This window comes from Hyaena hyaena, unplaced genomic scaffold, assembly GCF_003009895.1.
Source record: "Hyaena hyaena isolate Hyena2069 unplaced genomic scaffold, ASM300989v1 scaffold_238, whole genome shotgun sequence".
NCBI classification, from domain to species: Eukaryota; Metazoa; Chordata; class Mammalia; order Carnivora; family Hyaenidae; genus Hyaena; species Hyaena hyaena.
The window spans coordinates 1,943,844-2,013,990 of record NW_024080870.1 but is presented as its reverse complement, the minus strand read 5'-3'; the positions used below and the strand labels follow the sequence as shown (position 1 = coordinate 2,013,990).

The 70,147-nt window shown below is 52.6% G+C and overlaps 1 protein-coding gene across 2 annotated transcripts; it reads left to right on the top strand.

The window, feature by feature from the left end:
- The first annotated feature begins 21,186 nt into the window (after nt 1-21,186).
- Nucleotides 21,187-53,986, top strand: EMP2 (epithelial membrane protein 2). Of its 2 annotated transcripts, none has more exons than XM_039244381.1 (5): nt 21,187-21,423; nt 44,331-44,465; nt 46,727-46,817; nt 49,500-49,646; nt 51,021-53,986. In XM_039244381.1, the coding sequence occupies exons 2-5, from the start codon at nt 44,388-44,390 to the stop codon at nt 51,206-51,208; spliced, it is 504 nt and encodes a 167-aa protein (XP_039100312.1). In that variant the 5' UTR covers nt 21,187-21,423; nt 44,331-44,387; the 3' UTR covers nt 51,209-53,986. The 2 variants fall into 2 exon arrangements, with proteins under 2 accessions (XP_039100312.1, XP_039100313.1); XM_039244382.1 differs by lacking the exon at nt 21,187-21,423 and adding an exon at nt 36,853-36,947.
- Nucleotides 53,987-70,147: the final 16,161 nt, after the last annotated feature.

The following is a 70,147-nucleotide window of genomic DNA, read 5'->3' as shown; positions in this document are numbered from 1 at the left end:
GCACTTTACAAGTGAGAAAACGGTGGCACAGAGAGGTCGAGTAACCTGCCCAAGGCAACACAGCGAGAAATGGTGGAGGTTGGCTTCCCATCCAGGCGGGCTGGCCGGAAGAGCTGAGATCTCACATGGATGGGAGGGTTTGGACAGGTGGAGGGACCTGTGTGACCCAAGACACGACAGGAGGAAGCAGCCCTTTGGAGAAGGAGCTGTCGTTCTTTATATCCTGCTGGAGAAAAGGGCCAGGAAAGTGCACCCACGGAACTCCCGCTGCCAGCTCCCCCCCACACACTCCCGAGGAGGTCCCTGTGCTGAGCTGTCCCCCCTCGGACCCCAGCAGGCCTTGCAGAGCTGAATGTTCTAGAGTCAGGCTGACATTGATGGTAAACAGAGACATTCCAAACCTGGAGGAATTGGAACAATGCAGCCACCCGGGCTCAGGCTCCAAGGTGACGCCGGGCGGGGCCGGGTTCCATCCAGGCTGGGCCTGGGCAAATACCCTCAAGTGCCTACTGTGTGCAAGATGTGCAGGGGGGAGGCATTCCTGAGCTCCCTGCCCAGAAACCCGCCCGCGGGGTGCAGGGCCAGCCCCTCTGCAAGGAGTGGGCAGAGTTTCGATGTCACCTCTCCTCCCCCCTGTGTCCTGGGCTCCTTGAGAGCCCGGGGAGGGGCCGGGCGGGGTAGCTTGAGCCACCGCCTCCCTGCGCACCAGGCAGGGAAGGTATCGGGCCACCCCACCCTGTCAGCGGGGCCCGACGCCTGCAGACTGAAGCCAGCTGTCCCCAGGCTGGGCCCAGAGACTCGGGCCTCGACCCTGCTTTCCTGTCACTAGTACGTATTCCTCTAGGCCTGGAATCTGAGCCAGAAGGTACAAGACAAACAACTTAAGGGCTGGGGGACAAAGTGGCTGCGCTGGTGACAAGCTCCGGGAGGGCAAATCTGCTCCCTCCCCTGCAGAAGCTTCCCCTGAACTGTGGAAGCGGCTCAGAGATGGAGTCTGGGTTGGGGTCAGGGTGGCCCTCCCATCCCCCCTCATCCCCCGCTCCGTCTCCCGGGCTTTCTCCTAGTTTCCTGCCCCGGTTCCTTCCTGTCCGGGTCACAGACTGTGTGTACATCAGGGTCTCCCCTCACCGGTCCCCCCCCTCCCTGTGTCATGCTGTCCCCAGCCTCCGGGCAGGCGGGTGTCTGGGGCCTTCAGCAGCCAGCACCCCCCGCCCCCCGCCATGGTTCAGAGAGTGGTCCGTCTGCAAGCCATCGAACCCGCTCCCAGCCCACAAAGAGCCAAGCACCGCACAGGGAGTGCCGCTTTAGGAATCCGGTAGCTGCTAGCCACTGCCGCTCCTTGCATGGCGGCTCTGTTGTTTCTATCGTAGGTTCTGGAACTGGCTCGTGACGAATGGGCCAGGGAAACGAGCACGCTGGCCCTTCCTGCAGAGAATCTGGGAATCGCAGAGCTTCCCCTGGGAGCCGTCAGGACCGCATGCCTCACCCTCCTCCCTTTTGTCTCTCTCTGCTTGGGTCCCTGGGAGCATCAGGAACCTGGCAGAGCTTCCCTGGGGGGCAGGGCCTAGGCCTGGCCTGGCGGAAGTCTGGGGGACCAGGCACCTGTCCTCTGTATCCCAGGGGCCTGGAGGCAGGTTGCAGAGGGGACGTCAGGAGGGATGGCTAGTAGAGGATGTCTCATCTGTACCAGAACCCCCTTCCCCTCCCTCCGGAGCCCCTCAGGGGTCTCCTGACTCCCACGGATTTTCCCAGTGTGCTGCATGAGGTACCGGACTGACGAGACGCCGGCCCGCATCGAGCGGGTGATCTCATGGCTGGCTGGCGGGGGTGCTGGGCCACAGGTGACGAACCAGATGACTTCAGGTGGTGGGAGGGCTGTGGGGAAACAAGGCAGGAAGAAGGGATGGGAGTGGATGGGGTGGGCTTGGGGTGCAGCATATTAAATGGAGGAGAGGGTGTAGGATTTCAGACAGCTTCACGAGGCACAGGAAGTCATCCTAGAAAGCGTCAAGGAAAGATAGAAGAACAAGAGAGGAGGAAGAAGAAACTGCTTGCAGGGGGCTCTCCCTGCCCAAGTTCAAGGTTGGCCTCCCTTATCTGCTTGCTCTCTCCCTGGAGGGGCCCCCTCTCCACCTCGAAATACAAGAAGAGGCGAGGTCCTGCCCTGAGGGGACTTACGTTCCCAGGGGCCCGGACCTTGCACTCGGCATGGGGTAGGGTCTGTGGAATGATACTGGTCCTTCGCCAGCGTCCTAACCCCCCCGCCCACGCCTCCCCCTCCCGCCTGCAGACCACGGCATGGGATCACTTTTGCTCCAGGCCACATGCCCACGCAAGTTCTGAGATGCCCGGGGGAGGGCAGCAGGAGTGGGGGCGCCGTGGCATGACTTGGCGTGGGGCCCCGGCCGGGCTCCCTGCCCACCTGTTGGTACCCATTCCCTTGCCTGACCCGCCAGCCTGGCCTCTCTGGCAATGGGCTTCCAACTTCATCTCATTCTCTCTTCCTGGAATCTCCCTCCTTTCTAGGTGCTTTGGGGGAAGCCTAGTTTGGGGGGCTGGGGGTGAGGCCTCCACAACTCCTTCTTCAGGTGTAGTCAGTCTATTGGCCTCTGTGGCTGCATAATCAGTTCCCACAGGGGCGCCTCGTGGCTCAGTTGGTTAAGCATCTGACTCCTGATTTCGGCTCAGGTCCTGATCTCACAGTTCACGGGATCGAGCCCTGCTTCAGGCTCTGCGCTGACAGCATGGAGCCTGCTTGGGATTCTCTCTCCCTCCCTCTCTCTCTGCCCTTCCCCTGCTAGTGTGCATGTTCCCTCTCTTTCTCTCTCTTAAAATAAATAAATAAATAAAATATTTTAAACCCACAAATTCCCACAAACCTCGTAGCAACAAGCACCATGCATTCATCAGCTTGCCAGTTCTATAGGTCAGAAGTCCAGGTGTGACAGGGCTGGGTCCCCTGCTCGGGGCCTTGGGCCTCTGAAATCAGGGTGTTGGCTTTGATCTGGAGGCTCTGGAGGAGAACGTGCTTGCAGGCCCGCTCTGGGGCTGCCGACGGAATGCTGTTCCTTGCGGGTTTGGTCAGGTCCTGTCTCCCTGCTGGCTGCCTGCAAGGACTCCTTCTCCAAGCCAGCACCAGCAAGCGGAGCGCTCAGCGCCCGCCTGAGTCTCCCATATCCCCTTCTGCCTCCGGCCAGAGAGACCTTCTTGCTTTTCAAGGGCTCCCATGGGGGTACCTGGGTGTCTCAGTCGGTTGAGCGTCCAACTTCTGCTCAGGTCATGATCTCATGTTCATGGGTTCGAGCCCTGCGTTGGGCTCTGTGCTGACAGCTCAGAGCCTGGAGCCTGTTTCAGATTCTGTGTCTCCCTCTCTCTCTGACCCTCCCCTGCTCACATTCTGTCTCTGTCTCTCTCTCAAAAATAAATAAAACTTTAAAAAAAAAGGGCTCCCATGATGAGGTTAGGCTCACCCGTATAATGGCCCTTTTAATGAATTCAAATCGCCGTGTGATGTAAGAGACCCACAGGAGGCTTGCTCACCACCATCACACAGTCTCCCACACCCCAAGGAGGGGCTCACCCCAGGGCGAGGGTCCCTGGGGGCCCATTCTTTCGGTGCTGCCTCCCTGTGCAGGCGGCAGATCCCAGATGGCCCCCACAGACCTCCCCCAAGACATCTCCTGTGAGGACGCCCCGCACTAACTAACCTGGGGAGCCTGGTTTTGAGCTCTGCCTTTGCCGCTAGCTGGCTGTGTGGCCCTGGGCCAGACGCCTTTGTCTGGGCCTCAGTCTCCCCGTCTGTTCACCTGGGACATTGTACTATATCAGAGGTTCTCCACTCTGGCCTCTGGAACCGCCCGGGGTAGCTTTTAAAGAAATACAGTGTCTTGGTGCACCTGGGTGGTTCAGTCTGTTGAGCGTCTGACTCTGGCTGAGGCCATGATCTCAGTTTGTGGGTTCGAGCCCCGTGTCGGGCTCTGTGCTGACAGTTAGGAGCCTGCAGCCTGCTTTGGATTCTGTGTCTCCCTCTCTGCCCCTCCCCCACTCACTTGCGCGCGCGCTCTCTCTCTCTCTCTCTCTGTCTCTCTCAAAAATAAACAAACATTAAAAATTTTAAGCAAAAATGCAGACCTAATTGGTCTGGGGTGGGGCCCAGACATGCGTTTATTTAAAAGACCTGCAGAGGAGATTGGGCAGATTGTCAGGGTTGAGAAGAAGCACAGAATTGAAACTTTCCAAAGCAGAGAGGTTCTCAACCTTGGCTTCGCCTTAGGATTCCCTGGGGAGTTGTTTTGTTGTTTCAAAAGACTAGTCAGTGCCGGGGCCCCACCCCAGAGCCTAACTGAATTGGGTGGAGGTCAGGTCCCTTTTAAAATCTCTCGGGGAAGGGGGCGGGGGGGCGGGAGCTGGCGATGTGCAGACCAAGAGTGTATGTCTCCCCATCACACTGGGTGGGGTGGGGACATGAGAATGCCAGACTGAAGAAGGAAGCAGGCACAGGGAAGGTGAGCCTGCGTTCTGGGTCAGCCCCAAGGCCCCTCCTTGCGATCGTGATCGATCCGAGCCCACAGCCCAGGACTGAGGATTAAGAGCCGTCTCACTGCTTAGCACAGCACGCCTCGGAGGGTGGTAGACATTCTCTGGGAAGCAGGTGCCTAGGTGAATCCGACCTCCGCAGCCCCTCAAAGCCCCCCGCCCCCCGCCCCAGTTTCTCACCGCTGGGATCCCCGCCCTCAAGTTCCCAGCGCAGCCCTGCAAACAGGCCCCAGCCCTGTGTTCTGCGAGGCCCCTGCCTCATTCTGCACCATTTCCTTCCAAACAACTGGCTTCCCCTCCGGGAAGGTTATCAGAGCACAGTGCGGGGTGGGCAGGGCCGGATTTCTGCCCTGGGCACTCCCCGGAGGTGGGAAGGAGGGGTGGATGGGGCCCCCGCTGGACTGGCTGCCCTGACCAGAGGCCTATCCCGCAGGAGAGTTCCAGGCAGGAAGGCTCAGGTCTAGCAGTCTGCCCGGGGCACCCAGAATATTCTGGGAGTTCTCAGTCCCTCTTGGAATAATGCTGCCTTGTAGCCAAGGCCCAGGCTTCTGGCTGGTGGGTGGGCCATGCTCCCAGGTGGCTGTGTAAATACTCTGCAGGGACTGGGGTGCGTCTCTATTCTCATCACTTCTCACACCTGATCTCTCTCTTCCAGTGCCGCCCCTTCCATGCATTTTCCGTACAAACCCTGTAGGGGGTTGCAGAGATGCACACTTGGCTGTCGGAAGTGCAGCACGTGCCAAGGGCTGTTCCAAGGGCGGACGCTCCATCCCTCTGTGAGGCAGTGACCACCACCAAGTCGTATTCGCGTTTCACAGATGCCCAAGTGTCTGTGGGGAGACAGGTGTGGCGCAGACGCGGGGTGGGGGCCGGCAGGGGACACCCAGCCCCTCCCACGCGGCCACAAGACGCTGCCGGCGCAGGGGTAGGGAGCAAGGGATTCTCCCCGAAACCCTCAGAGCGGCCGCGGAACCCCGTGACGGGGCAAACCAGCAGCCCCCGCTGCTTCCTGCCACCCCGGACTCAGTTTCCCTACTTCCAGAGTACAAAGCAGGTGGGCACTTCTACAAGTGACGAGCGAGCGAGCATCAGCGACGCTCACCCCAGGGTGGGGGCGGGGCGGTGGCAGGAGTGGGGCTCATGCAGCAGCGCAGGGCAGGCGGGGCTCGGTCCGCCCTTGGGGGCGGCGGGCAGCGCACCCCCAGAGTTTCCGCTCGCAGGGCGTGGGGCCCTCGGCTCCGCTGGCGGCACCCCATCCTCCCTTGGGAACTCTCCGCTGGCGCTGCAAACTGGCAGAACGGGGAGCGGGGGCAGGGAGGCAGCTGTCCAGCTGGGTGCTCCGCCCTCCCCTGGCCGCTGGGGGCGGGGGCACGTGACCCAACCTAAGCCAATCAAATCTCCTCTCCAGACTGACGGTTCAGCTGGGGGTGGGGGAGGGGGATCTGGAGGGGAGGGGGAAGGCCGCGCCCGCTTCCAGACCGCAGCCGGGGTGTGCACTTACCTAGCCCCAGAGTTCCCCGCGCCACTCACAATCCTTAGAAACCCCTGCCTACGCCTCTGACCTCATTTCCTACTACTTTCTCCATCACTCACCACGGTGACGGCTATCCCTTTTTTACTCCTCAGACAGGACGAAGTCCTCACCCCAGGGCATTTGCACTTGCTGTTCCCTCTTCTGGGAACATTCCATTCCAGACCTTCTTTCCCCCTGCTGGCTTCCTCTTGTCATTTCAGCCTCTACCAAAGGCATCCTCGGAGAGCCCTTCCAAGGTCACCCAGCAGAACCCCTTGCCCTACCCCACTGGCCACTGTCTACCGTACCCTCCTGTCCTATTTGCTGTATGGCTCACGGCCACGGCTCAGGTTACTTTGCTGCCTCATTTGTTGGTTTATTTCTGTCTGCCGCCCCTTGCTTCCCCCTCTGGGTGTCTCACCTCCCCAAGCCTGGCCGAGCGCGGGCACTTGGTTGGTGCTCAAGGACTAGTGAATGAATGAGGCAATGGGTTAAGTCCAACCCCAGGGAATCCTCATAGGGAATCCTTCAAAGAGTTCCTGAGGGGATTCGCTGTCCAGTTTCCAGAGGGGAAAACTGACGGCCGGTGGGGAAAGAGGAGGCCACATCAGAACTCACTCAACCTGGTCTTCCTTCCCCGAGAAAGCAGGAAATGCCCCAGCCGCCTCCAAATCGCGTCCTCGGGCTTTGGGGTCACTTCCCACAATCGTGAGCTAAGTGACAGGCTGGGGGGCAGGGAATCCCTGACCTTAAGCCTCCCTTTTTCCTCTCCCCAAGCTTCCGGGAAGGAGTGTTTGCTTCTCTTCTCGGTGAGAAGCACCAAACATTCTCCTTCTCCTGTGGATGCAGGAGCACCTGGGGGGGGGGGGGGGGGGGGCGGCAGACGAGCTGGGTCCTGCCACACACCCGTCCAAACAGATCCGGCTGGCATGTGGGTGGTGTGGTCTGACTGGTTGGGTGAGTATGGGGTGTGGGCTGGTTAGGGTGCCAGCCGCGAACTGCGATACCCCCAGCCTGTAGATGGAGAGGCTCTTTGGGGAGACAGCTGGTGTCCCAGCATCTCTCCAGCTCGTCAGCACTGACCCAGGTCCGGGACCATCAACACAAGATACTCCTGAGAGTCCCTGGGAGGTGCTGGGCCAAGGTCACTGGCACAGGGCTTCCTGAGAGCCTCTCAGCTTGTGGAGGGAGAGGCGAAAGCACTTGAGCCTCTCAGCTTGTGGAGTAGTGGAGCCTAGAGATTGGCTGGAGATCAGCAGATAAGGAAGAGGCAGTGAGGGGGGGGGGGTCAATAAGGAGGTTGAGTGCGGTCATTAAGAGTTTGGAGCTGCATAGACCTTTGAATCTGGGCTTTGCCACCTATCTAGTTAGCCTGTCTGAGCCTCAGTTTCCTCCTCTGTAACATGGGGATCACAGTACCCACTTCCTCACGGTGTAAATGAGCTAGCACAGGTAAAGCGCTTAGCACTTAGTACCAGCTCAATAAATTCAGCATAAAGAGGAGGAGCTTGGGGGAGGAGAGTCTTGCACCCATTGACTCTTGCTTTTTCTCCTAGCCAAGTTTTACTTTCTTCGTCTAGGAAATTTAGGAATGGGCTGCACCCCTATGGACCCCTCCTGTCCGAATTCTATCACTTTGGAAAGCTGGTTGATAATGGCTCTAGCTAAGGTGTTAATGGCTGATTGTGGCCAAATGGGATAATGACCTTAATGGCTTAATGAAGTTCCCTATTTGAGAATATTTACATATTAATCAGTGACAACTTGAGAAGCCAGATGAACTTTCTCTGCAAAGCCCAGGATGGGGTTGGGGGGTAAGATGAAAGGAGTTTGGTCCAAGAAGGACTTCTGGGTTCTCCTACCTCTCCCGAGAGCACTAGTATCCAGCCCTGGGTGTGTTGGATGAGTGGACACTCACACAACTCGAAAGAGGAAAGTGGGGTAACAAGGAAGCCTCCTAAAACATGTCCTGGGGGACCCTGCAACATCCTGTGTGTGGGCTGCCCGGGGGCGGGGTGAAAGGTCAGGGGCTACGTGTGAGAAGAGGCTGCAAGATTCGCTCTCTCTTCCTCTGAGTCCTTGTTCTTAATTACCTATATTTATTCCAGAACAAGTTTTCCTAAATTCGGTCATCTCGGTATCACGATCATCGCTGCCATTTCTGTACCTCCTGCCTATGCTATTATTTCAGAGCTCGTTAAACTCTGGGGGCCAAATGCAGTCCCACGTCTGCTTTGGTGAATAGTTTTATTTGGAGCACAGCCACGCCCATTCATCTAGGATTGGCTTCAGAGCTTTGAGCCCATCTCAGGGACCCTGTGAAGTCTGCGATCCCGAAGCCGAAAACATCTACTGTCTGGCCCATTACAGAAAAAGTTTGCTGACCTTTGATTTTTGCTTGGTAAAAATACAAAAGTAAAACAAAACCAAAAAAAAAACCACGATTTTTTAAACGTTTATTTATTTTGAGAGAGAGAGCGTGCACCCACAAGCAGGGGGGAGGAGAGAGAGAGGGAGAGAGAGAATCTCAAGCAGGTTCCACACTATCAGTGCAGACCTCGATGCAGGGCTCGATCTCAACGAGCTGAGAGATCATGACCTGAGACCAAATCAAGAGTCGGACGCTTAACCGACTGAGCCACCCAGGCGCCCCTCAACTTGTGTTTTTGACTTAAGTAGACTTACCTAAAAGTGAAACTGTATCACTGTAGATTGAAAACCAGACTCCCCCACCTGTGAGTGGAAGGGCACTGGAGAAAATAAACGTAATGAAAGCAAGAGTATTTTCATCTCTACCTAGGTGCTCTTGCCTAAGCAAAGTCCTTTTTTTTGTTTGTTTTGACTTTTTATTGAAGTATAATTGGCATGCCAAACCCTGTTAGTTTCAGGTGTATATCATAGTGCTTCAGTGTTTGTAAACCTTGTGAAGTAATCCCCAAGGTAAGTCTAGTTACCACCTGCCGCCTTATTACAATGTTATTGGCTGTATTTCCTCTTCTGTACATTACACCCCCATGACTTATTTTATAACTGGAACTTTATACCTCTAAATCCCCTTTGCCAATTTCACCCCCTCCCTATCCTCCCCCCCCCACCAACGAAACTTCTGATCTGTGGCCTGAGCGCTCTTTCTTTAGAAGGGTATTATTCTATCATGAATTCAACAGATAATTATTGAACACCAACTGCTTGCCGTGCATTATAATGCCTGTTGCCCTTGGGGGACTTGCTTGGTGCCAAGTGCTGTTTGAAGCATTTCATCTCTGCTAATTTGTGAAACTCTGTACTATGAGGTGGCTACCACCACCCCATTTATCAGATAGGCAAACTGAGGCACAGAGAGTTGCAAAATCTGTGGAAGTTACACAACTAGGGAGGTTGATACGGGCTGGATTGTGGTCGTCACCCCCTCCTCCCATTCATATGTTGAAGTCCTTAACCCCCAGCACCTCAGAATGTGCCTTTATTTGGGGACAGGTAGTTTAGCTAAAACAAGGTTGTTGGGGGTGGGTTGTAATCCAGTATGACTGGTGTTCTCATAAGAAGAGGAGGTGGGGACGCAGACACACACGGGGGAAGGTGATGTCAAGATGCTGGGAGAAGATGGCCATCTACAAGCCAAAGAGTGAGGCCTCAGAAGAAACCAATGCTACCATCACCTTGATCTTGGACCTCTAGCCTCCAGAACTGGGAGATACTCGATTTCTGCTGTGTAAGTGACACCGTCTGTGGTAGTTTGCTATGGCGACCCGCGCAGACTCACACGGAGGTGCGGAGCCTGGGTGTAACAGCCAAGCTCCATCCATAGGTGCTGAAGCCTCCTAGCACCCGGCTGAGACTTCCTCCTTGTGCTCATCAAAGACCTGAACAGGACTCGGGAAGAGAATAGCATTCTTACTCCATAATTGAATGGTACTAATTCTATGCGCATGGATTGGCTCGGACCATCTCCTGGACCGCCAGCAGCCAAAGCCTCTTGCTTTGGGTGATGTAAACCTGCCATCTGACCAGTTGGGACCAGCCTGGGTCCATGACTGCCCATGGGCCCATGATGCCCAGCGGTCGACTCTCCTAGACTTTGCATGACTGCTAAGCATCTTGAGATCCTTCAGGCCACACTTGGCTCTACTGATCTGCTTGGACTTGACCACGGTAAGCCGTCCTCAGAGATCTCAGCATGTGGACCCACCCCTCAGCGGCCTCATAGGGCAGAGCAAGGCTTCTCAGTGTTATGGTCATGTGCGCCTTCTGGGGAATGTGTTCAATGCAGATTCCAAGGCAGCGGGTCTGGGCAGGGCCTGACATGCTGCATTTCTCACAAGCTCTCAGGTGACGCCACTGATGGGGAGAGAAGGTGCCTGAGGAGCTGGGCATATGCAGCACACTCCCACAGACGCTGTGGGTCCCCACCACACACCAGAACTGTGTGGTTGGACAGGTGGTTAGTCGCCCTGGAAGTGGGGACCTTTAGAGGCCATTTCAGGAAAAAAAAATCTCCTTAATCTTTATCGAAGGTTCATTTGCCAAGTTGTCTGGCCCCCAAGTCTGGGATCCTCCATGAAGGAGACCCTGGAATAACTAAGCCATAGGACCGGTGTCTAATAGACTTTTATCCTCCTGGAGCGGAGTAAGCCTGGAGATCTTCAACATAGGCTTCCTGGCGTCATGATGCATGTCAGTGAGTTGAGGACCCTCGGGCCGCGTAGGGAAGGGGTGACCCAGCCCCGAGGCACAGTCAGTGACTTCTCCTTCTCCAGGGATCTTACAACCTGAGCTCTGACGCACCACATTCCAACTCACTGAGCTATCGATCCTGGACAAGACTTGGGCGTCCATTCTAGAATCTTCCAACGCCTCCTCCAAGGATCAGCCACCTTCCAAGCTTAAAAGGTACCTCTTCAGAGTGTCCTTCTCCTCTCTGATCCCTCTGACTATGCTGTCTGCTATAACTCTCTCTCCCAAGTCTGTGGTTTGACTTAGAACCTTTTTTTATACTGTGATCACTGCTATTTCTTTATTTCCTAGTGGCATTTGCCACAACTTATAATTATATGATTGTTTGTTTCTTTACTTATTTATCTCGTGGCTCCCTCGCCAAATTGCACCCTCCGCTGGGTCAGGGACCATGTCATTTTCATTCACCTGTGTGTTTCGTTCACCTCTCGACACTGGGCCCAGCGCCAGGTCCTCAATAAATAGTTGCTGGATGAAGAAATAGGATAGCAGTTCTTCTGAACTTCAACATGCATGGGGTTCACCTGGAGATTTTGTTAAGATGCAGATTCTGATTCAATAAGTGGGTCAGTCCTGAGAGTCTGCGTTGTTCGAGGGTTCTCACGGGATGTTGATGCTGCCGGTCTGTGGATCGTGCCTTAAGTAGTCATGTCCTAGGGTAAAATCTGTCCTCACCTGGTGTACATCTTACTACCCCCCGTCTCCTTTCTCATTGCTCAGTGCCAGAGGGGAGGTTTCCAGTGTTTCAGAAGCAAGGAAACGGCTATTAAAGCCCAGGAAATGATTAGTAAAGCAGTAGGAGACATTTCAGGGGGCCCAGAACTAACGAAGCTCTAGAAGCTGAGCTGAGCATGGGCACACCAGGCTCTCAGAGGTGTCCAGCTTACATGACCCGGTTTGTGGAGACCCCAGGGGTCTGAAGAAAGACAATCCAACCGTGGATCTCTCCCAGCAAGATGATAGGCTCTTCCAGGGCTGGAAAAGACAACCCATGCCTCACCAGCCTTCTTCCTTCTCAGTGCCAAGCTCGCCATCCTCCTCTAGCAGCTTAACACACCTGGCCTGGCTGGTCTAGAGGTAGATGGTCCCCATAGCCTTCATGACCATATCTGGTCTCCACCACACCCGCGGACTCACCCAAAGCCCTCTCTGGCCACGGAAAGATACAAATGCAGGACAAGGTGGTTCAGTTGAACTGCTGGTGCTCCCCAGGAGCCCACATCTGTGGGGAGGTATGGTGGCCCTCCACTTGCCAAGATGTCCACTCCCCCACATGCCTAGGGAGTCAGGAGATCTGTGTTAAATTAGATGCTCAATGATCATGACCATAATTGGCTGAAGGACCAATAAATACAGTGTTTCCCAAAATGTGGTCCACACACCACTGGCCTCTGACTCACTTTGCAGTTGGGGGTTGGGGAAAGAGCTTATCAAATATCCAGACAGGCTTCACCCCAGACCTTTGGAAGCTGGGCGCAGGAATTTGCACAGTTCACAGGCTCCCCAGATGATTCATTTGAGCTTTTACCTTTCAAAGACTCGGGGCTCACATGTTTGCTTCCTCCTCAGTCTATGTAGTTTTTTTATTTCCTTTTGTGTCAGCTCTGTTGCATGCCTGTCTTTGATCATGAGCTGCCTCAAACTCTTTGGAAGCTGGAGAGCAGAGTAAACACACAGCGCTTTATATGTGACAAGGTGTCCCAGGGAACCACCCTGCCCCTTTGATGCCCCTTTTGCCAGCAAATCTGCCACCAACGTGCAGCCCACATAGGAGCTACCCAGAGAATCCTCGTTACCTGAATCGAGCCAGCTGGTGCCCGAGGCCAGCCCATCTTTGAGATGCATCTATGCCGGAACAGTCCCAATGGACCAAACCAGGCCGTGCACACTTGGCTGTTTCGTCTGAGCCCCAGACTCTTCAGCCTTCTCTGTAATGTTATTTTCTTTACACATTTCTCTGAAGGGACATCCGAGTACCCCGTGGATTATTCTCCCAAACCGGGTGCCATTCTAAAGTGCAAGTGCAATCTTGCATTCCATGCTCCTATCATTTTTCACCTTGGAATTTCTCTACTTGAGCCCACTCTGCCTTGACCTTAACCTTCTCCACACAGTAGTCAATCGGACCATGGTGCCGCTTTTCTGTGTTTTAGTTTCATGCAACTGCATTGAAGAAAAATGACTCGTTTACTAGCAGCTATTGGTTGATCATTCCCCAGTGGGAACTTGCATCGCTCCTTATTAAATGGCGTATCGGCAGCTAGATGAACTAATTGTGCCCAGCTTCGTCTAACAATTTAAATGAAAACTTCAAAATATTTTGAGGTCCTATTTTGGAATACAAAGGGTGTTTGACTTCCAATTTCCATTCTCCGTGGAACAAGCACAGGTCATCCCTTTATGGACATGCATAAAATACTTCATATTTTCTGCTCTGCAGATGCTATCAATACAGTACTAAGTTTTGAGCCACATCAGATTATGACCACCAAGTATATCATGTAACCTCAAATCTCCAGTGGCAGAAAGCTTAAACAGGAGCGGTATGCTGGGATAACTCTGCTTCCTTTGATGTGCCAAATGAGCATCCGTCTCCCTCTCACTCAGCCCTTCAGTCTCGCTCTGCCACAACCCTACCTTATCCCCAATGCCTTCTGCAACCTCAACTTCGCTTCCCCTTTTCTAGCCATGCTGGTTTCTTTCACACCCTCCTACCCAGCCATGGTGTCCTTGAACTTGCTGCTTCCTCGACTTGGGGCTCTCTCCCTTCCCTTTTGCCAAGCCACCTCCTAGATGTCCTTTAGGTCTCAGGCCGCTTCCTCAGGGAAGCCCTCCCTGATATCTCAGCCTGGATCAAATTGCCTTCCTGCAGGCTCTCAGAGCACTGGCTAACCTCTTCCTTTATAGCACGCTTGCCATGCTGACATTCACGTTTAGTTGAGTGATGACTTGGTTCATTAGTTCATTTCGTTAGGGTGACTGTGCACCCCCGTTTCCCTGGGACAGTCCTGACTTGTGATTATTGTCCCACTGCATCTATTAATAGCACCCCTTTGCTCTCAAAAGTGTCTTCCTTTGGATGATGAGTTATATGACCGTCCCTGTGAGAATGACCGCCCCCCCCCCAAGACCATTCCTCCCTCCATGAGGACCAGAACTTTATTATTTCTGCTCATCACTGTGCTCCCAGCTCCTGGCTCCAGAGAACCAGGCAGAACCTTCAGGGCTCCTTGTGACCTATCCTTGAAAGTGATCTGGCGCCACTTCTAGCATATTCCGTGGGTCAGTTGGACACCGGACAGTGAGCTCAAGCTCTCAATGGGCTGAGTGTCAGAGAATTTGCAGATATGTTTTAAAACTACCGCCTATCCCCAAGGATCTGAATTTTCTTAATTTAGTCATCAAACATTTATTGATTCCACTGCTCCTGTCTCTTGTCTCTGAATCTGAGAGGCCGAGGGGTGAAATCTAGCAAGACACATGCCTGGCGTGGGTTTGGTTCTGCTTGGAAAGCAGGGCGTTTCACTTCATTTCATGTTTCCTTTGCACAAAGGTGGCATCTTTGTGCCAAGCTGTCTGTCCTGAAAGGAAGCCTTTCTCTAGATCACTGGTTTGGAAGAGGAAGCTTTTCCACATTTTCATAAAGGCGCTGTAAAGACTAGCAGATACCCTGATCGATCACCCAGCCTGTGTCAAATGCTGGTGAAAAAGCCCTGAGCGAGACAGACCTGGCCTCTGTTCTTAAGGAGTTTGCATTCTCTGGGAGAATGAAGACGAAGAGGGAGAAAGTGCACAGACAAGAATGAAGAAATATAGTCGCAGATTGTGAACAGCGTTATGGGGGACAGGCCCCTCTGCTGAGCTCCCACCCTGGGCTGGGTGCCGGCGGCAGAGGCCAGAGCGTGGAGGGTGAGGCTGCCTATGCAGGGCCACCAGCGCTCAGGAATGTTCTGCAGGGGGAGGAACAAAAAAGGGCAAGCAGAAACGGGCTGTGTCCAGAGGATTTTAATTCACGTAGGGAGGGAATTCCCAGACCGTGCAGGTGTAAGGACTTCAGGATCAGGAGTCTCCATGGCCCAGGATAGTTTAAATACCTTCCTGCCCGGAAGCATAGGAATGGACAAGAATTTCTAGGTCCCCTCCTGACTTGTCGTTCCTTGAATGTAGAACTAGGGCACCATGAGTGGGGTGTGTGTGTGTGTGTGTGTGTGTGTGTGTGTGTGTATGTGTGTGTGTCTTCCATTGGCAACAGAAGACATCTTCACTTCCCCAGACCCAAAGTTCATAAGCATTTGGGAGTCTGGCCTGAGTCCTCAGACTGGGGTTCCCTGGCTGGCCAGGGGTCACTCAGCTTAGAGAGATGGTTCCATGGGCGTACAGTGTAAGAGACCCCCCCCCACACACACACACAAAGATACTGAGGAATCTTAGGAAGAAATGCAAAACAAAACCCATGTTGGTGTCAAGGAGGGTAATGAAAGGAATGGTGTTGATTAGCAAGTTCCATGAGATAAATTGTTTTTGTTTTGTTTTTAAAGGTTTTATTTTATTTTATTTTTTTAAGTAATCTCCATATCTAATGTGGGACTTGAAGCCACAACCCGGAGATCAAGAGTCACACGCTCCACCGGCTGAGCCAGCCAGGCGCCCCTGAGACCAAGCGTTGTTTGACCTGGTCATTCAGTGCTAGATTCCGTGTCCCTGTGTGTGGCACATGGGACATTCACATCAGGTACACTTTTTTTTTTTTTCATTTATCTGAAAGACATTTAGTGTGCAACTTGCCAAGTACTGTGAGATGGGGGATATCAGCCTTATTAATGTTTATGTATTTTTGAGAGAGAGACAGAGCGCACACAGAGGAGGGGCAGAGAGAGAGGGAGACACAGAATCCGAAGCAGGCTTCAGGCCCTGAGCTGTCAGCACAGAGCCCGACGCGGGGCTCGAACTCACAAACTGTGAGATCATGACCTGAGCTGAAGTCAGACGCTTAACTGACTGAGCCACCCAGGCGCCCCCACATCAATTATACTTTAAGTGAACGACTAGAAATATATTGTTTCTGTGAGTGATTGTTTGGCAGAAAGGAAAGAAGGCAAGGGTTTTTGTTTTTTTTAAATTAAAAATATTTAGAAGAGCACAAAGGAATAATATTTATGACTATGCTGAAGATACCAGGAAAATGAGAGCACACCCTGGGACGCTATTAACAATGGGGACTTTGGGGCACCTGGGTGGCTCAGCTGGGTGATCTTCTGACTTTGGCTCAGGTCATGGTCTCACAGTTCATGAGTTCAAGTCCCATGTCAGGCTCTGTGCTGACAGAGCTTCCGTTTCTCCCTCTCTCTCAAAAATAAATAAACATTAAACAACGGGGACTTTTTTCTTCCCCTCTACCTTTTCGGTGTTAAACTGTACCCTGTCTTTTCAGAAGATGAGCCAGAGAGGGGGCCTCTATCTGCCTTGCCACACAGGGAGATGCAGAGGACTTTCTTCTGGGACTTGCTAAGAACAGCCCATGGGCTACCTGGGCTCCAGATGTTTGGGAGGTAATGATGTTGGCGGTGGAGAGCAAACCCGCCTGCTTCCTGTGGCTCTTTCTGACTGTATTCACATGTGGGAGGGCTCACAGGCTCAGTTCCCCGTGGTGCCAACCCCCCTGATGAAAACTGGGAGCTACAGTCAAGCACCCAGATGTTTCGGGGCTCAGTGCCAAACGTGTCTATGGTGGGAAAAACCCAGACACAACCCCTTAGATGTGTGATGTCTTCAAGAGACCTGGAAGCCCGTAAGGACGTAGTTAGGGGTCGTATCTCCAGGGGCTTGGAAATTCTGCGGCCATGGCGTGGACTTTGGTGACAGTCGAGTCTCTCTGCCCTAAGTCAGATGCACAAGATTTGTATTGTGGATCCTTCTTATACGTGTAGGATGCTTCACAACGGGGGAAAAGTGATGAGATCCAGAGCTCCCAGCTATAACTGGAGGGCGCAGGGGCCATCTCTGCTGGAAACAATTGTCTCCATCCCGCGCCCCGCCAGTCTGCGGAGGTGGGCGACCGGTTGAGGGGGGGGGGGATGGCTGATGGGCTCTCCAGAGAGTGTATGTCTCAGATCCTACTCCAGCAGGCAGTAAGGGCACTTGGTGGTGGGGGTAAGGGGGAGGGTGGAGTCTGACCCAGCTGTTAGTTTCCTATAGCTTTCATACTTGGAACTTTTCCTGAGTAGCTCTAGTCCAATGATCCTACTCCCCATCTGGAAAAGTAGCTAAGAGAAAATGTTGCCTGGGAGGTCTTTGAATGCGCTTGCTGTATTCCTCCCTCCGGAGGCATTTAGAGCTATACGCCAAGGTCAAAGATAGAGTTGGACCCTGAGAGAGGAAGCGCTTTGCCAGGGTAACATGGCTAGTGGGAGATTTTGTGCTGCCTGGCTTCATGCCTTGCTTTGCCCACGAAATGTGAGCACGTGGAAGCTTTTAATAGCCGGTGTGTACTACATTCCCTGATCTTCCCACCCGCCTGAGACCAGCCTCGGTCCATATAGAGGCTGCTCCATCAGCCTGCATCCTGAGGCAAAGATGACACCAACACGTGGTCACCATCACCCCGTGATGGACATAGTACGAGTGACATATAGCAACACCACAAGCCACACCACCACAAGCTTGCAACTCTGTGGCAAGTCACTGAGATTGTGGGATAATTTGTTATCATGGCATCACCCAGTCTATCCGACCGATACAGACTGCAGCTAGAGCCCATCCCTCCAAATCTGAGTCAGTGGATGCTAATCCTTTTCTTGGAGTGTTAGTTATCTTTGCCTGCATAACAAAGCACCCCCACATTCAGCACACCTATAGTACCTTACAGTTTCCGTGGGTCAGGGATCTGGGCATGGCTTATCTGAGTCCTTTGCCCCAGGACTTCCCACACGGCTCTGTCAAGGTGGTGGCCAGATCTGGGGTCTCATCTGGAGGGTCACTCGGGGAACGATCTGCTTCCAAACAGTTGGCATTACTCTGGTCCTTAGGGGCTGGTGAACTGAAGGCCTCAGTTCCTGACTGGCTGTTGGCCAGAGTTTCCCTTGTTTTGTTTTTGGTTTTTTTGCCCATGGATCTCTCTGACATGACAGTTACTTCATGAGAAAAACAAAAAACAAAAACCATGCAAACCTAGAGGCAATAGTCAGTCTGCTGGCTGGACAGAAGTCACAGTTCTTGTAACCTTGTCACAGAAGTGACATCCATCATTTTTGCCTTATTCTGTCCATAAAAACCCAGGCATGTGTCCAGCCCACCCTCACAAGGTGGGGATTACACAGGGGTGTGAGCCCCAGGAGGTAGGACCCCGTGGGGGAGAGGTGGCATCCTAGCGGCCTCTCCACCAGTTTGCTTTTAAAGGAAATGGTTATTGATTGGAAGTGAGAAAGCCCTCTGCCATCTGTCTAGATTAAACTGATCCACCAAGCACAAGCACGGGTCACTGGTCGATCACCTTTCCATCTGATCCATTCCCATCCTGACTCTATGGATTGAGATATTTTCTCCTAGGGTCTCCATCCTTCTTGACCAAAGCCCACCTCTCCTCTGTACCTTTTCTGCTACAACTCCAAGTTCTGTTACTGCCTTAAGGTTGGGGATCAGATTCGCCCCCAGGCATGGACCCCCCTCGTCCTTCCTTCTAAGAACAGAAAAGAGTCAACAGAAGCAGGTTATAAGCAACCAGCAGCACCTTACAACGTTCAAGCCAGCAAGGACACACAGGAGTCACTAGAGTTCTCGATTCCCTTCGCTCCTCAACCCCGACCCCCACCGCTGGCTTTTTATCAACCCGCTACCGCTGTGAAACAGCCACGATGCCTCATACGTGCGACAGCAGACGTGCCTTTCTCATTTGTGTATCTGCAGCTTGGCTGGAACAGCTCTGTGTCCCAGGTGCACATTCTGCACGTCACTGAGGGCAGCCCTGCTCCCCACATCTTTCCTTTTTCTGGGAACGGTGGGCTCCTGGGGGTGTATTCTGCTTATGGAGAAGGCAAAATCACAAGAGGGCAAACCCTGCTGCTCAAGAGCATTCCCAGCCTTTGTGTGTGCCCTGCCTGCTAATTTTTTTTAAAATATTTTTTTAAATTTATTTCTAGGAGAGAGAGAGACGGCGTGAGCAGGGGAGGGTCAGAGAGAGAGGGAGTCACAGACTCTGAAATAGGCTCCAGGCTCCGAGCTGGCAGTCCGCACAGAGCCCGACGCGGGGCTCGAACCTACGAACCGCGAGATCATAACTGAAGCGAAAGTCGGACGCTTAACCGACTAAGCCACCCAGGCGCCCCTAATATTTGTGTGGTCAGAGCCTGCCAATGGCCTAGCTCGAGGTCAAAGTGGGGTGTGGGGGTAGGGGAGGAGGGGGCAGGATGTACACTCTTCCGGCCACGAGGCTGGGGTGTGCATGCACGCTGCTCTATAGCAGGTGAAGATTTGGAGCCCAGAACTCAATCGAACGCCTTCCTATTTCCCCCCCACACCATGTTGAGGTTTCCAGCTAATGGAAACACCAGGAGGGGGACTATGGGTGGGTAAAGGCAGGCTTCTGCCCCCAGTCTTAGTGGGGAGAGAGGACGGTAGTTAAAGCAACCACACCAGGAGGCGCAGGCAGCCGGCGAATGGGCAGGCACCCCGGAGGTGATTTAGGTGATTTGGGGAGGAGGCGCTGCCTCGAGTGAGCAAGTTTGAATCACAGAGTGAGAGCGAGCTTCCCTTTGGGATCTTGCAGTGGTTCTGATCACCAGGAGGAGAGTCTCCTTCTGTGCGAGTGAGGCCGGCTGAGAAGTCCCAGACTTCAGGTTCGGGGATCTTTCAGGCAACAGGATCTGACTGGAACGTACTGACACACTGGGGTTTTTTTGGGGGGCGGGGGCGTGTAGGGTAGTGTTTGTAAGTTTCTCTTCTGTGTTTGGCGAATGGCGCTGCTTTCCTGTTTACCGTGATGCTATAGGGCTTCCTTTTAAAATAAATATAGTTAAATAAACAGAGTCTATTTAAAGAAAAAAATAAGTGAGTACTCCTTCAGGTGGCACGTAGATATGGCGGGAACGACGGCCACGGTTGGCATTTGGTAAGTAGTGTTGTGGTAGGAACAGGATTGCTGGTCTTCCTGCGGTCGGTCTGGGTTCAAATCCACACTCTATGCATCACTTGGAGCCTTTGAGCAAGTTATTTAGGTAGTTTTTCTGACACTTTCCTGCCTCCTCTCCAGCCCTACAGAAAACCTTCTGCGTGGGGGATAGCGGTCTTGAGTATCCATCAAATTCCAAAGTCAGACACTGGAGCGACTGGGGAATCTCAAGACTTGGGGGGGTGGTCCTTAGAGGGGCTCTCACGTCTCCCAAGCATCTCTAATTTCGACTCAGGGACTCAGGGAGGCTCTCACCTTGCAGAGCTCGCCAGAAGGACTGAAGAAAGACTGACTGGCAGTTTAAACATGGCATTCTGTCCCCACTCCCCGTCGCCCCCAGCTAGTGCACAATAGATTAGTAAAAAAGTGTTTCTAATTCTCTCGTGGGTAACACAATCTACTGCCTTGTATTTTTGGGGTGCAGGCCGATAATATTAACCTGTTAAAAGCTTAAAATATACTGTCATGTCGTGGCCCTGTTTTGGAACTTCTTTGATTTTTCAAAATAGGAAATGCTCCCCCCCACTCCACACATGGGGGTCAGGTCCCTCTGGCCTCCGTCTCTGACCTCCCGAGAGCCTCCAGAGCACATTAGCCCTCTGTTTCCAGACGGGGAAACTGAGGCTGGGAAGAGAGGCTGTTCCTCGTCCTCTGAGGTCACTTCCAGGGATAATAAATTCCAGGACTGTGGGTTCAAAGGATGTGGGCGGTGGTTTGTGCAAGGGTGTGTGGGGAGTGGGGGAAAGCAACGAGTGGGGAACCCTAAGACCTGGCACCCGGTTGCCCTGCCCCCTCCCACCAAGGTCGGGTAATAAAAATAACAACAGCTAATATTTACTGAGCACGAACTATGTGCCAGGCGCCGAGCCCGCGCGCAGCGCCACTTGCAGGCCTCGCAAGAATCCGAGAGGTCCTGGGGTGACTCCCTTTTCCAGGAGAGGAAACCGAGGCAGCAAAGGCGCAGGAAGGACAAGACCACAAAGTTGAGAAGAGGGCCTGAGAAGGGCGTCTCCGGCAGGGAGTCGGGTTCCAGAACCCTCGTTCGGAGCCCTTACGGGAGGGTTGGAGGAGAAAAGGGGGACGGAGGGACCAGAGAGGGGAGGGGAGGGAGTGGAAACCCGTCCGGGCCAGCGCTGCGCGTTTCTCGCGCTTTCCCCGAGCCGCGCGGCAGGCTCCGCCCCAAACTTGGCCCGAGTTGCGCCGGGGGCGGCCGGGGGCCGGGGGCGCTCCCGGGGCTGCAGCCTTTCCCTCCAGCGTGTCCCCCCACCCGCCTCCCGCCGGCCCTCCCACTCGGCTCTCCGGGCCCCTGACATCACGCCCCGGGAGGCGGGATCCGGGAAGGAGGGGGCGCGGGGAGGAGGCTCCGCGCCACCGCGAGGGAGGAGGGAGGGCGCGCAGTCCCAGCCCAGAGCTTCAAAACAGCCCGGCGGCCTCGCCTCGCGCCCCAGCCCGTCTGTCTGTCAGCCGCCTGCGCCCGGTGAGTTGGGCTCGCGCCCGGGAAGCGCGCGCGGGGCGCAGGGCGCGGGGCCACGTCGGGGGGCTTCGGGCGGCGTGCGCCCCGGGAGCCGGCCGCGTGCCCCTGCACCTACGCGACCGAAGGACTCCCGCCGTTGGGGGGGGGGCAGGGAGGGGCCGAGGCCCATCCGTACCGACACCCCACCGGCCCTCCACCAGACGACCAGGGCGCGCGGACCTTCCCCGTGCGCCGAGTTGGCCCTGCACCCCGAATTCCACCTCCCCACCCCCGGATTGCTTCCTGCGCCTTTTGCGCCGAGGCGGGCGGGAAAAGTTCGGGGAGGAGTCAGGGCGGCTCCCCTCGCCCCCGCCGACTTCACTCCCGGGGCTCTCGGCGTCCAGGGCAGCCGTTTGTCGCGGGATGGTCCCGGGCGCCTCGGCGCACGGTCCCCCGCCTTACCGAGCGGGCGCGACGGGCTGCGCCCAGGCCGGGTCCGTGGGTACCCTCTCGGCGGCGGCTCCGTGGCGCCCCCTAGCGACCGGGAGCAACTTCCTTGGAGGAGCCGGGAGGCGCCGCTTGGAAGCCGCTTCTCCCTTCCCACTCTGGTTGGGGTGGGGGTCTTGGAGGACCCCACCCATGGGTTCCAGAGAAAGGGGAGGCTGGAGCTCGAGTATAGAGACACTATATACACTCTCCAAATCCAGGGTCCCGAACGCCCCAAGGAGGCCCTAATTTGGGGCTGACATGGGGACATCATAAATGGGAGCCGGTCAGGGTATCTGGACATGAGGGACACCCCGCAAAGCGAAGCCCTCCCTCCAAGCCACAGAACACACCCCTCAGTTTTGGAACAAGGCAGACAGCCCGGTTTCAGGTTTGGGGAAAGCAACCCCGCCTCCTTCCAAACTCCAAAGTCGACGTGTGTGTGTGTGTGTGTGTGTGTGTGTGTGTGTGTGTAGTGGGGTCGGGTCAGGGGGTGATCTTTTAATTTAGCCGTGTGGATAATGGAGAGTCAGCCTGAAAAGTGACAGGCAGAGGAAGGGTGAGGGGCTTGGGAAGCCTGCAGCCCCAATCCTGTATGATCCCACTGAGCAAGGCACCTAGGAGGGTCAGATTCAGGGGACAGAAACAGAAAGTACAGATTGCCAGGGGCTGGGGCGGGGGTGGGGGGCTATTGCTTAAATGGGTATGGAGTTTTTTGTTGGGGAGGGTGAAAACATTTGGGGTATAGGTAGTGGTGATCGTTACATGGCATTTGGGGTGTATTTAATGTCACCGAATTCTACAATTACAAGTGCTTAAATGATCGATGGTAGGTTGTGTGTATTTTTACTACAATTTAAAACCAGAAAAGTCTCCAGCCACCTCTTTGCTTCCGTCTAAATTAGTGAGGCGTCTCAGAGGCTGCTGATCGTTGCAGGCCACCTCTCCCAGAATTTGGCCTCAGTATAAGGAAGTAGAAGTGAGGCTGAGGAAGGGACAGGAGCCCGGGTCTCCCTAGGGCTCCGGGAGGGACAGGGGTGGGGACTGAAGCTAATGGAGCGTTTGCAGGGCCCCCGTGCAGCGTTCAGTGCGCCCACGCTCTCCACTTCTGGAAGCTTCACACAGCTGCGTATATCCCTGCTCCCAGGCTGCAGGTGGGGGAGAGCGAGGCCAGAGGCGTTGAGTCAGTTTCTCAAGAGCACGGAGCTAGTAAGTGCCAAAAGCCAGACTTTGAACCTCCATCTGCCTCCCCAATCCCTCCCCTTAACCGCTTGGAAAGGCCCTGGTGGGTTTCCTGGAATGGGGTGGGGGGTGGGGGTAGGGAGACCCTTCTGGAAAAAACCAAGCCCAGATGCTCATGGGGGCCTTTGCAGATGCCAAGCCCACAGCCGAGGGAGGGGCATGGGGGTGGCAGGAAGGCGCCGAACCTGTTTTCCCACTGAGGGATTTGGGATCTGCCGCCTCTGCCCTGGCCAGGAATTGAGGATCGAGAGTCACATAGCCTGGAGCCTCCTCTGTCCTCAAAGTGGGGACACTGAGACTCGCGTGAAATCTGGGGACAGGTGGCCAGCCTGGTGGCGAGGCTTGGGGCTGCCGCTGCAACGCCCGCCCAGCAAAGTGACCCCCTCTCTGGCACCCGGGGCTCCGTGGCATCTAACTGTAAATACAGGGCACGTCCGTCCATTCTGTCGCCCCTCCCCCTACAAGCACTTCCCAGGGGCCTCTCTTCCGGCACTTGAAGCAAATGTTTCACCCAGATTTCCTTTCTCAGCCTCGCACATATGTTCCAGGCAGGAGCTAAAACCACGTGCATGTGCGTACGGACTCTGCATTTTACAGCAACGGGTGATTCATAGGTTGACTCAACTGGCCAATTTTTCACCCCCTGGGGACTCTCCTGCCCCTCTGTGGCCTTCTTGGTTGATGGGACACCACAGAGGCCAGCTCTTTGTCACACTAAACTCGGCCAGACGTGACTAGGAAGGGAAGTCTGTCGAGACAGAAATGTAGAAATGCTTTTCCAAGGCCAGATTGCTGGCTGGTTGCTAAGTTGTTTGGGAGGAAGAGTCCAACCACCCTCCTTGGGGGCAGGTGTGTGTGTGTGTGTGTGTGTGTGTGTGTGTGTGTGTGTGTGTACGTACGTGTGTTTTGCAACATGTAGCTACTGCCACATGTGGACCAGTGAGGCTCTGACACAGAGCAGGGTTGGGGTGGGGTCCCAGGCGCTGGGACCGGGCAGCAGAGTCCCTCGAGAAGAGGCAGGTGACGGTCAGGCAGGTGAAGCTCAGTGATACTGTGGGGACTCCTGGGAGGGAGAATGAGCCCTGGGCGGCGGCCTAGGAGAGCAGGCGATTGGCGGCGGCAGCTGGAGCGGGGAAAGAAGGCAGCTGGCACCGTAGACAGACCGGAGGCCTGACTCTTGGATGTTGGCTTTGGCTCGTCTGGGGAAGGAGTAGGGGTGGGGGTGGGGGTGGGGGGAAGAGGAGGCTCCCCTTCTTGCCCCAGGCGTGCTGGAGTCTGGCTCCCCGCGGGAGTTACAGTCCTCCCCAGATGCATCTGGCTCTCGTTAGGGACAGGCCAAGGGGGGGGAGTCTAAAAATATCAGAGGCAGAGCTGCCACCCAGTGAGAGCGCTGGGCCAGTAACCGGATCCCCGGGGTGGGGGCTGGTGGTGCCTGTGACGCAGAGCTAGCGTAGCTCTGTTCCAGTCACTTGGGCTCTTCCAGGCAGCTGAGCCCTGGGCAGAGGCCTGGGAGGGGTGGGAGCTGTCTGCATTGAGGGCAGCCAAGGGCTAAGATGGGGAAATTTCAAGGGCGTGAGAACCTTAGGAAATCCCAGTTGACAACTAGAGACACTCAGAGAGATGGGGTGACTCGCCCAAGGTCACCCTGCTTACCCGGGGGGAGATCTGGGTCTAAGCGCTCACTGCCCAGTTGGCCAGTGGCATAGAAGTGGTCATTGGGGTTCCAGGGTGGCCCCCAGGGTCATGGTCCCTTATGGCATGTGCCATCCACCCGGGATGCCGAGTTTTCCACGCTCATGGACTGATGGGAGAAAGGCAGACAAGAAGCCCTCCCCAGGCAGTGCGTCACTTCCCACTGGGCATTGGGTCCCTCTTGGGCGCAGCTGTTGGGCTCTGGGGGATGGTAGCCCCTCCTGGGGCAGGATGTAGGGAGGAGGGGGGCTGGAAGAGAACCAGCTAGATGAAGTCCCTCCCTCCTTCCCATCTGAAGACGCTGTTGGGTTTGTTCAAGTGGTATTTGCAGTGCCTAACGAGAGTTGTTAACCAGAGTAATTGAATCCCTACGGCCCCCACTGTCCTTGGGAAGTAGAGCTTCTGTTGATTGAAAAAGGGAACTGAGGGCGAAGAGACTGCCCAAATTCCTGCCCTCTGTGGACAGGTTGGATGATCTCAGCTTCTAGAAGCTTCCTAGCATCCTTGGGTGGAGAGCTGGAGGAGGGGTCGCTGGGGACGACATTCAGCATCGAGATTATCTTGAGAAACACAGGTGTAAACTCGCTATCACCATGCAGGATGTAGGGACGGAGAAGTTAGGTCCCTCACTGCAGACCGCTTCCCCATAGAGAAGTCACTTTGAACGTTTCTGGTTCTGACACTTGTGATCACAGATTGATCGGGCAAACCATCTTTGCTTAAAAAATAATAATTTAAAAAATTTGTAGTCAACAAACGTGACCCGAAATCATCTCGTTCATCTTATTCTCATGAATGCTTCTCACAGCTTGTTGCCGCTGGCTGCACGCAAGATAATTTTTGAAGTTCTACAAGCTGAGCGTGAACCAAGAAACAGTAATCATGTCTTTTTTCTCACTTGGGGTTTTGCATCAACCCACCCAGACCATCTCACAGACACGAGTTGAGGCTTTCAGCTTTAAAACATTTTTTTTTAAATAATTGAAGGATGTCGTGAATAAGCACAGGTGATCCGGAGCCAGAAGCTTAGCCCTGGAGTGACTGCTGCTTGGGAGCTGGCGTCCCTGTGGCTGGGATGGACCACAGTTCATGCTTCTGACACCACCACCGGCCCTGGGGTATCTGCGAGCTCTCCATCCAACCTTTGCTTCTGCAAAGAGACCCCTGTGGTCGGCCTCAGACCTCGCTGCCCCTCAGCTTCCCGGCGAGTCTCCCCCTTTAATGAGGGTCCTTGGGCTGCCCTGATGACCTTGGACGATGCTCTGAGTCGAATATTGGTACAGAGAGGAGTGGGTTGCTTGAACCGAGGGAAGGGTGGGGGAGAGGCCAGCTCGCCCCCTTTCATCTTGATGGGGATTATTTAGCAACTCCGTGCAGTGAGCGGACACAGGCAGAGAGGCGTTTCCTGCTCTTCAAAGGAGCTGCTGTCTGGTGAGGGACGAGGAGTCCACGGATGCTTGTGCCGGGACCGGGGTTGGTGGTTTCAGGGAAGCCCGTGGTCGTGGCGGGTGAGGGTTTCCTTAAGCCTCGTAGGATCGGAGATGGGCTCGAAAGTCCCTGGGTTTCCGCAAGCAGCGAAGGTTCTGGGTGTGCGGTCAGGAACAGAGAAGGCGGCAGACCCTGCTGGCAGGGACCCTGCTTGAGGAGCAGTGCGCGCAGCTTGCCTGCCACCCAGGGAGGGAGCCCTGGGCACGGAGCGGGAAGGGCAGAGAGGGGCCGGGGCAGAGGGGCTTTCCTCCGTATCCCCAAGAACCTGGCTAGGGAGGCGGGCGCGATGATGTTCACACGGCATTGTCGCAGTGGAAAACGGAGACCGAGAGAGAGGAAAACGGAGAAGCTACCTACATATCCAGTGATCGTAACAGGACAGGTTAGAGGTTAAACGGAACAAGGTTCTTCTGTGTGTCCCGGTAGAGAAAGATCTGTGAGACGTTCTTGTAGCAAAGCCATCGGTGGGGAAATAATGTGTTTTGTATGAAAACAAACAAGAACTAGCGGGGTTTCCTGTGGCCTCATATGTATCATGTGGGTGCAAGGAAAAGTGTCTGGAGGGACACGTCTAAATAGTTCAGGCAGCTGCCTCTGGAGGGGGCCGGGGAAGGAACAGCGAAGGAAGGAACGGACACAGGGACCCCAGCCGCGTCGATACCAGGGAGAATGTATTCCCGAGCTTCCTCTGTACCTGAAGTTCCATAATAGTAAGATGGTCTTCCCTGAATTCAGCAAGTTCTGCAGGTTCGGGAGTGGGCAGCGTAGGAGACGGGCTGCCTGCCCGAGAGGCTGGGTGGGGGCTGTGACCCGGCGCCAGGGTGATGGGGACTTAACTCGGGAGGTGCCATCCAGGCCCCGAGGACTCTTCCCTTTTGAGCATCCCATGTGAGCGCCGCGTGGGTGTTAGGGGTTTCCTGTCTGGGTGCTGTTAACGGAACAGAGGGCAATGGTGAATTAGTGGTCCTACTATGAGAACTCCAGAAAGGGATCCAGGAGGCCGTGGGGAGTGGGGGCTTTGGAGAAAATTCAGAAACCCATAAGGAGCCAGATCTGGAGCCGCTTTTTAGGTTAGAATTTGAGGGGAGTAGAAAATGGCTTAATTCTGCCGGTGTTGTCCGCAGCAATGATAATAATAATTACCATTGCTGTTGTTCTAGCATTTGTAGGGTGCATAGCAGTTTCCTGGGCCACGGGCTTTATATCCTTTATCGCATTTAAGATGAACACCAGCTCGGGGTGCCTGGGTGGGTCAGTTGGTGGCTTGATCTCTTGCCTGGCTGTGGGTTCGAGTCCCATGTTGGGTGTAGAGATTGCTTACAAGTAGACTCTTAGGGACGCCTGGGTGGCTCAGTCAGTTGAGCATCCGACTTTGGCTCAGGTCATAATCTTGCGGTTCGTGAGTTTGAGCCCCACATCGGGCTCTCTGCTGTAACACAGAGCTTATTTCAGATCCTCTGTCCCCCTCTCTCTCTGCCTCTCCCCCACGTGTGTGTGTGTGTGCGTGCGTGCGCGCGCACACGTGCAGTCTCTCTTTCTCTCTCTCTTAAAAATAAATAAACATTAAATAAATAAATCTTTTAAAAAAACGAACAACTGCTCTATGAGGTAGTGACTCTTATAATCCCCCTTTATAGATGGGGAGGTGGAGTCTTAAAATTTTTGCTTGAAGCCACACGGCAGCTGTGTTTTGCATTTGAACCCAAGTCTCATGGACCTATAGACCCTGCTGCACTTGATGTATCCCGCCATGTCCCTCTTTGTCAAAACAGACATCTGCGACCTCTTCTTGAGATAATCCTGGCCCTTCGAGCCTGGAAAGTTCCTTTGTTAACACCTGTTCTGGTGGGTGTCCCGGAGGCTGGCATTCTTCCTCCAAAGCCAGCCATCTGGGCAGGCCCGAGGGTCCCGGGCGTGAGCTTTCTGTCCCCAGACCCGCCCCTCCCCCAAGTCATCTTGATGGTCCGGTTTCAGGTGTGTGTGGAATGGCATTCTGGGAATCCCGCTTTGGACAGGAACCTCGCGTCTAATGCAGTCCATTCGTTCTGCTCTTTACCGATGGTGAGGGCTGGTGGGTGTGGGGACCCATCTCTCGAGGTCACTGGGGTACCTCCAGCATCCAGCGCCGAGCTGAGCGTGCAGTAGTAGGTGCTCAGCGAATCTCTGTCCTGTGAAGAGCGGAGAGAGGAAGTCACCCTGGAGGGCCCAGAGGAGGATCCGGGTAAGAGGCCCCAGCTGGAGGCTGCAGGGGGTGAGAACGGAGGGGAGAGACTGGGGAGGTGGGAGAGGTGACTGGGGCCGGGACAGCTAGCTGTCCCCGCTCCCTCCTGTGGCCGGCTCTGCCTGGAGCCGCGTCAGGTCCCGGATGGCCCCGTCAGCCTCCGTTTATATCAGCGTGACACGGGGTCACATTCTTCTAGGCCAGAGCCCGAAAGAGGCTTCATCACTGCCCCACCCAGAGTGTGGCCTGCACACCCACGGGCGCTCGGAGATGGTTTCTACCACACACAGGCAAATGTGAAAAGCTGTGATGGGCTCATATTTATTTTAAAGTTGTATTACTAAAATGTCAATTGCCTGGCAAGGGATACGAGTTTCCTTTGATGGGGTAATACACACTTAAAAACTAATCGGCTTAAGCTACTGTGTTTTTTGGCTTTTTTTTTTAAACGTTTTATTTATTTCTGAGAGAGAGAGAGACAGCATGAGCAGGGGAGGGTCAGAGAGAGAGGGAGATACAGAATATGAAGCATGCTCCAGGCTCTGAGCTGTCAGCACAGAGCCGACACAGGGCTCAAACCCAGTGAGATCATGACCTGAGCCGAAGTCAGACGCTCAACTGACTGAGCCATCCAGGCGCCCCTAAGCTATGTGTTTTAAGGACACATACAGGTTGTGTGTGGTCCAGGGGATACACAGACTGGGCCTTTGTCACTCTCTCCCTTTACTCTAAGATATGCCCACCCCACCCCTGCCTGCCCCCAGATGCCGAGAGTGTTAGCTGCTAACACAAGATTCCCCTTTCTGGGGGAATTTATAGGACCCCCTCACCCCTCTGGAGACAGCTGGAAAGTTGTGCTCCCGTCCCTTGGGCCCGTGGACCGCACCCCAGGGCACCGGTCCAGCTATATCCCGGAGCCTGGCCTGAGGCCCCACCCACCCTCTCCCAGGTGGGGCCCTGGGGCTCTCCCAGCAGTTTTCCAGGCTGGAGCTGAAGAGCCTGGGAAATACTCCTCTCCCTGCGCTCAGAGGCAAAGCCCTGGAGGCTGGGTGGGAATTCCTAAGACCCTGAGCGCCTGGAGGCCCTCGTCCTCAAGTGTCTTCGCGCTGTCAGGCTGTCAGGGGGTGGGGGTGGTAGATCACCAGCCCCCAGAGAACTCAGCCATTTCCACAGATTTGTTCCAGACGTTTCCTATAAATGGGATCATGCATTGCGTGGCCTTTTGTGGCTGGCTTCTTGAGCACTTTCTTCCTCTTAATGGCCGAATAATATTCCATCGTGTGGATGTTACTGCTTTTGTTTGTCCATTCGTGAATTGACGGACGCAGGTGCTTTTGGCCGTGGTGAGTAATGCTGGGTGAACATTCAGGTATATCCTCGGACACGTGCTCCCGTGTCTCTTGGGTGTGTCCCTCGGCGTGGAGTTGCCGGGTCCTGTGGTAACCGTGCTTAATTGCTCACAGAGCAGCCAGCCCGTTCTCCAGAGTGGCTGCACCTCCTTATGTTCCCACCCGCACGCTTAGGGCTCCGGGTTCTCTGTTTCTCCGGGTTTTAATCCAACACCCAGTCCTGTCGTCGTTTCTGGCGCCTTGGAAGCCAGTGAGGATCGTGTCGGTCTCAAGCAGATCCTGGGGGCCGAGGCCTCTGGGTCTAAGGGAGGACCCACCAAAGGTTCTGGGAGCCGCTGGCCCAACTGAGTGGGTGGGGAGGCGGCGCTGGAAGGAGGGGGACGGTGCGCCTGCTCTGTGGTCCCCCGGGTGGGCACCTGCCGAACGTAGAGTTGGAATCAATCCAGGGTGCTGTTTTCTGCACGACGCCGGAGTGAGTTTCAGAGGCGCTGGACACAACATTAAATGGCGTGAAATCATTCTGTGAGAAAGTGGTTCCCTTTTTGATTCTCTTTCAACGATCCTGATTCCATCGAGGGAAAATCTTAGTTGGTGCTGACGCGTTTCATGCCATTGCAACTTCGTTTTCCTTCTTCAACCAGACAGAGCGGGTCTTCAGCTCAGCCCTAGGACAGACAATGGTACCGAGCCAGAACTCTGGGGACTTTGGGGGGCGGGGGCGTTTGTTTTCACAGTCAAACTCTATTTGTAGCAAGTGATGCTGATTTTCCACTTCCAGGGAGCCAGAAGATTTCTTTTAAAAATACGTGTATTTCTGTTAGCGAGTGGGTTTATTTAAAGACTGATTGGAAGTGCTTGAGAAGGTGACAGGCAGAGGAAGTTCGGAGAACGTTGTTCTAAGACTTAGGGCCCGATGATCAGCTGCAGTGTCAGGAAGCGGTGAGGTCCCCAGTCCGGGGCACACACACATGGAAGCCGCATGCCGTAAAGGTAACCCCGGCAGAGGCTGGGGGCAGGGCTGGATTTGCGTGATCACGCAGCGCCTTTCGGCCGAGACTGCATGAGTTGGCGATTCTCATTGTGTGGGGCCAGCTTCCCAATTCCCCGGCTGGACAGAGTCATAGCTGCAGACGCAACGTCATCAGAGGTGACCCAGTCAGGAGGGCGAGGTATTTGGGGGATAGCTTTTCTTTTGCACTTCAACCTCCCCCACTTCGCCAGGCATCCCGGTGGGGAAATGTCACAATGCGATTCCAAGTTCATGGGGATGGCTCCCCAGCTGGCTCAGTGTCTGCCCTGGTCTTGAGTGTTTCACAGAAGGAATCTCTTCCTGTGGCTTGCCCTCAACCCCCCACTTAAGGGGTATGACCTGTCAGCTCTCAGGTTAGTGAATCTGTATGGGCTGGGAACCCCAATGGAGAGGCGCTGTGTTAGAGTTCTCCAAGAAACAACCAATTGGATGTGTATGAATAGAGAGAGATTGGTGGGTCCAAAGTCTGCAGGGTGGGCTGGCAGCCTGGAGACCAGGGAAGAGCAGATGCTGTAGCTCAAGTCCAAGACCATCTACTGGCTGAATTCCTTGCTTGGGGGAAGGTCAGCCTTGTTCTAGTCAGCCTTCACCTGATTGGATGAGGCCCACCCACATTAGAGACGATAATCTGCTCTTCTCAAAGCCCACCAGTTTAAATGTTCATCACACCCAAAAAACACCCTCACAGAAATACAGTGGCTTAACCGAGTTGACGCAGCTAACGACACAGCTGCGTTAGGTAGGCAACACAAACAGCATTACATAAAGAAGAATCCCTTTAAAATGGTTCCCTTCCAACCTTCCAAGGAGAAAGTCTCAGTTTTGTGCCAATATGCCTTTAAACTTCCCAAACACTTGTGACATCCTGTTTTAGCAAGGAGAGAGAAAGTTGGCTTTGGACCTGGCTTTCAGCAGCCACAGTTCCTAGCTCGCATCTAGTCACATTGTTTTGTTTTCATTGTACTTTGTTTTCCCAGCACCCTTGGTTAGTGGCAGGCAATGCTGAGTTTCCATTTGAGCCCTGATACAAGGCTGCCTTTTATAAAGCTGTAAGCTTAGGGGCCTGTGGGTGGCCCAGTCGGTTGGGTGTCTGACTTTGGCTCAAGGTCATGATCTCTCAGTTTGTGAGTTCGAGCCCCACATCAGGCTCTGTGCTGAGAGCTTGGTGCCTGGAGCCTGCTTCGGTCTGTGTCTCCCTCTCTGCCCCTCCCCTGCTCATGCTCTCTCTCTCAAAAATAAACAAACATTAAAAAGTTAAAAAAAAAAAAAAAGATGTAAGATTTAAAGTGAGGAACCCACTAGTACCAAGGGAATTACAGGATACCCCTGAAATTCAGAAGGCAGTACAGGGGAAAACCCATGTACGCATAGTGGGGATGGTGCCTGAAATAGCCCCTGATGGCCCATGTGCCCTGAGCTGCCTGTCGCTATGTTCTACTTCTTAACCCCCAGGAGACAGTGCTAGTGGTTGATTTCCATGTGGAGGGTCCCACCGGAGAGTGGTGGCAGTGGGTGAGAGGCCAGCACACTGGCTCTATGCGAAGGGGTGGCCGGGGGCCGGCGGTTCTAAGAAGTTCCTTGACCATGATAATGGTCATGATTGCTGGCACATGTACCTGCTGTGTCCCAGATGCTGCTCTAAGCACCTTTGCTGTAGTACCTCCTAGAAGTCCTAGAAGGTAGGTGTGCCATTGTCATCCCCATTTTACCAATGGGGAAACTGAGGCACGGGCGGGGTGCACTGCTGGGCTCCAGTCCACTCGGTCTGGCTTTGTTTTCTTGCTGCATTTTGCCCTCATTACTTCCTGCTCAGCTTCTCCCCTTCGTCCACCTTCCTGTGTTAACTTACCTGGAGGTGCAGGCCTGGCTTTCCTGGTCTGGGGCCTGGGGCCTTTCCCGGGCCTGGCTGCTTTGTCGGATTGAGTCCTGGTCCCTGATGCCAGCAAAAATGCATGTACAGAAATGACAGCTCTTGTCACTTTGGGACAAGGATGTCCTAACATGACTGTTAGGCTGTTAACATGAATGCCTCCAATCTCCTGGGAATCACTTGAAAGTCACTAATACACAGTGTTCTGTGAAGGCAAAAACATTCCCAGCCTAATGGCTGTGAGGATGGGTAACACCCTGAATTTGACACCTGCTTCACCCTGGCCTCCTAATCCAATTCCATCTCCCCCACTCCCCCAGGGCTGACATGCTGTGCACCGGCAGGTGTACCATCAGCCCTCTCCGAGGTGGGGGTGGGGGTGGCATAATTCCAAGGAGCTCCTTGGATGCCAGGAGCCAGCAGTGAGATCTTTAATTGAGGGGGTCAGGCCGCAGTCATTGGCGGGATGACAGTTATTAGCTCTTCTGCAAAAGCTGCCCAAACCAGCAGATATTCAGCAGATAATTGCCGAGTAAACTTGACCTCTGGGGATACAAAGATGAGTAAGACACCTCTGTCCTTGAGGACTGAGTCTGATACAGCAGTGTTTCCACGGTACCAGTTAGCTCTTGCTGTGTAAGAAACTACTTTGAAATGTAATGGTGTAAAAGAAAATATTTACGGTAAAACCTTGACTTGCGAGCATAAATCGCTGCGGAAACATGCTTGTCATCCAAAGCACTCAGGAACCAAAGCGAATTTCAGGAACATTGGCTCAGTTGCGATCATGTGACGTCCGGCGTCACGAATTGCGAGATGTCGCTCGTTTATCAAGGAAAAATTTATTAGAAACGTTTGCTCGTCCTGAGGAACCCTCGCAGAACAAGTTACTCGCAACCCAAGGTTTTGCTGTGTTTGGTTTGTGATTCTGCAGCTGGGCTGGGCTCGGCTGGGCTCTCCCGGGTCTGTGGTCAGCTGGTGGCTCGGCTGGGGGCTGGCTGGTCTTTGCTGGAAAGGCTCATCTCTGCTCTGTGCGGTCTCCTACCCTCTGCTGGTTCTTTTGCTGGCTGAGCAGAGAGAGGAAATGCATGAGGCCTCTTGAGACCCTGGCCCCGCATTGGCACTGTCACTGCTTTTTCTTGATAGAAGAAATCACAGGGGCAGCCAGGGTTCAGCGGGTGGGGAAATAGATTCCACCTCTTAAAGGGCGGATACGATCTGCGAAAATTGTGTTAAAATCTTGAACATGAGAGATGTTGGTCTGTCTTTTTCTTTTCTTGTGATGTCTTACCTGCTTTTGGAATTGGGGTAATGCAGGCCTCCAGGAATGAGAGTGTGTGGGGGGGAGGGGTATTGGGGGTGTGTGTGGGGGGGTCCCGCCTCTTTGATTTTGTGGAGTTGTTTTTTGTACGGAGTTGGTAATATCCTTCCTTGAGTGTTTGGCACCATTCACCAGTGAAGCCATCTAGTTGAGAGTTTTACCTTCGGGACCAGGCCCTTGATAAATATTTCTTCTTCCTTCTAGTAGCAAAGAAAAGTCTAGCTCCATTTCTTCGTCTTAGCTCTTCAGCGCCTTAAACTCTGTCTTGTTCAGTCATTCCTTCCACACATTTTTATTGAGCACCGTTTACAGACCGGCCACTGTTCTAAGTGCTGGGGTCCTGTCTGCACCAGACGGTCCCTGACACCATCGCGGAGGAGAACGAGAACACCTGGGTCAACAGGTGCAGTGTGGCATGTGACCGCGGCAGGTGCTACAGGAGCAAAATAAAGAAGGGCTTTAATGTGCGTCACTAAGATTGTCATCAGCAGGTTTGCCTGATGCCTTCTTTTCTGTTTTTTCTTTATTTTAATGTTTGTTTTATTTTTGAGAGCAAGAAAAAGAGCAAGAGCGGGGAGAGGCAGAGAGAGAGGGAGACACAGAATCCAAAGCAGACTCTGGGCTCCGAGCTGTCAGCACAGAGCATGAGATCATGACCTGAGCCGAAGTCGGACGCTCAACCGACTGAGCCACCCAGGTGTCCCTGATGCCTTCTTTTCTAATCTCTCCTCTCTCAGCCTCTGTTTCCGGGTCCCACCATCCGCTCTTGGTTTTCTCCCCACCCTGTGCTCCCCCCCACTCGGCTCCTCCATCCCCTCCCCTGGCCCACCTCCCAGGTGGGCTCCATCTCCCATCTGCACACCCGTGACACCGGGGCTAGGGGGCGCGGGCGGGGGGGTGTTCTGCTGGCCTCTCGTGTTCGCTCCTGAGTGAAGGTGCCGCTCATATTCCCGCTACCTGGACACGTGTCCACATTGTTACCAAACTTGGCTAAACGCGGTGGGCCGTTGCCCTTGCCCTACAATGTGCTCCTGCTCTGAGCCACTCTCGTCAGGGGAGGCAGCGTCCACTCTGCTCACGCTGGGAGCCCAGCCCCTCGGCCCGGCGCCAGGCCTGCTGACCCTGCTTCTGAGAAGCTCGTGCTGGTGCTTCTGCTCACCGGCCTGCTGCTACCTCGGTCTAGACCCTCGTTTCTCACCAGGGATCTGCCCCAATGGTGTCCCCGCTTCTCCTCCTTCTAACCCACACTCGGACTTCCAAAGGCAGAGATATCGGTACTTTCCTCCTTACGGGGCGCCTGGGGGGCTCAGTCTGTTGAACATCCGACCTTGGCTCAGGTCATGATCTTGTGACTGGTGGGTTCGAGCCCCACGTCGGGCTCTGTGCTGACAGCTCCGAGCCTGGAGCCTGCTTCAGATTCTGTGTCTCCCTCTCTCTCTGCCCCTCCCCTGCTTGTGCTCTATCTCTTGTCTCTCTCTCTCAAAAACTAAATAAACATACAAAAAAAAGAGTTAAAAAAGAAAAGCCTTCCTCACTTCCCCGCGGCCTTCAGGACAACACACAAGCTTCCAAGACCCATTAGGCCTCCAGCCCAGCCCGGTGCCCAGCACACCCCCTCCCTGCTCACACATTTGTGCTGCGGCGCCTCTGACCGTCCCGTCCCCACGGCTCTCCTCCCAAACCTCCTGTCCTCCCGTCCTGCCCTTCGGGACCAGCCTCAGATGTCACTTCCTCAGTGAAGCCTCCGATGCCAGGCCCACGGCGCAGGCTCACACCTTCCTCTTGTGTTCACACGGCTCGCCTGCCATCACGTCATGTTGGTTTATCCAACCATGGATTCTGTGTCTCCCTCTCTCTCTGCCCCTCCTCCTTCTTCCACTCTGTCTGTCTCTGTCTCTCAAAATTAAATTAAAAACAATTTTAAAAACACAATAAGTAAATAATTATTTTAAAAAAGCAGTGAGCAGTAGGCTAGAGTTTGATCCTGGCTCAGCCACCAGCTAATTTGGTGACATGAACAAATTTTGACTAGTTTTGACTTCTAGCCAGCAAAGGGGACCCTAGCCCTTGCCCCTCCATGTGACGGGGCTGTCGCCTCATTGACAAAAGGGAAAAGAAATTTGGTTAGGGTGGGCCACGTTGTAGTTTGTCTAGCGCCAGGTTGCCTGGGTTCAAGTCCCAGATCCAGCCTTTACTAGCTGTGCGACCTTGGGGAAGTTGCTTAACTTCTCTGAGCCTTCCCTTCACCTCTGAGAGGCGGCTAATTGTTAGCACCCACGTCATGGTATTCTTGTGAGGAATGAATAAGAGCTCAGAACAGCGCCTGGCACATAGTAGGCACTAAATGTCGCCTGCCGTCGGTGTGGACATTGGATGGAAAGGGTCTGGCCTGCGCAGGCGGGACCATCCTCAGTGGCGTCCGCCCCAGAGCACCGCCAAACCCCAGTGTCCTGTCTGGTGCCGTCTCTGCGCCGAGCCCAGTGTTGGCTTTGTGCCCAGAAGCCCCAGCCGCAGCGAGTGCAGAGCAGGGCCGCCCAGGGCAAAGGGGCTTCCGCCAGCCCCGGGGCATCTGGGACGCCTGGATAGTCCAGCATGGCTCGCGTCCAGATACCAGGGCGGGAGGCTGAGCTGACCTCTGCCTTCCTGAAAACAGAGGCCAAAGCCACCAGCAGTCCCAGTGCTGCGGGTGGTGGGAGGGGCCTTGGCGTCCCTCTGGCAGTGCCCCCCCCTCCCCGCCAGGGTTCAGCGCCCAGAGCTGCCTTGGCCTTGGCCTTTCCAGCGCGGGCTGTGGGTGGAGCGCCTCTGGGCTGAGGGAACTCCCCCGGACCTCCAGACGCCAGGCATCTCAGGTCTGTTTTGAAAAGCTCCACACCTCGGGATTGACCTCTTGCTTACAATTCCTGGAACGGGCTCCGACTCGGGCTGAGGACGGGCCCTGGTTTAAATTGTAGGAAGGAGTCCGAGGGTGGGCCGAGTGGTCAGCTCGGCAGCGCGCTCTCCCCCCGCGGGAAGCTGGCCGGCTCGCTCTCTTGTTCCCCAGCACATGCCAAAGCCGCTTCCTGTCAGCCGCAGAGGCTGGGGGTGGGGTGGGGGCTGCAGGGGTGGGCGGTGAGGGGTGTCTTTAGAGGAAGGGGAGGAGAGGAGGGGCCCTTCACTGCCTGCAGGCACGTCCCTTAACCTTCTTTTCACCTGTAAGACCTGTGGTGATGTCCCACCACCCATGCTGCTGCTAGATGGCCGAGGAAGGGCCGGTGAGTCACCAGCAGGACTTTGTCCCCACCCAGGGCTAGACGTGCAGCACATGCTCGTGCGTGCGCGCGCGCGCGCGCACACACACACACACACACACACACACATTGGACCAAGGCAAAAGCAAGACAGCATCTCTCCTGAGGAGCCCGCGAGGAGGTGCTGACCCTCGGCATGTCCTGTTTGTCATCTGAGCTCTGACTGGAGATTTCTGGGAGCACCGTCCCTCATCCTGTCGGCCATCAGAACTTAAAACTCCCTGAGCCGCAAATACTCCATCCGTGTGCGGAATCTCTGTTGCCCGATACCTCCTGGGGCTTTACTCCCTCTCCTTCTCCACCCCTGCTCTGGTCCTGACACTCAGATGATGCTTGCACACCTAAACCCGTTCGCTGCTTTTTCCACCGTGGCTACTGATTCTTTTTCCTGCAGAAAATTCTTATGAATCTGAAGTTCTAATACCCTGGGATGTCTGTTATTTTCTGTGATTATTTTGGTGGGTATTTTATAGCATGGGGAGCATTTAGGCTGTTGATCTGGAAATACTTTCACGTGGTTCCTACATTGCACTGAAATCAGTGTACTACTGTGCATGTGCTACTGTCTGGGTGAGTCTTTTTAGTGACCAAGGAAAAGCCATATCCAGAATCCAGACCAGTCTCCAAGTAGATCAATAAAGACAACGTTCGATGCAGTGGGGCCAGTGAGTGAGCCAATAGGATCAAAAATACCAGAAACAGTATTTTTTTTAATGTTTATTTATTTTTGAGAGACAGAGGGGGACAGAGTATGAGCCGGGGAGGGGCAGAGAGAGAGAGGGAGACAGAAGCTAAAACAGGCTCCAGGCTCCGTGCTGTCAGCACAGAGTCCACACAGTACTGGAACTCAGGAATGGCGAGATTATGACCGGAGCCAAAGTCGGACACTTAACCTACTGAGCCGCCCAGGTGACCCTAGAGCGTATTTCTGTTTTTTTTTTTTTGTTTTTTTTTTTTTAGTTTTATTTATTTATTTTGAGAGAGAGCACAGGGGAGAGGCAGAGAGAGAGGGAGAGAGAATCCCAAGCAGGCTCCACACTGTCCGTGCTGAGCCCAATGTGGGGCTCAATCCCATGACCTTGGGATCATGAGCTGAGCTGCAATCAAGAGTCAGATGCTTAACTGACTGAGCCACCCAGGCGCCCCTAACGCGTCTTTCTTAATCAGGCCCTCTCTAGTAAGCCCAGTTCTAAATACCCAGCCTCAGCTAATGGGCCGGTGCGGGGAGACACCGCCTCCCCAGATCCCTCCCACCTGCTGCAAAGATTGAGGGAAGTCCCACCAAAAGTAAAGGATGCAGAAGTGGCTTGACATTGCCCTGTCGCCTGATGTCAGTCAGGCTGCCGTGTGATTGTCATTAGGCCCTAAGCACGTGAGTGGGGAGGAAGGTGGCAGAAAATGTCCTGGAGCCGGTGTTGGAAAACCGGGGGTTGGAATCCCAGCCCGGCCCAACTTTGGCAAATCACCTGAAGCGTTTGTGAGCCTCAGTCTTTCATCTATAAAGTGGGGATAATGATACCTTGCCCTGCCAGCTTCACAGGGCTGACATGAAGGTCCGACATAAGACACGCCATGTAAACTGCAGCTCGACCTCTAATCACGAGGAATCATGTGGGATGACCCCTCGGCGCACCCCCTCCCCAGGGACCTACTTCTCCCCCAACGTCTTAGGGCACACGTGGGCATTCCTGTGCGCTGTCGCGGTTAGGGGCGAGTTCACGACTCCTCCCTGAAGAATGCCCGTCTTTCTTGTCATGTGGCAATGCCGCTGGTGAGCCTGCACGGGTCAGAGGCCAGAGGCCAGAGGCCGGGGCTGGGAGGGAGGGCCTGGCTGGATCGAATATCCCGCGAGGGACGTCTGACCACGATCTCGTAACTGAAATGGTACATTTGCTTTGCTTCTGGGATTCTGCAACAGAAGACTTGGAACGGTCAACATTTGGAGAGAACTAAAGACAACAGACAGAGCCCCCGAGGGGTGAAATAGGCACCTGGTAACGCCAAGGAAAAGAAGAGGGGGAAAATGCAATCATAGCACACTATTTGGCTGTGTAGTTGACCACAGTTACGGGGTCAAAATGTAAAGGTCGATGATGGACGTATGGCCAAACTGTATGGAGATGGGAAGGGTGGCAGGTGGGGGCCGATGGGGGTGAAGAAACTCTCCCCTGGGCAGGAAGCCGGTGTTTACAGTAGATGAGTAGGAGGGGAGGCACCTGGCTGACTCGGTCAGCGGAGTGCACGACTCTTGATCTCCGGGTCATGAGTTCAAGCCCCAGGTTGGGTGCAGAGATTACTTAAAAAATAAAACCTAACAAAAACAAACATACGGTAGATGAATGAGGAAAGAGAAGTGTGTGAGTATTGTTTGGAAATATGGAACTCTGGGGAAGAACGCAGCTGAAGGGGTAAAAGGGATTGCTTCCCGAGGCCCGGAACCGGGGTAGGGCAGACGCTGTGGTTTTTCATCACATGCCTTTGGTTCTATTATCTTTCGTGTGTTTTTTTCTTAGTCATCATGTGTAGTATATAGATCAAAACATATTTTTTAAAAGAGAAGTCCTGCAAGTCCTAAGACTTTGATTTCTGGACTAGGACTTGAAAAGCTCACCTGCGCAGCCTCCCACCTCCGGGCAGGGGTGACGCCCAAGCCCAGGTGGCCTTTCAGAGCGTCCCGCTCAGCCCCTGGAGAGTCCGCCAAAGGGACGGCACCGTGGCTTGCCTTCCTTCCTGGTCAAAGTCGTGCTGGTGCATGGCAGAGGCTACTGGCAAGTGCTTGTTGACATTGAAACCCTGTCTCCCATCCTCTGAGGGGTCTCCCACTGAGCTCAGGACACCCTCCGGACCTGACCTTGCTACTGCTTCGCTGTGGGATCGGAGCAAGCCACAGCCTCCGTTCCTGGTCTCAGTTCCTGTCTCTGGATGATCAGGGCTTTGAGTTTTCCCAGAACCTCCACAGTTATGCGTTTTTAGAACTACAAACGATAGCAGGTAGCTTTCTGTGCACCAGGCACGGCTGTGAACAGAGGGCAGATAGGTAATAAGCAAGTGAACAAAGTGAGATACTTTGAGACCGTGAAAGTGCTTGGAAGGAAACGAACCAGGGGGGCAGGACAGACAGTACCGAGGTGGGGGGGGGGGTGCGGCGCGTGGGTGCTTCTTATCGGTAGATCTGGACGCTTCTCTGAGGAGCGGCTGTTGGAATGGAGACCTAGATGATGCGAGGGAGAACCAGCTATGGGGGGAAAGGAGGGTGACCTCCAGGGAACTTGCTCCAGAAAACTGAGATGAGGCCAGCCCAGTAGAGCACTGAAGGCCGCAAGGGACAAGGGAAAGCAAGAGGCATCGGCATTCAGTACGACATTTTTTGGAGGGAAAATAAATCTCTGTGAATGGCAAGGATAAATTCGGTGCCACCTTGGGTTTGGTGGGCCGGCCTTCATGGAGCCCCCAGCCTCGGGGGTTGTCTGTCCTTCTGTGACTCCGGAGATGGTGCAGGAGGCGCTGTGCAGGAGTGAAAGATGGGTCAGTGTCACGAGGAGGGCACCACTGGGAAGTGAGGGCCCAGGAGGTGGCAGCGGCTGGTCTGTATGGGCCAGAATCACACTTTCTGGGGAACTAAGGGTGGTAATGAGTCAAAGACATGGCATTAAGTCTTCTGCATCCACCCAGGGCCGTGCACAGCCATGGGTCCCGTAGGTCAACTTTGAAGATAGATGGCACAGCACCAAGTGTCCAGTATGCTAAATTGAGCCAAGAAATTAGTAAAATCAACTACATGCTGGTATCCTTTGACCCAACACCCCCAGTTCAAGGACTCTGCGGAAATAAGTGTAAGGGGGCGCCTGGCTGGCTCAATTGGTGGAGACTGTGACTTGATCTCAGGGGTGTGAGTGTGAGCCCCACGCTGGGTGCAGAGTTTGCTTAAAAATAAAATATTAAAAAGAAAAAGAAATAGGTGTGAGGATGTCCCTGCGAAGTCTAGCATGAAATAGCAGGATGTCTGGAAAGGACCTAAATGGCCATCAGTAGGGAACCGGTTGAGCAGACCCGCTTTGGTCACACAACCCAACACCAGGCAGCCATTTCCACAATGAGGTGTAATCCCTTGCGCTGAAAGAGAAGGATTAGTGGCGGGAAAGCTAGGCTGGAGAATGGGCTCTCAACTCCACACCCCGCTCCCTCCTCAATGAAGGGAAAGTAGGTCTCTAAAACAGACACTTGCCCCCCCCACACACACACCCCCCCCCCCGAGGGAGGAGGTGTGCAGAATTGCCAAACTGGTGCCACCCTCCATTTAAGTCTGAGCTACACCAATCCGGAAGGTAGACACTGGATGTCCCCTCCAATCAGGAGTGAAGGAGTGAGTGAGGGGCGGAGCGTGAGGCCGGAAGTGTTACTTTGGTGCAACTCCACACAGAAACCTGCAGAGTGTGGAATAAGTGCTCCCACATAACTATTTCTGGAAGGATGCAAAGGAAAATGGTAAGAGGGGTTCCTGAAGGAAAGAAAGTAGGAGACTGGCCTCAGAGATAGTGCTAAAGGGACACTAGGTGTAAAGATGCAGGAGTGAAGGGTCCTTTAAAGATCCATGGGATCTCTTCTACTTAGGAATGGTTTCTTTCAAAGCCTCTGGTGAGGTCACTAGCAATGTATTAGGTCCACAAGTTCTATCTTTTTGTCCCATTTTGCTTTTATGGGAGGTCCAGACATCATCATGGGGGAGCACTAAGTAGGTTGCATTTACTTCTCTATTCCGTAATTTTCATGGACACCTGACAGTTTAAACCAATCTATAGCCACCCTTGTTTGCCCCTAGATCTTTCTCTTACACTGGACTCAAGATCTGTTGTAAAACTTAGCCTCTTCTCCACAGGAGATCCTTCCTAATGTCTGGAGTTCCAACCAGACTCACTCCCAAGTGTTAAAGCAGTGCCTCCCAGACATTAGGCATTCCAGAACCACCCTCAGGCTTTTTGCTGACCCAGAAGACCTCTTGTCCTTTTATTTACATAGTATTTTCCTTAAATGACTCATGTTTTAAAACTTCAAATTTGTTTCAAAAGGATACTTCATGTTCCTACTATAAGTAAGTAGTGTTCTTATGAAAAGAACCTTCAAAATGGATGTAATAAAATCTAAGCAACATTCTTAAATTCTAGCTACAGTAAATGACCTACAAAAAGTTCTGTCTTTTCTTTTTGGGAAAAAAAAAGGCAAGTGTTTGAGACGGGCTAACACCAAACTGGGTCTTTTTCCTTGGTGGACTCAGAAGGATTAGTCGGGACTTTCTCACTAGTTGTGTGTCCATATGCTTTTTGTCATCTGAACTAGATAATATATGAAGTCCATTATCACCCAGCATTTATAGCCCTGCCTGATTAGCTTGGCTTTTTAGTAGGAGTCAGAAGCACATCTGTTTGGAGGCAGCCTATGATGGCCGCTAAGAATGATGCAGGCGTAAACAAAGGAGTATTTGTCCTTTTAAAAAGAATTGAAAGAATTTCTGAGCTGGTTCATGGGTTCTTCTAAACGATGATGCACAGAATCACAGCTGGGACCGCCCAGGCTGATCTCTGCAGCCCAGACTCCTGGCTCATCAGTCGAGTGAGTCCTGGGTCTCAGGGGTTCACCCAGTGTGAGCCCATGAGCCTCCGCCCCCATGAGGGAATGATGAGTCCGGTGAGTGAGGGAGCATGGTCAGAGAGGACAAGCCCCCGTGTATGAATGCCTTTGGTGCTTCTGAGCAGCTCTCCAGCATCACTTTTATCAACTTGGTACAACCCTAGTTCTTCTGCAAGATTTCCAATTTCACTTTGCTGTCGCCTCCTATGGTATGTTATTCAGACCGTCCAGCCATGGTAAAAACTTTACCCTGAAATCTCAGTGGTTTAACATCCAAAGGCTTCTTCGTCAATCACAATATCTGTCCAAAGCGTGGGGCTTCAGTGAATGGTGGCTGCAACATCCCGGCCACTTCACAGGGGAGGGATGTGGCAGAACGCACACCTGCTCTTCGGCGGGTAAATGACATGTGTCAGGGTTACTTACAGCCCATTGGCCGGAATTAGTCACAAGGCTCCCGCCTCACTGCGAGGGAGGCTGGGAAATGTAGTCCTGTCAGGCTCAGGGAAATGAATGCGCTGCACCTGTCTACCATACGCTGTGTTTTCATTTTGTTCACATAGGGATGGAGGTTATGAGGAGGGGTGTTTGAGCGGGGATTAATTTGATAAATGGCCGTATCGTTAGGAAATATGGTCGTGTTGGGATCACTTTTGCTCTGGTAGGCACCATCTCTGTGATCATGAATACTCCGACCTCAGGCTTCCTCAGGAGCTGTGAACCTCCTAGGGCATTCCCACCATAGCCTGGTGGGTGGGGTATGGGGAACAGCATTTGAGCATGCATAGAGCCGCTCCTTCCTGCCCTGGCGCCCACAGCGTGCTGCTTTGACGAGGCGCCACGCTTTTCCGAATCAGCGATTTTGATCGATTCTCGCCCATCCTCCTCCACGAGAGATATTTGGTATCTGGATGCAACACGGAGCAGCTCCTTCTCCCAGACTCAAGTCTCTACGGGGAAGGAAAGATGAGAAGAGCCGTCTTTTTTTTTTTTTTTTTTTTAATTTTAAAAATGTTTTATTTCTGAGAGAGAGAGAGACAGCATGAGCAGGGGAGGGTCAGAGAGAGAGGGAGACACAGAATCTGAAACAGGCTCCAGGCCCTGAGCTAGCTGTCAGCACAGAGCCCGATGCGGGGCTTGAACCCACGAACCGTGAGATCATGACCTGAGCCGAAGTCGGACACTCAACTGACTGAGCCACCCAGGCTCCCCGAGAAGAGCCGTTTTTGATCTTCCAAAACCCCCACCAAAAATTGCCTGTTTTTCACTTAATTTTGCTCTTTTGTTGACACATGTATTTCTTTCTTTCACTTCCTTTAGCATCTGTCTCCCTCTGGGCTTTTAACGCAACCCCTCTCCCCACCGTGCCTCGTGAAAATGTTGGTGCTCCTGGCTTTCATCATCGTCTTCCACATCACCTCTGCGGCATTGCTCTTCATCGCCACCATTGACAATGTAAGTTCCCTTTCTTTCTGACCTTCCCAGAATGCCCGGATCCCACAGTCTGTAGAAAGCAGGACTGAGAGCTTCCCCAAGGTGGGTAGGATATGGGCTTGTGCTCCCTAATTGACATGCCCCTCTCAGCTCAGGCCTAAGCGTGGAGGTTCAGGGCATCTCACGGTTAGGTCTGGGTGCACAGGCACCTGGGTCGTCCGTCCCAGATCCCCCCACAGTGCCTGGTGTGATGCCTTGGGTGTAGGAAGCTCTTTGAGGGTGCCGCTTGAATTCAACCTTCCTCTAGATAAGTATCTCCACCTCAGCACTGCCATTTGGGGCTGGACCATTCTTTGCTGTGAGGCCGTCCTGTGGAATGTCAGAAGCTCAGCAGTATCTTTGGCCTCCGCCCACTAGATGCCAAGCACCTTCACCGTTTTGTGACAACCACAGATGTCCTCAGACATTGCCAAATGTCCCAGGGTGGGCAAAACCACCGTCAGGTGAGGCCCACCGCCCTAGATCCCCCAGGTGACCCACCCCAGGTGTTTTCTGCCCCTCCTGCCCTTACCATCTTACAAATCAGGAGCCCTCTTGTTAGCCCACCTAACCTTGAACTCTTTACTTTCATATGCAGCCTGCAGCCGTATGGCAGGGATGCATCTGATAAATGACCTGTCGGTAAAGACCAATGTCTGCTGGCAGGAAGTGAAGCTTTGTACCAGAGGTCCTCTGTGGCCCACACTTAGCCTCCAAGGCCTGTCTTCAATCCTGGTAATTTCAAACTCAGACATTTAGAGTCAGAAACACAGCTCGGAAAGCCGCGAAGTTCACCTTCCACGTGGCCCCAGTGCTGCCTACATCTAGGCCTCCTGTTGGTTAATCATCGTATAGTCACATAGGCACCACCTGCCACCTAGCGAGCACTCATCATGGCCAGGCCCTTGTACGTGCCCGTCTCATTCGGTCCCCACCTCCCGCCTGCCAGATAGGTCCTGTTCTGACCCGGTGTTAGGATGAAGGAGCTGGGCCTCCAGGCAGCGAGGACACGCGTGCTGAGTTCACCGGAAGTCAGTGGCCGAGCTGGGATTTGAACCACTCCTGACCCTAGATCCCGGGAGGGAGGTGATTGCAATGAGCAGTCTGGGTTCCTGAAGGTTCTCAAAGAGTTGCTCCGAGTGGCCAGGGCAGAGATCACATTGTTGCTGTGGCTTAGAAATATTTGGGCCTCTGTGAAATAAATGGTAGTGAATGTTCTTTTAGAATCCCCTTTTCCTATGCTTTGTATCTACCCCTTTGGGATCCTGAAAGGGTCTCAGACATCATGAGAGGGATGGACAAACATGAGTGCAGAAGAACCCTACGTCACAGCACCAGCTAACCTCTGGGGCATCCATGGGTATTGGTAGTGGCACTTACTGAGAAGTCACGGATGGACTTTTTTTTCCCAGTCGAGTCATGGTGTTCATTATGAGTTAGGAATCGCTATGGGCATGTAGCTGGTACATGGTGGGAGCTTAGTGGATGTTTGATGACTGGACGGATGGGAGAAGGAGGGCTCCAGTCTTTGGGTGGATAGAAGACAGAAGGAAGGCCCAGCGGGGACGGGGAGCTGCAGAAGCACAGAGAGGAAGAGAGCATTTGGACCGAAAGCAGAATTTTATCTGATCGTTTCTTCCACAGCAGGCTTTGCCCCTGGATTTCAGCCTTTCTGGCTGCCCCCTGACTTCACCCCTGTAGTTCATGCGGGTTTACTGCTGTGTGCTCTTGTTACTGTCACATGAGCCTCATCCACTGCTGAAAACCAGCCGATGGGCCCCACGTGGGAGCCTGTCGGACGTGCAGAATCCCAGCCCCCACCCCAGACCTCTCAAATCAGAATCGGCATTTTTTTCTAATTTTTTTTTTAATGTTTACTGATTTTTTTGAGAGAGAGAGACAGAGCACAAGCAGGAGAGGGACAGAGAGAGATGGGGACATAGAATCCGAAGCAGGCTCCAGGCCCTGAGCTGTCAGCACAGAGCCTGATCCAGGGCTTGATCCCGTGAACCGTGAGGTCATGACCTGAGCTGAAGTCGGATGCTTAACCGACTGAGCCACCCAGGTGCCCCCAGACCCTGCATTTTAAGCCGATTCCCAGGTGCCTCATGCATACACTGCAGATTGAGAAATGTGGTCCCGTCCCCAATATTTATTTACCGCTGTGCCTCACACCTGAGTACAAGTCAGTGTTTTCGTGATTAACCAGCTGCTCCTCCCTGTGTTTCCGCTTCCTGTTACAGGCCTGGTGGGTAGGAGAAGACTTTTTTGCAGATGTCTGGAGAGTCTGCGTCAACAACACAAATTGTACAGAAATCGATGCCGACTATAACGGTGAGTGCGAAGCTGATACAGAAACACCGAGCGGGAAAGGAACGCTCAGGCGGAGGGCCCCCTGTTCGATGCTTTCACGTCCCTCCTGCACTCCTGGGGTACTTGCAATAGTCTGGCCCAGCGCTCCGTGCAAGCCAGAGACAGTGGGGGGTGTGCAGAAGCCAGCCAAGCTGGGCCCACCCCCTCCCCCCTCTGGTTCTTGGCCAGTCAGAGCTTTTGTTTCTCACGAGGTGCCGGCAGGTCTGGTGTCTGATGAGGCTGCTTTACCTGGTTCGGGCACAGCCACCTTCTCCCGTGACCTCACAAGGCGGAGAGCGGAGAGGCCGACAGGCCGCTGTGTCTCTTCTTAAGGACACTCATCCCACTCGTGAGGGCTCCACCCTCACGGCCTGGTTCCCTCCTGAAGGTCGCAGGTCCTGATGCCATCCCAGCAGGGGTTAGGATTTCAATAGAGGAGTCTGAAGGAGACACATTCAGTCCACGGCAGCCCATGACCGCACCATGCCTGGGGAACTTGCTGAAGCACAGTAGGATTCCTGGTGCCTACCCCAGAAAAACGACTCTGGAGTTTTCTTTTGTTTTTTGGGAATCTGTATTTTTAACAAGCTCCCAGGTGATTTCTGAGATGGGGCAAATTTGGGAAACACTACTCTTAGCCAGAGGGCACAACCTTGGCCCCACATTGGACTTCGCCAGGGGGACTATACCCTCCAGCCCCATGCTTTGTCCCAACACCAGAGATTCTGATTTATTTCATCTCAGTGTAGCATGCTGGACTTTTGTTTTTATTTTATTTTTTATTGCTTAATGTTTTTTTAAATGTTTGTTTATTTTTGAGTGAGGGAGAGGCAGAGAGAAAGGGAGACAGAGGATCCAAAGTGGGCTCTGCGCTGACAACAGCGAGCAGGATGCGGGGCTCGAACTCATGAACCAGGAGATCATGAGCTGAGTCGAAGTCAGATGCTCAACGGACTGAATCACCCAGGCTGCCCCTGGATTTTTATTTTTAATGGAGCTATAATTGACAAATAAGAAACTGCCTACTTCTTAAGGGCTTGGTTCAAAGAGTTTTCTCAATTCTACATATGCCCATGCAAGAGAGAGAACTTTCCCATCACCCTAGAAAATTCCCTTGGGCCCATTTCCACTCATTTCCTGCTAGCCCCGTCCCGAGGGCAACCACTTCTGACTTCTGTCGCTATAGTTCCCTCTGCCTGTTCTTGGACTTCATACAAATGGAGTCGTACAGTATGTGTTTGTGTGTGTGTGGGGAGGGGGCTTCTTTCCTCACCGTAAGGAATAGCCTGAGGGCCTAGGTGCTCTGTAGATGGGCATCCCAATGTAAAGCCAGGAAGAACCATGATCCACTGCTCTAAACATTTCATAAGTACTTCCAAATTGGGGCGCCTAGGTGGCCCAGTTGGTTAAGCGTCTGACTTCAGCTCAGGTGACGATCTGACGGTTCATGGGTTCGAGCCTCACCACAGGCTCTATGCTGTCAGCGTGGAGTCTGCTTGGGTTCCTCTGTCTCCTTCTCTCTCTGCCCTTCTCCCTCTGTTTCTTTCTCTCTCTCAAAAGAAATAAATTTAAAAATAAAAAGTACCGGGGCACCTGGGTGGCTCAGTCGATTAGGCATCTGACTTCGGCTCAGGTTATGATCTTACGCTCGTGGGTTCGAGCCCCGCAGTGGGCTCTGTGCTGACAGCTTGGAGCCTCCTTTCAATTCTTTGTCTCTCTCTCTCTCTCTCTCTCTCTCTGCTCTTCTCCCACTCGTGATCTCTCTCTCTCAAAAATAAAAACATTAAAAAAGTACCTACAAATTACGCTTTCCTCCAGTCAGTTTCAGGCAAAATTGCGGAAAAAGAAGAGGGAGGTTTGTCCTCAGGTTTTCCTGTGCGACTTTGGTCACTGTCCCCTCACCCATCTTAGCTGCGTCATGGCGGTAACATTCAGCCCTTACACGGGCCTCCCCTTTTGCTGCACCGCCTACAGTCCTTACATAGATGGATTCCTTCTGCGTCCCCTGAGGCGGGGGGAGCTGAGAACCACACAGATGTGGCTCCAGCCTGTGCCCTTGACCCCTTCTTGACAGCGGCAGTGTGCGGCTTGCACTGTCCTTCCTGCGCGCAACGCCCTCCATCCAGACAGCTCTTGTTTCTGCTGAGTCTTCCTTCCGCCGAGCCTTGCTCCCCGAGGCTGATCCGAGAAACCTCCCTTTCTCTTCTCCCGAGTAGCGGTCATAAGGCTAATAACTCCCTTCTATTTAGGGGGTATTAGGTAGTCTGTTCACAGAGCACTTTCTGAAGGTCCCTCGGCCCCGTGAGCCCCAGATCCCCAGGAATCCCCCCTGGAGACTTCTAATCCTGGTCCTGCCCATCCTCACCCCTCCAGCCAGAATCTTCGAGGTTGGACCCTGAGGGTTTGTCCTTAAGAAACAAATCCCCTACCCGTGAGGCATGCATATACCCAGAGCAGAACAGGAGGGTCTTGCTCTGCTTTCCAGATAAGGACGTCGGGGATCATGTGGTCCAGGGCGCAGAGGGACACTGCAGGGGAGGGGTAAGGGGTGCTCACGGCGTGCAAATGTACCCCCTCACTCGGGAGCTGTCACTGTCGCTCTGCACCCCGAGGGCCCCAGGGGTCTGTGGTCCTTGGTCACGCTCTCTTGCCCTCTCCCCACAGATTATTCCACGGTGCAGGCGGTCCAGGCCACCATGATCCTGTCCACCATCCTGTGCTGCATTGCCTTCCTCATCTTCATCCTCCAACTCTTCCGCCTCAAGCAGGGAGAGAGGTTCGTGTTAACCTCCATCATCCAGCTCTTGTCATGTAAGTAGAGCGACGGGCTTCCTGGAGTAAAGAGCAGCCGGCAGGTGAGGACTTAGGAAGGAGAAGCCGGCCGCCATGCTGCAGCGGAACGTTCTAGACATCAGAGTCTGGAATTCAGTGAGGGGGTCAGGGCAGGCATCCTGAAGACATGAAGTGTGAGCTGGGATCTGCAGGGTAGGGAGGAGTTGCTCTCTAGAACGTGCTATCTTGCTATGCGGGGGAGACGCAGAGCTTCCCCCAGGGAGAATGCCCCTGATGTGTGTGTGTGTCGCGGATTCAGTCAGGGTGGCTTTTGGCCTCAAGTAAGAGAAAAACCCAAGAAACAAGGGCTTCAGCCACAAAGACCTTTACTTTTTGTATACGACAGAGAGCTTGAAGGTGGAAGTGATTGCTTCCATTGATTCTTTGATACGTTCATGTTCAGAGTGCCGGTGAGGACTTCCTCATGGCCCCGGGAGGGCTGCTGCAGCTCCAGACATTCATCCTAACATAACAGTATCTAGAGCGGTAAACTAGGGCAAGAACAGCAACAGAAGATGCTTTCTCCTTCCTGTCTGTCCCTTTCCAGAAAGTGATATTTTTCACTGAAGGACTTTTCTATGGCCAGAACTGGGGCACATATGGATCCATAAAGTATAACAAGTAAAAAGGAATAGATTGTGGGGTTGGAGAGGGGAGGAGTGGGGATGGTTGGCAAACTGTGGTTCCCTGGTCCAAATCTGGCTCACTGCCTTTTTTTTAAAATTTTTCTAAATGTTTATTCATTTTTGAGAGACTGTGTATGAGCGGGGGGAGGGGCAGAGAGTGAGGGAAACACAGAACATGAAGCAGGATCCAGGCTCTGAGCCGTCAGCACAGAGCCCAATGCCACGAGGCTCGAACCCACGAACAGCAAGATCGTGACCTGAGCCAAAGTTGGGCACCCAACCGACTGAGCCACCCAGGTGCCCCTCACTGCCTGTTTTTATAAATAACATTTTACTGGAACATAGCCGCCCTGGTCACTCACAGTGTCTGTGGCTGCGTCCATGCCCCAACGGCCAAGCTGAGTAGTTGCGACAGAGATTGTATGTGGCGTTCTAACCCTAAACTCTTCACTCTCTGGCTGATGCGTGGCTTAGACCGATTCTGACTTACCCTCTGGGCTGTGCCAACGGCCGGCCCAACAAAATTGGGTTCAGTAAGCAACATGTGCCAAGTCAAGCATCCACAATATTCTGCCACATGAAACGTGATCTTTCCAAGAGACTAAAAGTAAATACTCCCCAGCGATCGAAGCCTATGTACACCTTCGTCGCCTGCCGCGTCCCCTCGGGTGGCTGGTGCACACCATGTCGGTGGTCTATAATCTATTTGTTTTCTTTCTTTGGACAGGCCTGTGCGTCATGGTAGCAGCGTCCATTTATACAGACCGGCGCGAAGACCTCCATAAGAACAACGCGCAACTGTATTCGCTGATCATGGATGGCAGATACGGCTACTCCTTCATCCTGGCCTGGGTGGCCTTTGCCTTCACCTTCATCAGCGGCCTCATGTACCTGATATTGAGGAAGCGCAAATAAGACACCCAGAGCCAGGTGGCATTTGCTGCAGTATAGAATCCACATTCAGATAACCGTTTTGTATATAATCAATTGTGTGTGTGTGTGTGGTTTTTCTAGCAAACATATCATTTCCTTTAAAAGCCAAAAAAAAAAAAAAAGAGAGAGAGAGAGGAGTTTTTGCATTCTTGAGACCAGAGAGAGAGAGAGAGAGAGAGAGAGATGATGCAGGCTGGGACCCAGACCTCCTGCCCAAAGTCTTGACAAGACAAAGCCAAAAATCCAGCCATGCTCAAATCCAAAAATGTTCAGATGTTTCTAGACTGAGGCGATGTGCTGTGATGTGATGTGACGAGACACCAAGGACACAGGTCTCAGGGGACATCCTCCCCCAGGTTGGCGGCTTGCCTAGCCTCCGCTTACCTCAGCCCCCGTCCCCCCCATTCTCTCTGTGTTAGGGTTGGAGGTAGGGTGAGGGGGGTCTGGGTGAGGCATCAAGCCTCAAGGCTCCTCAGATGTTTAGCCAAGTTCCGTGGGAGAGACAGGTGTGTAGCCCCTGCTGCTCTGTATCCAGGCCAGAGCGCCAGCCCCCTGTGCCGGGCTGGGTCCAGAGAGCGCCTCGCACCTTTGCTGACAGTGTTACGTGCTTGCCTTAGGGAAGGTGAAGTTAAAGGGGGTTTGGACCGAGGCTCCCCCCTAAGGCAAAGAGTCTCAGCATGTGATCCCTGGCAACCGAGCAAGGTGCAGACTGCCCCTCCCTGGACCTATGGAATCCGCGTCTTCAGGGGCGGGGCCCGGGAACCTGCATTTCTAACAAGCTCCTTGGTTGAAGCTGAGGACCACAGCCCCGGGGCCGGGGGAGCAGAGCTGCCTCGTAAATGGTAAAGATCTTGTCATGGCGAGGTTCTGGCGGCCATCGGCCTCCATCCACTCTCGTCTCTTCCACAGCGGCTCACGCGGGGGCCAGCGACCCATCTGCACCCCAGGGCCACGCAGCAGGCAGCCAGACGGCCTAAGGGTGCCTCCTCCTCCCGTAAGTGGGAGGGCCTGTCCCTTCCTCCTGCCCTGCCTTCTAAGGCCAGCTGGCCTCCACTCACCCCCATTTCTAGAGCCTTAGCAGGTCCACCCACCATTCGCTCATTCATCAGCATAAAACCATGGACCGCTTGGTGTGCGCCAGGCCCAGGGCACACCAAGTGGGGATGGTCTCCTTGGGGACTCACCGTCCAATGGAAGAGGCAGATTAAAAACCGCTTAGGAAGACGAATCACAAAATATGATGAAGGCCGCAGAGAATGCAACCTAGGGTTCAAGAGATGCGCATGGGTGGGAAGGAGCCTGCTTCAGACCTGCCTATTTTCAAACGCTCCTGGAGGCGCTTAGATCTGCCGAAATATGTCTCCAGTCAGCCGCAGAGCGCCTTGATGGGGCGGTGGTGTCTGCTTACACCCCAGGAACACGTCTGTGGAGGGTCCCGGGGTCCCATCTGCAAATGCAGCCAAGAGAGGCTTCCAGATTGCCGTGGCCCTAGAACCTCACATGCACGGTGCCACCTAGGGAGGGTCCCAGTGACGAGCGCCCCAGGGGCTTCCCAGGAATAGGGCCGTGGGGCGTTTGTCTTTGGGGTGAGAGCACTGAGTGCGTGGCAGGTGACCCCCGGAAGTGCCTCTGGAAGGAGTTCTCCGCCCCTCACTGGCTGTAGCCTCTGCTTGGGGCGGCTGCCAGGGACGTGTGCCTGGGGCCTGTGTGGGACCCATCTGCCTCGTCTCCGTGCTGGCACTTTGAACTTCTGCTAAGTGGAGTGATGTTTTGCCCTAGCCCGGTTCCCGTGGAGCTGGGAAGATGTCCGGGAGTGGTTTTAGGGTCACCCGGATGCCAGTGCAGGATTGGGTTTTCTCTCCACCTGCTTGCTCGTTCATTCGTTCATTTTTAGCCGTGCATTAAATGTTTACTATGTGCCAGGCACTGTGTGAGGCTCTCAAAACACAGGGCGAGCAAATTCAGACATCTTCTTTGAGATAGGAACTCTTCATGGAAAGGCCACCAGTGCAACAACAAAGGGACAGACACAGGACAAGGTAATTGTCACCTCTTGTCTCCATGGAAAACCCGTTGTGAGTTTTCCCATTGTGGGTCACACCTCCTGGGTTTGCAAGATGCTACCTGAGCCGCAAGGAGGAAGGTGGGGGTGTGTGTGTGTGTGTGTCTGTGTGTCCCAGGGCTTTCTACCCAGGTGGCTTTCTAGAATTTTCTAGCAACCACAGTGTAAACAAACAAAAGTCTTAGAGCCCCACATCTGGAAAACCTACTCCCAGGCACAGTGTGAATTTCCTTCCTCAAAACTTGAGGGCTACCTGCGTATCTGAAGCGACCCCGTGGATTTTCCCGGCTGGTCACCACTGCTGTGGAGCACATTCAGAGCCCGCGTCCATCTGGGACGCCCAGGTTCTGTGAAAGAGAAATGCTTCCTCTGGCCGCGGTGTGGTGAGTGTCGGGAAAGAGAAAGAGGTGAGAGCATGAGGAAGAAAACGTCCAACCTTCTTACCTGTAGACAGAACCAGCCCTCACTTGGTGCTTATTCTCAGCTATTCAAGGACAACCCCAACGGAGAAAATTAGCCGAGACATCCAAGAAGCAACTATTAGGACCAAACATATGACAACTGTATTTGAAGGAACTGTAGTTTGCGCATTTTAGAACATTTTTATAAAGTACTGTAATTCTTTCGTGGAGGGGCTATGGATGGAGACAGACTAACTTGTTTTGTTATTTGCATTAAAATTCCTTTGGGTCTCTGTTCAGGTGAGTTTGGAGGATTGATTTGTTGGTTGGAGTGGATGTGTGTATCGGTAGCTGAATACAGGAAGAACGGGGTCCTTCCTTCCCCCTTCACACCCCACATACTCTCTGCTATACTTGTGTGCCTGGGTGCATTCCTCTTCAACAGGGCTTGAATCCTAGGATGCTCTGTATTTGCTGCTGAGGGAGACACCCCGACCCCGAGCCTGTATGTAGATGTACTCAACATAGTAGCTGGAAGATAGATAGACATTGTGGCTTCCTTTAAAGTCTGCCTGGAAGAGAAATTAACTTGCTAATAGTTGAAAGATTACTTACAATACGGTAGCTTAGACAGTTCTGTGTATTGAGGGACAGTGGCTTTGGGGAAAATGCTACGGAAAGGCTTAGGAGCTGAATCTGAATCTTGGGACAAAGGGACAAAATGTGACTTTAGAGTAGTTAGAGCCTTTCTACTGAATGTGCCTTTCAAGTAGTCTATTTCCTATATTTTATGTAATCTGAAACTGTACATGACAAATAAAGTTTGGAAGCAAACCGCTCTGAACAACAGACTCCAGTGTTCCCAACCGTGCCAGCCATCTAGTGGAGAAGGCTGCCATTTTGAATGGCAGGGGCGCCATTTCATTTCCCATCAAGATCATCATGTGCAGTTTTTATAGCGAGCCATTGATGTCTGAGAGTTCAGCACAGGGCAGCTCCACCCCTCTTTGCCTTTAATGGAACCCGCTTCCCAAAAGAATGATGCACAGTTCATAGGACCCTGTGCTGGAAGGCCCCATGCTTGGTTAGTGATCCACAAGTGCCATCTTAAAATTCACAATGATATTTGATCAAACAGCTCCACAGTTTCTACTTACAGTGGTCCCTGAAAATTATGTAGCCGGCCCTGTCCTCCAGTTTGCTTAATAAAGGCTTCTGCTCTAAAGGATTTGGTCAAGGGGAGGCTGGGTGGCTCAGTTAAGAGTCCAACTTCGGCTCAGGTCATGATCTCATGGTTTGTGAGTTTGATCCCCGTATTGGGCTCTGTGCTGATGGCTCAGAGCCTGGAGCCTGCTTCGGATTCTGTGTCTCCCTCTTTTTGCCCCTCCCCCACTTGTGTTCTCTCTCTTTTTCTCTCAGAAATAAATAAACTTTAAAAAAAAGTAAAGGCTTGGGTCATGATGAAAGTCAGATTATCTTTAGACCATACTCTGCTAAAAACTGAAAATTCAGCTAGAAAGAAATAAAGAGTATAGATACATCGGTAGATAAGTAGGTAGGTAGGAGGTAGATAGATGTTGGATGGATGGATGGATGGATGGATGGATGGATGGATGGATAGATGAAGGGAGGGAGATCTTGAATTTTTACCTAAGGAATGCCAAAAGTAGTGAGAACAATCTATCTGAGGAATCTACATCCCCTTCTTGCAGCCTGAAACCTCCAGGGGTTACTGCCTGTATTTGTGTGTCTAGGGTTTTTTGTTGGTCAGTTTGGTTTGGTTTTGGTCCACATGGCAGGTAGCTGATGGTCACTGCAGAGAACTCAATTTTCCGTATTTCTTCCATTTGGAAGAAAGCCTGTCATTCATTCATTCACCAAATATCCGTGGCCTCATGTGATTTATCCTGGAGAAGGTATGTGTGGGAGGGAATGTTCTGGAGATGTCTGTTCAAACCCATTGTTTCCTTGTTGATTTTGTGCCTGGATAATCTATCCATTGCCAAAGGAGTGGTGCTGAAGTCAACTACTATGCTATATTGCTGGCTATTCCCCCCTTAGGACCTGTTAACATTGCTTTATATATTTAGGTGCTCTGATCTTGGGTGCATTAATATTTACGGCAAAGGAGTCAATTCATCATGAGGATATTGTAAATATTTATTTGCCAAGTATTTGTGTACGTGTTATGGTATAAGCATGGTGCTGGCTGTCGGGTACATTGGGATAAACTTAGCCCCTGCCCTGGTTTAGACTTAGTCCCAATTTTTAAAAAAGCCGGGGGGCGGGGGGAGGGTGGGCACCTGGGTGGCCCAGTCAGTTGCGTGTCCGACTTTAGCTCAGGTCATGACCTCACTACCTGTGAATTCAAGCCCCATGTCGGGCTCTGTGCTGACAGCTCAGAGCCTGGAGCCTGCTTTGGAGTCTGTGTCTCCCTCTCTCCCTCTGCCCCTCCCCTGTGCATGCCCTATCTCTCTCTCGCTCGCTCTCAAAAATAAGTAAACATTAAAAAAAACTTTGTTTAAAGTGAAAAGAGGAATACTTGATGGCACATGAAAATTACATGAAATTCAAGCTGCAGTGTCCATAAATAAGGTTTTATTGGAACCCAATGAGGCCTGTTTGTTTAGATATGGTATGGGCTGCCTTCCCGCTGCAGTGACAGAGTTGTTGCAGAATGTGCATGGGTCTAATTCTATCTGGCCCGTTAGAGAAAATATGTGCCATCCCCTGGTCTATTCAGACAAGAAGGGAACTGTCTTTTTCTATGTCTCTTTTTGGGAACAAGAAGAGTTTTCCCAGAGCCTTTCGGCAAACTCTTCCCTGTGTCACTGGCCTGAGGATTCCAGTTTTCATGCTTCACCCAAACCCTGGCAGAGGGAATGAAATTACCATGCTTAGCATTGATCTCTTAGCTGGGTATCAGACTCCTTCAGTGAGGGATATACTTATGAGCCACACTCTTAGAAAAGAGAAAGGAAGAGGCGACGGACAGTGTCTGCCATGGTCCCTCTCTTCGCTGCCCAACATCCACACACAACTTCATAAGACTTTTTAAGACTCTTATACTTCATGAGATGTGCTAAACCCTTCCCAAGAGGTACACACCCTGAAGCAGAAAACAGCATCTCCAGCTCCAGGGTGGTTTGGTGACATTGATTTATTTATGTACTTATGTATTTATTTACAGGGTACAAGTGAGCGAGGAGCAGAGGGAGGGAGAGAGAGAGAAGCAGGGATTGCCCAAACGGGGGCTCATGTTTACCAAAGCTGGTCTCATGCTCACCTGACGTGGGACTCGAACTCATGAACTGTGAGATCATGACCTGAGCCAAAGTCAGTTGCTTAACCAACTGAGCCACCCAGGTGCCCCTGGGTGATGTTTTTTATCCTCTTTATCGGGTCCACACGTGGCTCCTGTGACTAAAAGCCAAGTCATATACGCCCATGGTCCCCCATATGTAATGAGGGGAGGGGAAGGAACAGGATGTCTATAATCAATGATCCCCTTTGGAAAATGGATGAGTAGAAAGAAGAAGAGTCACTGCCCAGTGGCCTAAGTGTCACAGTCAATTGTGAATATGGAGAACTTCCCCAATGGGGAGTGAGATCAGTGGTTGGTCGACCCACGGCCTTTGACTCCACTCAGTGGGACTGTCTCCCCACAGTCCTTCAAGGCTGTATCTGAGATGGGCAGTGGGGAGGAGGGCCCCTTCCTCCTTCCTGTGGGCGTGACGCCTGGTGTCTCAAAGGAGCCTCAGGGGTGGACATCACCGACGGGGTTCCACGTAAGGCCAAGCCAGCCAGACATCTTCCCTGGCTCTTTGCTGGTTTCTCAACAATGAGCATTTATTGTCACAAATTTTGACAGGAATCCAACAGCCGGTGGTTCTGCCTGATGGTCTTTCATGAGGGGGGCCTTACTCTGAGCCTGAGGAGGCCTGTCTCCTAGTCCCATCCCTCAGTCTCTCGAGGCAGTAACCTCAAGCTTTCATAATCCAAGCTATGTCCCTGGTCTTGTCCCTTTGTGGAAAAGGCTAGAATCTGGTGTATCTTTCCTAGTCATCGCATCCATGCCACTTGGCTTCCTGCCTCCACACCACTGATCTGCAAGGCTCCACAAATGACTGGCTTGCTCGCTGACAGCCTGCTTTTTTATGGCCCAAGTGTGAATGCTTTCTCGTTTTTGAAGAGTTGTGAAAAACATGTAGAGAAGGCTATGCAGCGAAGACCTTGTGTGGCCTGGATCACCTAAATGATTTATGGTCCCTTTATAGGCAAAGCGTGCCGATTCCCGGGTTAGAATTTGAGTCGTCCATCTCTGCACATCTCTGAATCACCGAATCCCATCAGTTTAGATTGCAGGCTTCAGGCAGAAAGAATCTCAGGAAAGCCACGTTTTCTTTCCCTCGTGCCATCCGATGAACCATCTTTGGCTCTAGATTGACCTTTTCTTGTTTTACATTTTATTTAGTTTTAAAATTTATTTTGCGAGAGAGAGAGGGAGACAGGACCTCAAGCAGGCTCTGTGCTGACAGCAGAGAGCCCGACCCAGGGCTCGAACTCAGAAACCGTGAGAGTCGGACGCTTAACTGACTGAGCCGCCCAGGTGCGGCTGATTGATTGACTTTTTCTTGAAGGAGCTTAGTGAGGGCTCTAGGAAGCTGAACGTTGTAACAGTCGGTGTGTTTCTACAGCTCTTCCTGATAGGACAGCATCCATAGGTACATGGCTGGGGTAAAACGGGGTTAAACATTTGGTCCTGGCCCAGCCCAGTCCACCACCTGGTTTGTGTAAACAGGATTACACGGGCATACAGCCACGGCCCCTAGTTTACACACTGTTCCCGCCTGCTCTAACAGGCAGGGAGCAGTGGTTGCCAAAGAAACCTTACTGACCACTAAGCCTGAAACATTTGCGATCTGGCCCTTTACAGAGAAGCTTGCCAAAACCGGGCATAAAACAAATGTTTTGCAGTCACAATGCACGGGCCACCGCTTCCCAGCCTGGAATAGCGGGGCCTCACTGCCCTGTGCTCTGCCCCCGCCACTGGCCAACTGAACATTTAGAGCGTCGCTTGAGGTGCCCAAATGTAATATCAGTCAGCTTTCTTAGCTGTAAGCAACGGGGACTCGGGCTGATTTAAACAGAACGGAGCTCAGTAAAAGGAAGCAGGTAGAGCACAGGCTTGGAAGTATGCAGTCAACTGCCCATGATTGCCTCGGATTTTTCCATAAAGCCGTTTGGGAAGGAAACCTCTGCTGTCGCCACAAGCTGGTGCTTGGCACCAAGAACTTGACCTTGTGAAGCCCACCGCTCCACCGGAAGGCATCTGTCTGTCTCCACCACAGGCATCCTTTGGATGCAGAGCCTTGCACGGTGCATCGATCGATGGGTAAAGATTATGTCAGGGGACCACACCCTCGCCGCAAGGGCAGCTGGGAAATAGCAGGCATTTTTAGTCTCTATAGTGGAAGGTAAGGTCTGCAACCCACCAAAACTTCCAACAAAGGAAGGAAGTTCAAAGGCGGGGCAGTAAAAACCCAATAGCAAATGTCTGCTACCTACTATTAGGATCCAGTTCCATATTTATCCACAGCTAATTCGTGCTCCCTAAACTTTATTCACCCATCTCTCCTTGTCCACGTGCTCTTTGCTTATAGTTGTATACAGCCGGGATTATTCCTTGCTGAACTTTTTTCTTTAAAGTAGCTGGTTTTTACATAAATACAGTTATTCAAAAGGAAACTCTAAGGTAAGTTGAAAATCAGCATTGATTGTCCTAAGTGATATAGATATGATTGAAAACAAGAATGCTATTAAGTATGGTACACACCGTTGTCTGGCAGTGGTTTTGAGCCTGAGGACTGCTCTTTCCTAAGGGGTAAAGGAGGTTAGTTACAGATGCATTGTGTTAAAAAATTATCAGGACTGTAACTGCTTGACATAATCAGACAGCTAACAAGAGAGGAGACAGTAACTTCCTCCTATGTGATGTGATTTTAGGTACCACCTAAAGGAGTTGGGGATCACTGGGTATGTTTGCCCCGTAATGATAATACAACAAAGCATAAACTAATATCCTCGCTGGAGTAAGGGAACTCACACGTGTGCTCGGATCCTATCGGATTTCCTGAGTCTGCTCTTTCTGAACTGGGTTTCCTCTTACAAGCTGGCCTCATAACATCCCAATCCAGCAGATTAGAAATGTGTATTTTTGTTTAGTCACGCCTGGGTGTGTGATGGGAAGCTTCCAGCCTCCAAGGAAGCCTGCCATGCCCCGTACCCTCGGCTCCCCTCTGACCACAAGCGCAGCGTGGGCTTCTGGAATGGCAGTGACCCAGGAAGGCGTTGTGCAATCCGCACAGGTAGCCAGTGGGAGCTGCGTCTCCACTGGGTGTCTGCAGGGCGCTAATTACAGAGCCGGTCTGCCTTTAAGGAGCTGATGTTTCTGACTCATCTCCTGTAGGGCAGGAGCTTTGATCTGCTTTTTCTGATCACTGCATTTCTGCCCCCACCCCAAGGCCGCGGCCCAGTACTTCTGCAGCCAAACCCTCTCGGGGAGGCAAGGCCAGACCACGGAAAACACGTGGGTCTCAGAAGCCAGGCCTGGGTTCCAATCCGACTCGGCAATTAGTTGCTGAGACGCTTCAGCAAGCAGCCTAGAGTCTGTGAACCTCGTGTCCTAATCCACAAAGTGGGGGTAGTGCTTGGTCCACTGGGCTCCCATTTGGCCAACATGCATTAAGCACCTACTGTGTACCACACACTGGGCTAGGCACAGAGATACAACGATGAACCAGGCTGAACCATGCTGAAACGTCCCACACACTCGTGGAGCTTACATTGTACTGGGGAGAAACTGACAAGCAAGAGAGTTAAAAAGTATACATTGGGATACAATCTGCAAAGGAAATCCTGTGCCAGTGCCAGGAAGACGGCAGCTCGGGGTAGGTGAGGCCTGACTGCTGAGCTGATGTTGAAGCTGAGACCCGCGTGAGGGGAGCTGAGGGCACACAGGACCTGGCGGCAGAGCCGGCTGGCCCTCAGGGCTATGGGGGCCCCGCGAGATGGTGCACGTACTGGGCTTGGCACTGTGTGGGGGACCCTGAGCGCTTGCAGACACACCAGAACTCCAGTTTACGGAGCACGGTCACAGGGACTGTGTCTTTTGATTCCACGACAGCCTGTGAAGTAGAGAAGGCTGACACCGTGCACTCATTTTTATTGGTAGGAAAGTGATAACAAGGGAAGGAAGGAGGCAAAGCCATTACCTTTGGTCTCTCTTCTCCCCAGGACCACCTCCTTCGGGGCGCCTGTGTGGCTCAGTCGGTTAAGCATCTGACTTCAGCTCAGGTCATGATCTTCTGGTTTGGGGGCTCTGTGCTGACAGCTCAGAGCCTGGAGCCTGCTTCAGATTCTGTCTCTCTCTCTCTCTCTCTGTCCCTCCTCTGCTCATGCCCTCCCTCTCTCTCAAAAATAGATAAACAGTTTAAAAAAAAACACCTCCTTTGATGGACGGTGGACACTTGCAAGATGGGCGTGGATGCATTAGCTACTGCTTTATAACAAGCAGCCCCAATGCACGCTGGCATACATCAAGTGTTTATTGTTTGCGTGTCCAGCATCAGCATGAGGTTGGCTGGGCAGCTCTGCTGATCTTGGCTGGACATGTTCCCAGGTCTGTGTGTTGGCTGATAAAGTCAGCTGGGGCACTCAGACTTGTTGGATAGGTGTCTCTCATCCCGTATCAGATTGACTCGGGTGTGGACTTACGGTGATGGCAGAGATGTAGGAGAGCAAGTGGAAACATGTGCATTCTCTTGGGATCCGAGTTGAGATACCCCTTCTGCTGTCTTCTATGAGCCAAGCAGCTTACAAGTCTTACCCAGGTTCAAGGGAGAGGAAACAAACTCCCTCCTTCAACAGGACCGCAGCATCACTTTACAGAGGATGGAGGTGAGGAGGTGAGGGTGGGAGGGAGCTAAGCATTGAGGCCATTAATGTAATCTGTTAGTGCAGACTTCCGTTTAGGAGCACAAAATAGAGAATGGATTGTGTGTGTGTGTGTGTGTGTGTGTGTGTGTGTGTGTAGCAGCTGAGCCTTTTAAAGCACACACCATTCAGGGAATACTTGTGAAAATGCAGACTCTAGACCTGCTAAAGCTCTGAGGACCTGAATTTTAGGACTCTTAGGTTTTTCTGATGATCATAAAGCTTGCAAATCCTCATTTTAAGGGATCAGACCATGTACCTAAGTCAGATAAGGTTTAATTTTCCATTTGGTGGTGAACACTGGGACACGGATACCAGTCTCCATGCCTCCCTCCCTAACAATATGTATCCAAAAATTATCCTGTTTCCAATGCATTTGCTTCATGGACTTGGGCAGGCCAGGCGGCCAGAAGGTGAAAGAGCAGGTGATACCACCCCCCCCTAGTGGCGATGTGTGGCAATACAACATAGCAACAAAGCACCCTAGGCAGATACGTTCTTTCATATCCTCTTTAGCCAAATCCAACACAGCCGATAAAAGCTAATGTGGGTTGTTCCTCATTACTGTACAGTTAACTCTATCCCGCCAGAACATTGCTACGGTCCTATTTTTATTAGCTCAATTTATTCAGATTTGCAAATCATTGGCACGATCGACATTTGGGACCAGATAGTTCTCTGTGAGTCAGGTATTTAACAGCAACCCTGGCTAATCCACCCATTAGATACCAGGAGACGGTCCCCCGCACACCAAACTGTGCGAGGCTAAGAGGTCCTCAGACGTTGCCAGAATTGCCCTCAGCTGGGTACTAATGCCTTAGGGTTTCATCTACCAGGAACTCCGGGGACTGTAACCCCCAAGGCTGCGAGGGCACTGCTGGGAATCTGCTGAATCCGCCGTGAGGGTGGCTGGGCAGCTTGCACCGCCAATGACAGGCTACCCCGCGTGGCCTCTGACCACACGGGGGAACAGCACAGGACGTTCCCGGTCCCAAAGCGTAAGCTGCACATTTGCCCAATATCTGTCATTAACTGGGAAACAACCAGAGACTAGAGGACCAGGAAGCGATTGCTTCTTTGTATTTGGAGGAGGGGAAGAATGCCGTCTCCACGGGGGCTTGCACGCACATGAGGGGGGAGACGTGGTGCGAGGGTTACCTTAAATAACAGACTTTTTTTTTTTTTTTTGGCCAGAAGAAGTTGAATTGGCCTGACTTGCTGCTGCCTCGTCCAGGAGGGAAGGGGGACGGAGCGTTAGCAGGTGGTCCGCCGCGACTCTACCCTCTTAGCTCAGCTTAGGTTTGCTTTTTCTGGAAGCCTGCTCTTCCTCTGTGTCATCATCCGTCATCCTACGGCTGCGGGGGATGGGTGGACTTTCGTCCTGGAAAAAAGGATCTTGAAAGACCCCCAGCCCAGACCTTTTCAGAATAAGCCGTGGTTCCTGCATCATGAAGAAATCTGTCACTAGGACCAACGAGACATGCCTCACGGGGGCTAATGACCCTGCCCAGCCTCTGGTCCCAGCGTGTTCCTTGCTGTGCACCCCGCAGCGAACTGCTTGATCTCTCTGGGCCTCTGCTTCCTGTGAAACGAAACTGGCTGTCGCAGCAAGTGCAGGCGGCATACAGGCGGCGCTCAGAGACGGCTACTGATCTCTTATTATTGTCGAGTCACCGGGCCAAGGCCGCCTGGCAAGTCAAGTGGTAGATTCGAGGCTAGAAACGAGACTTTCCAACTCCAGATCCTGGGTCCTTGCCACGTGCCAGGACCATGTGGGGGCGCTTCCGAAGCCCGGGTCCCACAGAGGTGGTCACTTACTGATCTGGGGAGCAGCCCAGGTACGGAAGTTGTTAAAATTCTCCAGGTGACTCTAATGCGTAGCCCGGGGCGGAGAACCTGCCAGGCTGCTTCGTGACTCAGGTGCAATCAAGTGACAGTCAGGCCCCGTGCAGTGTTTGACCTTCTGTGGCTGGCTTGTTGCGCGTAGCACATGGTCCTCCAGGTTTATCCGTGAGGTGGCGTGTGGCCGGATTTCCTTCATCTTTACGCCCGAATCATATTCCGTGGTATGTACATACCATCGCTTCCCTATCCATTCACTTGTCGATGGGCATTTAGTTTGTTACCACCTCTTGATACCAATCGAGGAGGTGCCTGAAGTAGTCAAACTCACAGGACCCAGAAAGTAGGATGGTGGCTGCAGAGGCCCAGGGAAGGGGGATGGGGAGCTGGGGTTCCGTGGACACAGAGTTTTGGTCATGCAGCTTGAAAACGTTCTAGAGCTCTCCTGCACACTGTAGTCCTTACGGTGAATGACGGTATACACTCAAAACTTTAAGAAGATAGACGTCAGGTGTCTTATTTTTTACAATTAAAAAAAAAAATGCTATCCACTGGGTTGTGTTCAAGGAAGTACTGAAGGCTCCAGAGTGAGCAGAGCCCCACAAACAGCAGGACTGAATCAGGAGGGGCTTCCTGGAGGAGGTGGTGGCTGAGCTCGACCATGGAGATGGACCTTCTGGGAAGAGAGGTGCCAGGGAGAGCAGGAAAGCTGGGAGCCAGCATGTGGAGCAGCTGGTGGCGTGGGGGCCTTCTTAGGGGATTAAAGGGAGCGGCAGGCTGCTGGGCGTTCCAAGCACGGCTCTGGAGCTTTCGGGTGTGAACCTCAGACATCGGCGCTTTGAGCTCGAAGAGTTGCTTGCTCCTCAGCAAGGTGTGGCCTGCCCTGGCCTCCCCACCCTGGGGTGAGTTGACACAGCAACCAGAGTACCTATTATAGGATGATGACTCAGCCTCCCCTCTCAGCCTCCATCTTGCTTGGCTTGTTTTCTGCCAAGGGAGGCAGAGAGGCCCAGTGGGCAAGATTGGGCAAAATGACTCGCCAGATGGTGCCAGAGGCTCAGATGGTTTCAAAGTTGGCCGAATTTCTGTCTCCGTGTACGTGGAAAGGTCTTTATAACCGCTGGTGGGAGGAAAGGGTTCTGTAAAGTGCAGACGCACTGCCTTGGAATTCCCTGGGGAGCGTGAAGTGCAGCTTCCCGGCCCACCCTAGACTTTTCTTTTTTTTTAATATTTTTTATTTATTTCTAGGAGAGAGAGAGAGAGAGAGAGACAGCATGAGCAGGGGAGGGTCAGAGAGAGAGGGAGACACAGACTCTGAAATAGGCTCCAGGCTCTGAGCTGGCAGCACAGAGCCTGACGCGGGGCTCGAACCCACGAACCACGAGATCATGACCCAAGCGAAAGTCGGACGCTTAACCGACTAAGCCACCCAGGCGCCCCACACCCTGGACTTTTTGAGTCGTCCCTCCAGGGGCGGGGCCTTGGAACCTGCTGGTTAGTCAGCATCCGTTTTGGGGGTGTCACTGGATTGCAATTGGGAACATCTCACAGGATGTCTAGCCTTGCCAACCGAGCCAGACAGCTCCAGTTAGGAGGCGTGATTATGCTGCCCACCCGAATTTCTTTCCTCTCTGCGGGTCTTCCTCTGTCTCATTGAGTGCAATGAACGTAGAGCGGACCTCCAACGTGGTATGGAAATGCAGTGGCCCGACTTCAGTGTAGTCTAACCCAAGCTGATACATTTTAAAAAAGGAAATCTCACCTTCGACACACGGTCCACTCAATTTTGAAATACCCATTAATCATGTGAATATTTATTGCTTTTTTTTTTTTTTTTGGCTGGCTAATATTCAGTCCCGCTTTGCTTTGCTTTGGTAACAACACCCCAAATTTCTCTTGGGGAATCCTCTCTCCCTCCCTGTGGGCGATCCGATGGTCAGGTCAAGCAGGTGTTGTGTGGCACGTGACCCACGCCAGACCAATCCACGTATCTTTCTTAGACCCTCCTAGGCTCCTCGAGGATGGAAAATCCTGTTGGTGTTTATTCCCTTGAGCAGGTGCTTCTTATCTTTGCCTTCTTTCTGAGCCTTCCCTCATCTACAGCATGATTGCGCGTGGTACCACCTTAGGTGCCTCTCGTAAATCCCCCTGCTCCGGAAGTTCTGGTCTGTGTGCCTCCTCTGTCTCTCCGTATCTATGCCTCCCTGTTGCTGTGTTCTGGAAGGCTTCGGCCTTACACGGGGAAAGGAAAAGAGCGGAGGTGGGGATGATAAGGGGCGTCATTGCTGTTCAATTCATCCACCGCATTCAACTTAGTCTACAGGAGAGCTTGACGGTTCCCTGGCAGACAACACAGAGAAAGTTGCTCCCAGAACCTCACACGGAGGTGAGTCTTCTCCCACGTGGGTTAGATTTTCAGCCAAAAGTAATTGATTTTAATCTACGTCACTCGCTTCCAATTTGACGAAAGGGTGGAAAAAGGAAGCTGTGGTTTTTCTAAGTGCGAGTGAAATTCTGAAATCGAGAACGCAGTCAGGGAAGGGCTTTTGACTCGTTAGGAAAGCCAGCTGGTGTCTGTGGTGATTTCGGTTACAATCTGTGAATCAAGTTCAGCATCTGAATCGGCAGAGAATTGTTAGAAAAGAAACGTTTTGGGTGACTGGTCTAATAATCAAATTCACGCAGGACAGATGAACAGGAGAAAAATAAATTTAGTTAGTACATACCAGAGTCCCACAGAGGCGATGAGACCCAAGTACAAGCCAGGAAATTGTCATCTTGAGCTGAGGAATGAGAGAGGGGCCTGGGGGCTCCACAGCGGGGGAGGGTGACTCACAGCACAAGAGTAGATGTTTGGTAATTAGACGTTCCTTTTGTCATACAGGTAGGACATTCAGATTAACAGCTTATCTCTTGGTAATAGTGCTGTTTCTCAGCCAGGCCCTCTATCTAAGTTCTTTTTTTTGTAATTTAAGGAAGAAGTCAAAGTTTCTCTTGAGTCTCTGGGTCTTGACTGCCTTCAGCTCAAAATAATCCACCTGTCAAAGTGGCACATTCTGGGGAGACTTGTTGTGAACCCCTTCAGAATCAATGTGGAGGTCTGGGAGACAAGGACCATGTTGTATCTAGGTAATAGCTAAAAGATTGGCCACAATGACAATATATTTCAAATATATTATTTAGTAGCATTGTGACGGTTTCAACACGAAACGGACAAAAAGGTTTCAATTTCAGCAAGGTGGAGAAGAGCCATGCTTCCACCTGGTGGCCATTTCCCCACATTGTTCGATCGGGGCTTTTCGGGATGAAATTTGTGGCATTGAATTGTGAAACGCAAAATTCCAATACCTTCAACATTCGGCCATTGACCTGGGATATATACATCTCTACATTCATTAAATTCTCAAATATTAATCAAAACAGTTTGGTTTGGTCTGAAAAAAGTTGTTCTTTTAAAAAATCAGATATTCCTCAAAGAAATGATTCCAATGATTGCTTTTATGGTCATTCTACATTTTCCTCTGCCACGTTACCTTTCCTGGAGGAAGAAGAATGTGCACATTTATTCTTTACTACCTAGTGGCCTTAGGGCAGAGTAACTGGACACTGGGATCTGCCCGGTATGTTCATTGATGATTCCCTGGAAGGTATTCATTCTTGATTCCTCTTCCCTTGGCCATCACTTCTACAACCCCAGCCCAGCTGCTGTCATCTTGTTCTGACCATTGCAATGGACTTGTAGTTAGTTACCCTGGCTCCTTGGTCTTCCCACCACCCTCACCGCATTCCTCAGCTTGTTTTACGCATGGCAACCAGAGAGATCTCAATCTCTACTGACCCTATTAACATCTTGATTTGAAGTCTTCACTGGCTCTTGATTACTCCCAAGATAATGATAACAACCCGACTTCTTTTTCTTTTCTAAGTTTTAATTTTAATTCCAGTATGATTAGCATACAGTGTTATCTTAGTCTCGGGTGTACGAAAAGTGACTTAACACTGGCACGCATCGCTCCGTGCTCGTCACGGCAGGTGCACTCCTTAATTCCCAACACCTGTTTCACTCACCGGCCACCTCCTTCCCCTCTGGTAACCATGTTTGTTCTCTATAACAAAGAGTCTGTTTCTTGGTTTGTCTCTCTTTTCCCCCCTTGGCTCATGTGTTTTGTTTCTTCGATTGCACCAGAGGGAAATCATATGGTATTTGTCTTTCTCTGATTGATTTCACTTAGCATAATACTCTCTAGCTGCGTCTGTGTCATCGCAGTCATTGTCAGTTGATGGACACTTGGGCTGTTTCCATGGTTTGGCTTTTGTAAATAATGCTGTTATAGTATGGAGATTCCTCAGAAAGGTAAAAATAGAACTATTCTGTGATCCAGTAATTGCACTACTGGGTATTTACCCCCCAAATACAAAAACACTAATTCAAAAGGATATATACACCCCTGTTTATAGCAGTGTTATTCACAATGATGACCCGACTTGTTAACACGGACTACCGGCCTCTAATAGTGTCCTAGGTGCTCTTGCTGCCTCCGAAGCCCCACACTTAGAGGCTTAAAGTAACTTGTTTTGCTTAGTTCTGTGGGTCCGGAACTTGAATGGGGCTCAGCTGGGCTGTTTGGTCCACATGGCTTTCACTGGGGCGATTGAAACCCAGGATCTGCTTCAAAGACGGCTTCCTCACCCAGGTGCTGCCTGGTCTCTTCCTGCCACCATCTTGTCCTCCATCTTGCAGCGTGGGGGTCTCAGGGTCGATGCACTTTTTTAGAGGGTGACTGGTTTCCAAGGAGCAGGAAGTAAAAGCATCAGGCCAGCTCTGAGGGCTGGCTCGGAATCGCTTCCACGGTGTTCGGTTGGTCAGAGCCGTCACAGACCTGCCCAGAGTCAAGGAGGTGGAGAGACAGACGGGTCCTCTAGCTGGGGGGAGGGGAAGGCCACGCCGCAGGACCAGGCAGCCCGCGGGGTGCTCTGCAGTCTGCTGTCCACCGTCAGGCCCCTGCAGAAGCATAGGTCATACTAAACCACTTGCGTCTTAAAATGTGCTTCCCTGTGCTCTTAACCGGGTGAGCTCTACCTGTTTTATGATCTGAGCCAGATCAGGATTTCCAGACTCTCCGTGGCCTGTAAGAATCCATGAGCCACCTGCTCGTTTTGTCCCCCCCAACTTTTATTTCGAAAAGTTTCAACCTACAGAAATGTTGTAAGAGTGATGTGATGCCCGTACACTTGCCACTTAGATTCACCAACTATTAGCACTGTGGTCATACTTGCTTTGGTCTGTGTGTGTGCATGTGTGTGTGTGTGTGTAAATTATGAACGATTTTGTGAATTAGTTGCAGACATCAAGGCAGGGGTTTAACGTCCATCACGGAACATTTAACATGCACGCAGCACTATTATCCGTACAGTCTATATAGATGGGACTTTGCCAGTTGTCCATAGGGTGTCCTTTAGAGCTGTTTGTCTAAGTCCAGGATCCACTAAGAATGAAGCGCTGCATTTCGTTGGCCCATGGGATTTCCCTGTTGCACCCGAGTCCTTTCCTTCAGAGAACGTTCCTGAGTGTGGTTAAGCCCCTTGGCCTGGCAGAAGGCTTCCCAGCCGAGAGGCTCTTCGGGACCAGCCTGTGTCCCCGCCACGCTCCGGTGTGTCCCTGCTCACTTCCTCACGGGTCACGTCACGTCACTCTCTGTGTGCTCGCTGTTTACTTGTCCTTCGGTTGGTTCCAAACGGGCAGGGACAGTATGTGCTCTTGTTCTGCATGTTAGCCCTGGGCCTGGTGTCTGGTACACGGCAGATGCTCAGTGATTCCTTGAAGAATGAATACACAGATATTCACTGGGGAAATTTAATGAATCGGTGAAAACCATTTTGGGTTGGCTGCGCTCCAGACCTTTACTATTTCAGAAGACTCTTGCCACAAGTGCTAAGAATTTCTCCTTTGTCTTGGGCTGCTTGGCTCTGTTTTGCTCAGAGGAATAACCCCTGCTCACAGCAAACCAAACTGGTTTTCTTTCTTCTTTTCTTTTTTTTTTTTATATCTTTTTGTTTCTAGGAGAGAGAGAGAGAGACAGTGTGAGCAGGGGACGGTCAGAGAGAGGGAGATACAGACTCTGAAGCAGGCTCCACGCTCTGAGCTGGCAGTCAGCACAGAGCCCGACGCGGGGCTTGAACCCATGAACCACGAGGTCATGACCTAAGCGAAAGTCAGACGCTCAACCGACTAAGCCACCCAGGCGCCCCCCGAACTGGTTTTCTACAGAGCCCATTTGGGCAGAAACTGCTGCACTATCCAACTGTGCCCGCTTGCCACTTGTGGGTCCCAATCTGTGAACAAGAGATGGGTGTCTCCAGCTAATGGGACAATTTCTTTTTCTTGTTCTTTTTTGTTATACACACACACACACACACACACACACACACACACAGATTTGAAATCTCTTTTGAAAGCGAGTATGTGCATGAATGGGGAAAGGGTAGAGAGAGAGAGGAGAGAGAGAAACTCAAGCGGACTCCCTCACGTCAGCACAGAGCCCGCTGTGTCTCACAAACTGTGAGACCATGACCTGAGCCAAATTCAAGACTGACTGAGCCACCCAGGTCCCCGGGAAAATT

Bases quoted from the DNA above. Each gene is read 5' to 3' on its own strand.
- EMP2 (XM_039244381.1), top strand. From the start codon at position 44,388: ATGTTGGTGCTCCTGGCTTTCATCATCGTCTTCCACATCACCTCTGCG. The intron at 44,466-46,726 runs GTAAGTTCCCTT...TTCCTGTTACAG, and splicing joins TCATCGCCACCATTGACAAT to GCCTGGTGGGTAGGAGAAGA. The intron at 49,647-51,020 runs GTAAGTAGAGCG...TTCTTTGGACAG, and splicing joins CATCATCCAGCTCTTGTCAT to GCCTGTGCGTCATGGTAGCA.